The sequence below is a fragment of the Dermacentor silvarum genome, chromosome 2, assembly GCF_013339745.2.
Source record: "Dermacentor silvarum isolate Dsil-2018 chromosome 2, BIME_Dsil_1.4, whole genome shotgun sequence".
NCBI lineage: Eukaryota > Metazoa > Arthropoda > Arachnida > Ixodida > Ixodidae > Dermacentor > Dermacentor silvarum.
In genome coordinates this window covers 156,534,497-156,606,585 of record NC_051155.1, presented here as the reverse complement: position 1 = coordinate 156,606,585, position 72,089 = coordinate 156,534,497, and the positions used below count along the sequence as shown (strand labels likewise).

The window sequence follows — 72,089 nt, the reverse complement described above, 5'->3', positions numbered from 1 at the left end:
TACCTTATCGGAATGGCCACAAGTTCAAATTGTGAAGTTTGCGGGTGCAGAGACGATAGCGCACCGTCTGTGTGATTGTCGTCGTTTCAATGCACAAAGAATGGTACTCAGCACCACGCTCGACAAGATTGAGAACCGCCCCCTTGCGGAAGCCAGAATTCTTGGACCCTGGTCCGTGCCGACGTTGGCACGAACTGCTTTAAAAGCTCTAGCGTACTTTTTAAAAGATACAGGACAAAAAATATAGAATGGGCGAACTCATGCGTTCCTTTTTTTTTTTTTTGCTCTCCTCTTGTTTTCTTATTTTTTTCTGCGCTTACACCATCCCCCTGTGCGGAGTAGCCAACCGGACGCTTAAGCTGGATAACCTATTTGCCTCTCACGTCTTGCTTTCCTCCTCCTATTCGACTTTAAATGCAGCCGGTGTGAGCGCACTCGCACAATAACGTTTGCTAACACTCACAGGAGTTCATACAGTCCTGTCTGCTTCAAAAAGCGCCACAGATCTTTCATGGCCTTGTGCACGCAAGAGTGCGTCTGCCAACCTCCCGCTCCCCCCCCCCCCCCCCCCCCCCCCCGCCTCCCAGCGCCTTTTCTTAGAAACTCGCCATGTATTACAGAACGTTCGTACACCCGACACTCCACCTCGACTACAGGAAATGAATGGCAGAGCCACCCACGACAATTCTTGAAAATTGTAGCGCCTTTTTCAGTCGACGGGCTGCGCTATGCTAAAATCGATGAACTGGAGGATGAGCCTGGAGTCAAGGACCGTTTGAGAACACGGGATGAGACTAGCTTGCCGAGCCCGTCATCGAGAGTCGAAGGATGGGCAGAGACACAGAAGGTGCGCTATTGTCTCGTCACACTGCCTGAAATTGCATACGGCGATGTTCGCAATTTCGATAAGGAATAAATAAACATTAATAAACGCAACGGCTAACCAAATGCGACATAAGAAAGTTGCTTCATGGCGTGAGAGCCCGGTTGACAGGCGAAGTCGCAAGTACAAGGGTCGACCTAATGCAAGCTTGAGCTGGTGAATCTCACTACCAAAATGTGATCTGGCAATCAGGTGATTGAAGCTGTCACGCAGCATCGGTTTAGAAAGTCGTTTTGGCACTCGTAGGTCTTGGTGTCTTGCTTATGAGCCGAGCGCGCAGCTTCATCGGTGCTGTAACTGCCGACTATTCCACAGTGCCATTGAAATAAGATGTCTTGTCCGTTCTCAAGGCTCTTCAAGGTGACGTCAATGACATGCTTCTGTAGGCACCTAATTATTGGGCCAATTTCTGCGATTCAAAAGCAGTCCTACAAATTTTACGGGAAGAAACGTTATTGTGCCGCCTACGAGTACGAGTTTCTTTCACAAACGTCTACTCATTCCTAAATGGAATGGCTGGCAGTGCCAATTGCAGCACATGTGGCGTTGAAGAGACGACCAAACATCTCCTGTGTGATTGCCCCACATACGAAGATTAGAGGAGTGCCCTTTGGACAGCTTTGGGGCACTGAGACGACAGGCCTTTTACAAAGGAGATCTTGGGCCCGTGGCCTCGTGCGTCTGCTATGTACAAGGTCACAAAGGTGCTGGTGCGCATCTTGAAATGCACCACCCTGTATCACCACCTGTGACTGACTCAGCGATGAACGCTTGTATGTGTAACAGTGCACAGTGTGAACTTCTCTCTTGTTTCGCCTCTTTCAATCCCCGTACGGAATGAAGGAGGATTTTGTCTTTCCCGTATGACTTCTCTCTCTCTCTCTCTTTCTCTCTATATTTTGCCTTACGTCATAGTTCCCACTTGCTGCTAGTAAATGAGATACGGCACACTCACTGACACCAGATGGGAAGAAGCTGCATGGGCTAGGGAACAAACGTGTGTAGCAGGTACACTATTTGAGATTAAGAGACAGAAGTGTTGCTGGGCTGCAAATTCTACGCGTAGAGTATTGGGTGGTTTATTAAAGCAGCATATTAGGTTCCAAGGGGAGGAAAACACATTCAAGTGCAGTAAAGGATTACATTGGACAAGGTTAAGACCAAAATGATTTGTTGCAACAACAAGAGCTTACAAAACGTACATTATTACCTCAAAAGCTGTCTGAGCCTCTTCCACTCGAAATGAAAAAGCTGCTTCTCTTTAAAAGATTCGTTTCCGACAAAAAACATCCCCACCTTTTGAAAATCAGTCTTCAGTTCCTGTAATTACCAATAAGCTCGCTATATTGTAACGCGAAGTATCGTTATTTGATTACAATAACTATTCGCACTCGCTATGTATTGAATACAAACTGAACACACTGGACTCCTCATAAAACGTTATTCTTGGCATAGCCCTGCAGTGTGTCTTCTTCAGTCTCAGATTTCGAATGTTTGCAGTCCCCACTCAAACAGCCCTGATTTTGCAGCGGTAAATAGTCGACGCGTATTCCTTGAGTGCTATTTCCTCCTACGGCACCGATGACCGTATTCTAACAGAAAAACTGTCATGAAGAAAAGCTAAAGATACCAACTTCACGCATCACGCATTGATAGCTGAAGACTGTCATCGCTGTCGGCCATGAGGGATCGCACAAAGGAGCAACTTATGATGTGATATATGAGATGTAAAAAAGCACCTTACGTCACCGCGACGTGAAGGGTACAGAAATAGACTTTCATCAGAATTCAAGCGCTGAAGTAAACCAGGAAACTGTGCCGACCTCGTTAACTGCCCGACAGCGACGTACACAATTTCCCCGCTGACGCTCTTGCTGCAGACAACTACACTGTAGACAAGTACCCGCGCCAATAGGAATGAAAATGAAACAGCCGCGTATTTCCTTCAAAAGCTGCAGACATTTAGAGCAAAAAATTTACGAAAGCAGAGCTTGACAAGTTGCGAATGCTCCAAGAGGTGTGTCTTATAGTCATGACTAGAGCAAAGGAAGAGTGAGACATTCGGATCCTCTCTCAGGCTACATGGCTACAGCTGTCAGTACAGGAATAATGAGCGACTCCAAATTTTAAAGTCAGGAAATGTAGGTCGGAAGCATCGTGGCGTTTTAGGTTCTTATTCTGCTTCTTTTTCGACGCGGTGGGCGCAGCTATTTCGGGGAACATGTGCGCTTGTGCGCTCGCACGAGACAAGTTTTTAAAGACTGGTAATAGGCGTATCGTGGTTATATAAGACAAAGACAGACGTTCGCCGAGATACAATCTGTGACTGGTTTTACCAAACTCACATGAGTGAGCACTTATGCGGGTGAGGCACTCAGCGAAGCGCCTGGAATAACAAGGTCACAGAATGCGTCGTTTGTAGAACGTAATTAACGTAGAAACTAACTGCCGGCAATCCTAATTTCGAATAAAGTGGTTAATTAAAAGATTACAATTCGTCGAATCAACTCCACCTGGTGCCCGATTACGTTGAATTAGAATACAAGCCATGGGTGGGGCGTTCGATGTAGAGTTCAATGTAGCTTGGCTGTACAGGCCACCGATCTCTTTTTCCATACCTTCCTTGAACCCAGCGCAATGTATGAAATAAAGAAGAAAAATTGAGAGAGAGAGAGAGAGAGAACGCGGTTCCAGAAGCTACGAGGTGGCGAAGCAGATGCCGCAATATCCTGTAATACCCCATTCTCTGAAAACCGAACGACATGTCGTGTCGAAAGCATTACAGTGCTCGCCATACATACTTCGCTTTCCGGTGGCCCCCGGAGTGCACGTCAGCAACAACGCAAACGGGAGCCAGCCGCGGCGATCTTGGCCGCTGCCATGAGTCGAGGCGTTGCTCGACGGGTCGGCCTGACCCCAACGACAGGCAAAAAGCTCGCTTCACGCTTTCTCGCCGCCCTTTTGCAGACCGTTCCTAGGGACCCGCCCACAGAGATCGGCTTTTCATCGCGCTCCTGCCGCAGCCGACAGTTTCACGATCTCTAGCCACTGCCTCGCGTGACCCACACACCCTTTTGGCCTACGCCGGACGGGATGAACTGAAAGCGCGGTCAGCCTGATTCTACGCGGTGCCTTTCAGCGAATAAGAGAGAGCAAGAGAAAGTAAGGAACAGCAATAAGGCAGAGAAGCAAGATCAAAGTGAAATCTACCGGCGGCATCGCCCAGGCAAAGTTCACCCCGTTGCTGCTGTGGCGCGCAGATAAAGCATTGTCGCGCACGCGCATTGAATGGAACGCACTTATTGCCGCTGATGCACGCTCGGAGAGAAAGAAAGCTGGCGCGACGTAGCAGGCCTTCGTGCCTTGTCCTGCCTTCCTTTCCTTCCCATCATGCCTTCCCCCTCTCTTGCTTTCTGTGCCCTTCCGGTTAGATTGCGGCAGTTTTCTGCGAGAGAAACGTATATCGGTCGAACGGCTTACGGTGACGTAAGTATACAGATTGAGACGACAATGACGACGTGCTGGTCGACGAGACAAAGTCGGGTGCCGACCTCTCCTTCTCACTCATTTCCTTTTCCTACAGCTCACAAGGACTCTCTTGTTATCCGTCGCTTCCGTGCATACTATAAACACAACAAAAGCGACAAGTTCAGTCATTTAAACGTTCTTAGTAGACGTCGGCTAAATGGCTTTCAGGTGAATGCGTCCATGGCCTGCCTTCACCCGGAATTGCAGACATCCCGCCCCTCGAACTGCATTGTCGTGTTTCGGCAGCCGGTCATTCAAAGCCCAGTTGCAATTTCTCAGCGCGAAACGGCAAAATTTTCCAAGGCGGCCGGTGGCAACAATGGAACCAGGTTTATATGCAGTCGCAACAGCTTTGATCCCAGGCGATATTTGGAAGGGCCAGGAGTTTGCGTAGTATGCACGAAGCACCAGCAAGTTTGGAAGCTAAAGCGTCGCTGTGACAAAGAAACGGAAGCATTGTGTAGCCCGAGCGAGCAGGTATACAGCCTCGCCCAGTGTCTCGGCAGTTTGCATTGTTTTTTCAGCGGCGCCTTGTTTCCAGTAGCGAAAAATAAAGAGCCTATGAATCGGGCTAAGGAATGACTGCATTCAGGAATTACTACGGTCCCCCTTCTTCACTCGTACATTTGGCGAGTAGGTTACGACGGCTCTGACATTTTAAGCTGCAGAGCTGATCCTCTAATCACCGTCAGCCCAACGGTTGCGTCATGAACATATCTGAAGAAGGTTATCAAAGTGCGTTTTTGTATGCTCCTTGATGACAAGGAGGAGGTTAACAAAGAAGCTCGAGAACAAGGTAAGAACCGCACAAAGAGCGATGGAACTAAAAATCTTAGGACTAACATTAAGAGACAGGAAGAGAGCGGTGTGGATCAGAGGACAAACGGGGATAGCCGATATTGTAGTTGACATTAAGAGGAAGAAATGGAGCTGGGCAGCCCATGTAATGCGTATGATGGATAACCGGTGGACCATTAGGGTTACAAAATGGATACCAAGCGAAAGGAAGCGCAGTCGAGGTCGGCAGAAAACCAGATGGGATGATGAAGTTAGGAAATTTGCTGGCGCAAGTTGGAATACGCTAGGCGAAGAGAGGGGTAACGGGAGATCGCAGGGAGAGGCCTTCGTCCTGCAGTGGACATAAAATATAGGCTGATGATGATGATGATGATGATGACAAGGAGACAGCTTTTTAATTTTTTTTTCTCGAAAGCTGCGTTCGTATATTCACGGGTGCCTACAAAGTCGAAAGAATATAAAATAGACAAACAAGAAGGCCGATCGTAACTTCGTTTGTTTAGAGCGCTGTATTCTCCAACCACAAACAAGGCATCCCAGTGGGGAGTGCTCCGGTCCGATTTTGTACACCAATAAAGTTTCTCTCTATCGCCAGTGGTACATTTATAGAGCACTAGCACACGTTCTAACTCAGCTGTACTCCACATCTGAGAACCAGAGTTTACTGTGAGACCGGTCAATTCTGGTTCTTAGCGTCATGTAGCGCATTGAGTCTGATAACTAAGCCTATTAGCCTACCGTATAGGCCGTGACAGTACTTCGGAAAAAGCGAAACCTGGGGCGCGATCTTGTACGCGTTCCAAAATGGAACGGACCGCCTCCGTTCCATTTTGGAACGCGTACAAGATCGCGCCCCTGGAGCCCGGACATCAGAGGACGAATCCACGGGGCATTTTTTTCGTAATGACAGTTTGTCATTGGCCATCTGCCCTAGCTGATATATTCGCTATCACGATTGGCCGACGCTTGTTCTCACGCATTTCAGCGTATGAAGTGTTTCGTCAATGCACACCCAGGCCCCCTACTCGCAAAACGTCTTTTCGCAAGAGTCTTCCCTCATTGACCGGCGTTCATATGAGCGCTTTTTGATGGCGATTAGCGTGATACTAGGGCAAAAGCCGCGGTGAGGGTCAATCATTAACGGCATTGACGCCAAAAATGCTTTGTGAATTCGGGCCCTCAATTATCTATAGAACTTCTCTTCCTATAAAATCAGTTCCCTACTGCCGTGGCCACCGAGCTACATTCATTAATTACTGCAGCCGACTTTATAAAGATGTGGTTGCTTTGGCGATGACCAATGACAAATAGCACTGACTTAAAACGTTTTGTGATTACGGGCCCACGAAATAATCCTGAAATACGCCTCTTACGCAATAGTAGTCTTCCAAACAACAAGGGGGGAAAATGGCGTGGTGAATCATGATAAGAAACGACACATTGTCACTTTACTGCGAGCATTACGACATCGACAAGACAACGTTGGTGAGGATGTGGAAGAAGAGGACTCGTGGAGCTTTCAGGACTGACTACGTACCATTCTGCCTTTTTTTTTTTTTGTGCCCCCTCTATATAGCTCATAAATTCGTTTTCCTTTATACCCATAGCATTTTGGTGAGGTGCGGGCTTGGACGCCACAGAAAACTCAGCAGCGGATTTATCTAAGCACGTTATGCCATGCGGATATGGTGGTGAAAGTATAGGCACCCCATCTTCAAAAGCAGAGACGATGATTCAAAACCCCGACGCCAGCACATCCGGTAATCTCAACCGGGCCTCGCGATCCGCTCGAAAGAAAGTGGTCCGACGACGACAAACAGCTTTTGAGACGCTTTTTCAATTCGCCATTATACATTAGAACATTAACGCTTATACTTCCAGCTACCATAACAATCATTTAAAAAATAGCACTACTGAACCGATAAGCAACGGTTCCCGAACCAATCGCATGGAGTCAATCAGTGTCAGCGCATTCGCAGTGTGCCGTGAATGCGCAGGGCGTGCGCTGGGAATCGCTGTGTGACCGATGTGAAAAGCGGCCCCCGCCTTGCGGCGAAGGGCAGCCCAGCGGCAGCGATGGAGACAAGCGTCCCTTGTTTTCCCACGCCGCCGCTCGCTCCAGAGGCGGACGAGACGCCTCCGCTTATGCACCTGCATGGTTCCGGCGAGCAGTGCGCGACCGTGTCGGAGATGCATGCCGGCGCGACGACCTCGGCGGCGAGCCGCTGCCGCGCTGCACGAACAAATGTGTAGTTAACGTTTAGTAATCGGCGACGCCGTGCCCTCGCCAGCTTATACAGTCGCTCTTCGTACCCTAATTGTTGCAATAGTGCCGAGAGGAAAATGACCTGGTCACAACTGCTCCATATTGCGCACAATTGAGAGCAATTAACTGATATATTAGCAACCTAGATGATCCTATCTTCCTGGTAGATTACAAGGATGCATAGGGTGGTCGCAGCCCATGGTAATTACTTTTATATCAGTTAATTATTGACATATATTAATTCAATAAAAACGACAACCCGGGAAGTCAGACAACGATATGAGGCTATATCATAGTTTTAACTGCCACTGATACGTTTTAGATGTGGCTATTTGTGTTAAATGTGTTACATTCGGCACTATAAGTAGGACCCTTATTCGCCACCTTCCTCGCGCCCCTTCCCACTATCTAGCGTCACTGCCAGAAGACCGACCACGCACCACTGCCTTATCATGTGTACCGTCTATCAAATTACACAGCTACAGCGAGAGTTTTGTTTTCTCCTTGGAGCTTGGCTCAGCCGCAAGTTCAACTGGCAGTACAAGGAATTCAAACGAAGGCACAACTCTCATTACCAGCTCTCAAGCAACATTCGCTGATCTTGCTGTACGAAAAATGCTGTGATCATACCCATCTATATACATTGATGGTTCAACCACAGAAGACGCTTCCGCAGGATCAGTGATATTTCCTGCGAAAGTCACCGCCTTGACGTTGAAGACCTCACACCAGAGGAGATCGACAGCCGCGGAGCTTGCCGCTCTTCGTAGCGCACTTCGCATAATTCGTGATGAACCACCCTAAAAATGCAGTGTATTCAGTGAATCCAAGGCAGCTCTAAATTGCTTGCTTTCCGCCTTACACCATGGACCCTACGAACAACTAGTCCTAGAAATCCGAGAGCTCCTTCATCGCCTCGTCGAGCCAGGACACGACGTCACCTTTCAGTGGCTCCCTAGCCACTGTGGCGTAATCGGCAACGAATGTACCGATGAAGCTGCTCGATCTGCTCATGAAGACGGCGTGCAAGAGCCAATCCCATTGTCAAGAGCAGATGCAGCAGCGAAGCTTCGAGTGCTTGCAAACGATGCCACACAATCATTGTGGAACACACCTAGTTTGCAGCACACACGTCTGCATCGACTGCATCCCTGTCTTCGACTTCGACCTCCACCTGGACTATCTCGACCTGAGAGAACGATACTTTGCCGATTGTGGCTTGGCGCCACATTTACGAAGTCGTTTACGATACAGCGACCACAGGCAGTCACTGACGACTGGCCGATTTCGGAGCAGACAGTCCTGGAAGTCAGCACTCAACAAGTCAGTCAAGGCACTCTTGAAGTTTTCGCGTTGGAGTGGACTATCTGACAGACTATAGTTCTCACGGACGGACGTTTCCAACCTTCTGTATTTTTTTTCGTGACCTTGCTCTTTCTCTCAGCTATTCTTTCCATCTTCATTACTCCTTAGTCCTTCCCCAATTGCAAGGTAGCAAACCAGAATATTTTCGGGTTAATCTCCCCGCCTTTTCCACCCCGTTTATCTCTCCCTCTCTCATTCGGACTAAATAATTATTCAGTTTTTCCGTTCTAGCTACATTTCGTCCGGATGCCTTCCCACCATCTGACCAACCTTAGGGCAGTATGAGCCAGCACGGCACTTCCTGCAAATGTTCGAAGTAAATCGTGCCTCTGTCTCATAAACATTTCCTCCTGTGATTATACCTACATTGTGTTTCAGCCATATTAAACTACACATCCCAATTCCGAGGCTTCACAGTAAATCAGCTAGCTTCAAAGATTGTTCCAGCTGTGAACAAACTTACTGCAACAGAAGCAACCGCTCTCAGCGGCCTCCACTAGCTTCTCAAGAATATCCTTGTGATGCACATAACATCGTCGGCACCCGCCATGGCTGCTTAGTGGCTATGGCGCTGGGCTGCTAAGCACGAGGTCCCGGTATCAAATCCCTTCCACGGCGGCCCAATTTCGATGGGGGCGAAATGCAAAAACACCCGTGTACTTAGATTTAGGTGCACACTAAAGTGCACAAAGTGGTCCAAATTAGTTCCAGAGTCCCCCACTGCGGCGTGCCTCATAATCAGATCATAGTTTTCGCCCGTAAAACCCTCTAATTTACTTAATTTAATTTAGCTTCATCGGTGCTACAGTAGTGCGTGTTCTGGTCTTCACCATTCTAAGAGTCTATCTGGCACGAAAAAGTATTAACCATGCAGACAATATAGTGCTGCTCCGCTACATTGTTGCTCGTTGTGACCTCCTAAACATATTTACGAACGCCGCTACTCTCAAACGTCGTGTTGTCTCCCCAACTGAACATCGCCACAGGGGTGCAAGTTAGAATTCCAGTGGCAGTCGTGATTCCCTACGTTGCTACTAAGAATCTGAGGATGCGGAGTTGCACTGGCGACAACACATAACGACTACCACTGCATGACGTTAGCGTGAAGGAAAAGACTGATGGTCTGACGGACACGAGAAATGATGCGGTTCAGCTCTCAAAACTGCTATCGCAATGAATATATGTTTAACCAATTGCTGTTTTCGAGCTGGCTTGCTCTTGTATGTAAAGCAGAGCCATCGCACGCGCGTTTACAGCGATAGCTTGACTACAAAGACTCGGTCAGGAGCGCTGTGGGAACTGCGACAGGAGCCGTAGCACTAAGATTCGCTACTTGATACGTCATGGCGTCTACAATTGCACTGCTCAGTTCTCTTCCCTTCCTCGACAGAGAACGACCAAGTAGTTGTGCTACTTCTTTAAGTTATTCTGGCTTCGTAAGGTGCGCAATGAGAGCTTTGACCTATGCCAAGTCGTGTATACATGAAAAACTTGTGCTACTTTACCACCACGTGAAAATAAAATGAAAAAAGTTATTACAGCGAAGCTGTTAAGGAGAGTTCCGCGGCGCTTTTGGCGCAGTGCCGTGCGACAAGATATGCAACACAACGCACGTGTGTTGGAGCACCACATTTGTTTTGAAACGTAATAATCAGCAATTATAAAATTAATTTATTTTGCCTATATCTTATTTAGGTGGACAGCAACTTATATAGGCGTCTTCTTTTGTAACCAGTCATCTGTAATTTTTGTTTATCATAACGAGTCACACCGCTTCCACGTTGGAGGTCATCTAGGAGTTTCTACGGTTACGGCATTCGAAGCTGACGCCATGGTCCGGCAGCGCAACCTGTGATGGGAGCTGTCATCAGCGACGACCCCGCTCGAACGCTGCTAAGATCGAGTGAGTCAGCAAACATACCTCTGCAGTACTTTCTAAGGGTGTGAGAATGCGCTTATACATCTTCGTTGTCTTAGATATACCAATTGTCAGATTACCATACATATGTAATTTTTTTGTCAGAGTTTGCCTCACAAGGGCTGCGTCACTGGCAAATACTGCACAGGCAAAGCTGCTCGATCATCACACAAATCAAACTGCCCTGCAGGCAAATAGCGCTGTTTGGCCGAGTGGAATACCCAAAATCTAATACACGTTACGTAGCACACACTGTCATCCAACTCTGTTTATAATCAGAATGTATGGACTGTGAATATTGCATTTCTGACAAACTTTGTATAGGGTGCTTTTTGTTTTCTCGTTCTTATATAAACGTCATTTCTGAATGTATTTCCTTCTTTTATTCTCGTTTTTTTATCCTTTCTACTTCTCTACTCTAATGCCTGCATAGGCGATGTTAGTACCAAGCATAGAAAAGAGAAGAAGAAAGAAAAATAACAAAACTTCTCGCTACTCTTCTGACCTAAAACAACAACAATTCCAACCTACACCCGCAATTATCCTATTTGAGAAGCCTCTTTTGTGTCTGCTCTACCTGGCTATGGCACCAGCCGCAGTAAAACCAAAGCCTATTCAAAATTTACTGCAATATCCGATATTTCGCCTTGAGATGTCTGCGGTTGAGAAGATTGTAGTCAGTATATATTGTGCCTTTGTGTTTTATTTTATTGTCACAAGCAATGCATCTGAAACGCACTGTGATGACTGGGAAACCATCCACTGTTAGTTCAGACGATGCTTGGGCACCGACATTACCATACCTCTGCCCACGAGGCATAAAAAAATCACTCTTCGTTGCTTAAAATGGCTCGTCTGTGGGTACACCTTTATTTGTGTGGTGCTGTACAGGCGTGCACGTATTCACAGCGTGTTTTCTTTCATTCTCTCTCATCATTCATTTGCACTGTTTTCATCTCCCAGACCAGGGTAGCCAACCAGACACATTTTTTTTTTTTTTTGGGGGGGGGGGGGGAGGGGCAAGAAGGGGAGGGCTGATGTCCCTTTCTTTAGGTTCTTTTGTATTTCTCATTCTGTGGCGTAGAGCAGACAACGCGAATTTCTGCGTCAAAGCCGTTTCGTAACCGTAAACCTGACAAAACGTCGTCCCGAGAAAGGCAAGCAGCCAAAATACGAAAAACAAGATTGCCACAATTATGGCAAGAAGAATAGGAAATGATATTTTGGGACCCATGTGGCTCTTTTGATCACGAGAGAAGCGAGTGAATAAAAGCTGGGTTTGCGTACGAAAATTACGTCAGGGTCATTTTGTGTTAAATGCCTCACGGCACAGTTGAACGCGAGATTGGTGGGCCACCGTAATGAAGATTCTGGCACAACGTGAGATCAATGCGATTCTTATGCGGGAAGATAGTCGCTTGTTGCCAGACTGTGTTTTTGCTTTAGCGGGATCGGCATAGGGAAGTTATTTGCCGTGCATACCTAGGTCACGCTAAGAGGTTTTGCTTCTCACTGTGCATTCTGTTGCCAAACCCTGTTGTATATGAAGCATTGCGTCCCCACATGGGTGAATTCCGAACGCGTAACGCAACGCTCTAGTGGCGCACACTTCATCTATGCGTTATTTGCGAACTTCGATGTCCTATGACTGCACTTCCGCCCGAGGCCGAGGGCGCTGCACATACATTCGTTTTACTGTTACCACAACTTTATCCGCAGCTCTCATGTTTGACACTTCGTCGCCTTCCTTATCATTTACATGCGTAGTAGGTGAAGTATTTACTTTTGTACTGCATCGCCTTCTTCTTTTTCATTTATCCTTTGTTCTATTGTGGTCCGCATTGACTAAGTCTTCCATGGGAGTTCACAAAAACATTCCTTTTCGACCACTTCAATAGTCTACGTTTATCAATCATTCCGTACTAATTTTCATTTGAGTCGTTGTCATGTGTGGTGTGCTAGAGAACGCTGATAAACTGTGAAGCAGAAGGGCAGGGGTAATGTGAAGGCGTTCATAATTAAGTGAGGAATGTCCGGCACTGTGCAACTTAAGCTAAATGTTTGTCTCACCCTGCAATGTTGTTTGTGTGCAGCATGGTTTTAGGTCATGCAATTATTTGCCGTTAACCCCGCTTCAGTAAAAACAGGATGTTATAAGCACAATAACGCAGCACTTATAACAGTCTACATCAGACTTTCAGTGCATGTTACTATAGCTAAACGCTATGATGAATGCTGGGGGAGATGTTTCACATTTGGCGTACGTGCTGGTGTAACGCGCTTACGTGAAGATCGGCTTACGCAAAAGTAAGCTTACGTAAAAATTAGCAGCACGGTAATGTTGTTTCAATTTGGTGTCTTCGACGGTGCGCAAGTATTCCGGTGTGAGCGCGCATACCTAAAGCTATGCGGAAGCGCAGTGGGATTCCCAGTTTTTGGGGCCAGAAGGCGGTGACTGTAAGCTATATAAAAACTGTCCTTTGCGTACAAAAATCTCAAATACTCTTCAACTTATTAGACTAAGTACGTGTTAACTTCTTTGCGCTGCCTTTGCTCAACAAAAGATTCGTGCACTTATTTTCCTAAACAAGACAGTCAAAGACGGCAACTATCTCCGTAGTAAGATCCCGACGACTCCTAATCTGTACACTCAAACACGGGACTCGCGTTGCGGCTTGTTTGTGTTATGTATGCGACTATGCATTCAAATGCTCGCATGCAAAGCTCGCGCCCACAGACAATGCCACAGCAGAAGAAAAGCCGCACAGATCAGTATTGGGCAACTCCGGCAAGCAATACTTTCGCACCAGCGATTACCATGCGCAAAGCAACGCCAGCGTATCATGTATCTTCATAACAATACGGCGAAGGTCCTTCGGTGACATGTGCTCTATTAGCCGGTCTGTGTGTGCGCGGATCCGCCCTCCAAACAGAAGAAACGCCGTTCGCTATTCAGTGTGGAGATGTGAACAATGAGAAGGGAAAGAGCAACGCCTATTCGATTCTTGTCGCGCCGTCGGAAACGGCGTACTCCTCCCTTATCGCTGATGCACCAGAGACTTAGCTAGACGCCCAGAGCTGGTTTGGCGAATAATTTTGCAAGATAACATAGCGAGGAGCGTAGGGAACAATAACGCCTCGTGTTGGGAAGCGTGTAAATCAAAACCGGGTCTTCTCCCGCAATCAGCTACTCGCTGCATGTTTTTCACGCTTTTTTTTCTTTTTTTTTTTTCTTGTCATCAGGTATAGTGCAATTGTCCGCGCGGAGAACAATGCATACCATACTTTCCGTGCACTTTAAAATTAAAGGAAAGGGGGATGCATCGCGAGAATCCCGGCGTCAAAAGTGTCCGAGAAAAATGATAGGGAAGATTTTCCAGTACCTATGCAAAACTAGATAAAACTTGCGCAGAAGACTAGCAACCAATACAAATGTCGTCTCTCACCATCTCTTAAATTATGGGAAAAAAAAAAGAATCTGTAAAATTTATCGTGCCACACACTCTTTTTACTTGGTGAAATTACGAAAAAGACGCTATAGTTAAACAATACAAGTATGAACGTGAGCCACTTTGTCTCGTTATCTTATAATGTCTCACGGAGTTACTTATGATATGGTTACGTTTGATTTCTCACGCCCTCTATCAGTAATAGAGTCGTAGGCCGCGATACATTTTGTTTGTTTTCGGTAAAACGGTAAATCAGAGTCTTAGTTCGTGTGCATAGTTTGCCTTATTCTCTTACCCTGTCTCGTTTTGCACCCTTTCTTCAAACGTAAAGAGGAAGAATTAGGCAGTGCTTACGCTATGTTATCGTTTACTGGGCATCTATACAGAAGGTTTTCTTGTTTTTTTTTTTTTTTCAGGCAGAATGCCTGAAAAAACTGAGACATCGCATCTCTTTTTTTTTTTTTAATGTGAAGCATTTTCTGCCCCATACCAAGCACCTTGTGTTAGGTAGGTTAATGTCTCGCACCACTTGTAGCCTCGTTAATAAAAAAATCATGTTTGATAGCGGTATAGGACATGCATCCCCCAGCAGAAGAACTTGATGTCCTTAGATAATATTTAAGCGCGAAGTACATAAAGCTTCTTTTTCTTGTAGTTGGTAATTTTCGGAACTCTTGCCCGAAGGCCCACGACGCGGCGGTGAGGCTAGGCCTCCCCGTCCCTACGTGGGAGCGGCCCGCGATCCTCTTCCTATAAAACGGGCTTGGATTCCATCAGGACCTCAATAAAGTTCTTTATCTTTCTATCTATTGCCCGATTCATTAAGTATTTGATAATTTGCCGGCGCCTGCTTTTACGAACCGTTTTGTGAACAAGCTCTTTTATTCATACGGGCCCGAAATTTTTAATGAAATCCATGTTTCAAGCGTGATTCAAAGTGATTATACGAATTTACAATTCTTGCTATCTCTGTGACTTTTTCTTGATATCAACTTCGAAGTAGTGAAGTTCATATTCTCCCCTAAAAGGGCCCTAATAGTGAATGCAAACCATTTGTCTCTGCACACACAAGTACTTATTTCACTCTTTTTTTCTCATCTTAGCGCATTGCAACGAAGCGCAATATAATACCCCAAAGAACTATGCAAGCAGTTCATTTCATGGAACTGACAAATGTGGCCACTACGACCAGCCGAAGGAAAGTACATTCAACTAATTCATCGAATAAGATAAATTGAGGGCGAGCCTACTTGTTTCAAAGAGCTAGTTTCCTGCGGATTAAACGCTGTCCATTGAACAAACACGTGTATCATCATGCTTTCTCTCAATCGAACTCGTGAGCAATCTATATCACAAGGCCATGCATATTAGGCATCCTTTACATTTCTCTTTTCGCCGCTCCGGCATTATCGTAGGGTCCGAGCACGCAGACTTCATTTTACCCGCACGGGTGCACTAATGGGCACTCACGATTACTCGCCTTACAAAGGTATTGTCTTTGTTTCTCAACGCCAACTACCATCGGCCAAGCAGTAGCGAGAGACGAAAACGAGGCAGAATTGCTCGTGAGCAATTTGTGCGCACGTAGTCACTGGCTTGCGCTATGGAAGGGTAAACCGCAGAAGTCTGGGCGGAGATGCCCCTACGCTGCGTCTGCCACGATTCAGCAGCACGACCGGACAAACAGCGGCGAATGTTCACAATTGAGCCTGTGACGCGGGGAGCGCAGCGACAGCTTATGCAGGGCACACATGGAAGATGCGTGCAGTTGTGAGAACGCGCTTCGCTCTAAAGATTGGAGCCTTGCTTCGGATCCGTCCAGCCGGCGTCTCGTCCACCTCCTTATTTCCGGGCGGTCGCGGCGTGTGAGGCGAGCGGTGCGAGCGGAACTCGCGGCAGGTCCGCTCAGCGTCCGGTGCACAAAGCAAATACGGCGCGCTGACGCCTCGGAGGAAGGAAGCGGCAACGGCGAAGAGGAGGAGGCGCGATGACCATCCGCACGCGGCCGTCAGGAAAGTGAGCTTCGGGTCTCCCAACGTGACGAGTCCAGGGGCGGCCTGCAACTCCGCGCGATGAGTGACCTCCTCCCCCCCCCCCCCCCCAACCGCTCTTTCCACGGTGGGCTCAACAAAGCGCCGCGCGTGCGAATAACTGTCTGTGAGATGCGGGAAGGGGTGGCAGAAAGAAGGAAAGTGAAAAAGAAGGGTGTTTTCCTTCGAACTAGGGCAGGCCCAGTGGTCCACTCGCTGCTATAAAACCCGGGCCGCGTCCCGCCGGACGTCACACGGACACACATACACATACGCGTGTAACTTCTGTGAGCGATCGCTAGCCGCGCATTTTGGAAGGACCCCGCCAGTCGTCGGCGACGTGAAGTTTTCTCCGGAAGTGACGCCCACACCAAAGACAAGATCAACGATGTACACAAAGGTGAGCAACGGCAACTCGGAGACCGCGCGCTGGGCTGCTCTCGGATTATGCATCGTCCTCCAGTCGTGGATACCTGCCGGCTGTAGCGGTTTTGCTGACCAAGGCGTGTATACCTGAGGGGCACTGTTCGACGAACGCGACCAATTCGCATGTTTTGCCTAACCACGGCTATTAGTAATGCACTATGGCACTATACGGGAAACCACCATAAAAGGTGAAGCAAAACATACGCCGTCGAGCCGGCGCGCAGACAGGAGAGAATTTCAGCCGAAAGAAAAATGTGGGTGACAATAGGTCGGAGAGGGAGGGACGACTAAAGAATGACTTCTAGTCATGGAAGACCAGAAGCTGTGATTCTCCAAAGATCGGGAACTGTAATTCTGTATCAGTTGAGCTAGATAGATTTTGACATGAGTTGCTGTTGAAGCTTGCAGCTCTGATTGTAAAGATCTCGTTAAGGAAAGCAAGGAAACAGTCAATCAATTTTTTCACCAATTTTCAGAAAACGTTCAACAGGACTGTTTTAGGCTACCGACGTGTTACTTACATCCCACAGCAGCCAGCTTACAATGAACTTCTCCTCGGAGCTCTTAGCATTCGCTATAAGTCAATTTCGTTATAGTTTGAGTCGCCCTCACAAGAACTTTTAAAGGAGGCAACAATAAGCAGAGATCAGCGCTTGGCCATAACAAATAACGCTCTTGTATTACGTATATCAGCAAAAGCGACTAGGCAAAATCCTATTCAGCAGTACCCGTACAATGGTCGGCTATGTTCATCATCACTGTGTCTGCGTCTTGATATGTGCTAGCACGGTGGATATGCTTTATATCATTACGCTCATATTGCAGTTCAAAGTTGGCTGCGACGTAGACGTTTCTTCCGACGTCGTGAGTTCTGTACTTGCGTTACTAACGAAGAAGGAGTCAAAATATGCGGCGAAAAAAATTCATAAAAGGAAGTAGCCCGTGACAACCTACTAGTGGGTAGCGCGCAGGCTTTGTGCTGTGTGAAAAAAAGAACGCAGTAAATTTAGACGTGCACGCGGTTCGCCATTTGCAGAAGAGCTTGATGCTAGGATAGTTCATGTCATCACTTAACATTCAACGTTGGAACGCCTCAAAGTGTGGAGAGAGACACAGACATGTAGGGCAGATGCATGGGACATTACTACCTCAAGCTTGGTTATATTGTAAAAGACGAGAGTCGACGTGAATAAACGACAGAAAAAAAAGAGAGCGTCAGGTTAGTTCGGAGAGTAGAACCTCCGATGTCTAAGTTTTGAGAAATTGAGGCAAAACCCATCTCACGATGATTATCGACGGTAATGCGTTAGCACTGAATCAAGATAGCGATACAACGCATGGTAACCGTCGAAATGAGGTATGTACGAGGCGGGTAGTGGCGCGGGGCTCCTCTGTCGCGCTTCTCTAAGAACACTCGGCGCCCCCTAGCGCCGCCGCTGCGAAGCCTGCGCATGACATCCGAAATGCATGGCGGGCGCACCAGTGCGTGCAAACGCTGAGAAACGCGCCATGCGGCAACCGGGATGCTCTCTCGCGCTTCTTTCTGGGCACGCTACGCCATCTAGTGGCACTGCCGCGAAGCCCGCACATGGCCTCTGAGACGAGAAGCGCGGCGCATCTGTGGCAGTGAACGCTGAGAAGTGCTCCCTCGCTTGCCGCACACTCAGTGGCACGTACTCAGTAACCCAAGTTGGCGATAGGTTCATTGAAAAGCGGCACATACCCAGTGCATTTGTGGCGCTGCCTGCTAATGCGTCGCCTTGCTGTCTTGGAGGAACCGTTGTGGACGTTGGTTCGACTCTGCTCAGCGCCGGAGAAATTTAAGGGATCCTTTTCGTCATTGTAGAGCGGTACATTCCCAATGGCATATACCTAGTTACCCAAGTTCGCGTCAAAGACGTTCATTGGAGAGCAGCAATTACCTACTGGAACATATCCAGTGGCCCAAGTATAGGCAACGAAGAGGTTTTCATTTAAGACGAGCACATTCCCAGTGGCACCCACCCAGTCCCGCATCTACAGCGACCTATGTCAGCGTGAACGAGGTGCGTTGAAGAGCGGCACTTGTGTACACATTGCCACATACTCAGTGAACCAAGTTTGTTCAGTGGTTGGTTCCGAACCCCCTGTTTCCTCAGCACAACAACCCGACGTGCTACCCATTCCACCGCTGACTACCCAGTGACCAAGGTAGGCGGGAAAACGGTTAGATAGATAGATAGATAGATAGATAGATAGATAGATAGATAGATAGATAGATAGATAGATAGATAGATAGATAGATAGATAGATAGATAGATAGATAGATAGATAGATAGATAGATAGATAGATAGATAGATAGATAGATAGATAGATAGATAGATAGATAGATCGATCTCGGAAAGTGTGTGAAGTACCCTAAGAATGCTAACGCATTAAGATTCGAAGAATTTTCATTAAAGTTCCAGTTTCTGCATTGGCCTAAAGGGTCCCTCAGCAGGCAACATAGAAAATTTTGGTTTAAGCTGGAAGATGTTACGTGCCCTCTTGGGAGCGTTCTACTGCAAGATTTTTTTTCAAATTCGTTCAATAATAGCCGAGACAGAAATATGTCAATGCCGTGAACCAATGATTCGGGTAGGCAAGCGTCACCGCCCACAAGAACATTCCCTCCACTTGCCCCGTCTAGCCTCAGCAAGCGAAATTCCTTTCCTGCGTTCTCCCATCCCGTTTTTTTTTTTTTTTTCTTGCGCTTTTTTTTTTTCTTTTTTTTTTTTTTTCTGCACGGCGCACTTCCGCGGACGTTCGCGCGCGTGAGCTGTTGCGTTTGTCTCCTTTCCCGCAGCGCACGGTTTTGCGCTGCGGCCGACCGTCCCAGCAACAAGTAGTTTATTACACCCATGCAGGCTCAATTAAAATTAGAAATAATCTCGAACGCCGCAGCTAGTGCTTAAGTGTGTATCGAACACTCTCACTTGACAACTTCCATGTCTCTAAATAGAGAGTCTTCCCATGTGCGTTTTGTTTAATTAACAGCTCTTGTCTCCATGGCGTTCCTGCAACGCTCTTCTCTTTGTTAATTTATTCGGATTGTCGCAGCGACAGGATATCGATGCAAAGCCTTTTGCAAACTTTTTGGGAGGTTGACTGCATGAAGAAGTCTTAGAAAAATAAAAGTTTGTCTTGAGCAGTTTTGTTATAATGAGCTCGAGTGTATATGTCTTCAATGTTTTGACAAGCTTCATTCTCTTTTGACTTACTATTTCCTCTCACTTACAGCTTTAAGGTTTTCTTCAGTACAACCTTCCCTCCTCTATAACGTTTCGCAATAAGAAGTTTCTTAGAACACAGCGTTCCTAAAGCACATGAAGTGTGCAGAACTGTCTTCAACCCGACAGAAAAAGTGCCAGTTTTGACCCGCTATAAAAAAAATCATCTGAATTTTTACGATGTGCACACTGGTTCTTCGCAATTCAGTGGTAAAATTTTCTTACTCTTGGCATTATTATTGTGTGGTCACTAAGCGCGTCAGCGCTAATGAACTAGGAGCTCCGAGCGTCTCTTTTTTCTTGCTTCGCAATTTCTTACAGAAACTGTCTGCAAATTAACTCCTTTTGTCGAGTTCCAAATTTCTGCTTGATGCCATTTGTATATTAGAAGGGACATTTCCTATATTCTCTATGTGGTTTGATATTCACTTCGATCCCTTCTTTTTAAACATCACTTCTTTAGCACAATTAACGAGAAAAAGCGGTCTGTGCTCAAAGAAAACTGAGTGTGCCAACTTCTATAATGCTCTCGTTCTACGTTGTAGGACTACGAGGGCGCCTATTCGATAGAGGAGAAGCTAGCACCGCAAAGGATACTATAGAATGCAGCATGCTATAAAGTGTAGCACCATTGTCGACACCTGTATGTTCAAAACAACTTTACGCCAGTGGCACGCAGGTAGAACAGAGGAAAATATGAGTGGAGGTATTGTTGCTACCATACAGAACCTTGATTGCTACGAGACAGAACGATACAGAGCGTATCCAAGCCCACTTGAAGTTTATTTCGGTTTTATGACAGGCAGGGTTCAGGTTGATCCTAACTAAGCAGACTGGGAAGGCTGCGTTGGCATTTATTCATGGCTTGGATGAAGGCCAACAAAAGCCAGTGAATGAGCGGTCAAGCAGTGGTTGAGTTCCTTCCTTGTCCTTTGTCATCGCTTCCGTTTCACCGATGCCATACGGCTCATACAGGATGCACAGTTCTTTCCCGTGCTATTTCTTCCCTTCAGAGAGAGTATTATTAGTAACATAGTACATTGTTATCAGTAACAAAGACACAAAACACGTCGGTCGCTGTTACCTTGCTATAAGCTGGCTCTGTACCGGTCGTCAAGTTCACAAGGCGTGTGTATAAAGTACGTTGGAGCTGCTTGGACTAGCTCATGCGCTTGATCCCTATAGTTCGTATTTCCAAACTGAATGATATTCATGCACAAATAAATGCCGCATTTCGTCCAGCCCATGATGAAATGTGTACGTGAACACAGCAGACGTAGTTGCCACAAGAGAGAACTTGAAATGAAACCTTCGAAATCAAGTAAATATGAATCGAAAATATGAAGACATAATTATTTGACGAGAAGGAAGGAACGCCCTAATTAAGGCTAATACGTGCGATGGAGTACGTTATGAACCGCCATCTCCTTACCGAGAATGTCCTGTGTCTGTGCGGTTATTCGCTTGTAACAGTGCTCAATAGGATGCACGTGACGTCGGTGGAATCTATAGATTCCTGAGCTGCTCCTTCTCGTATAGCATAAACAATATGGACGTAGCAAATAGATTAGTTTCAGAAGAAACTGTTATAACTTAGCACCTAACAGCATTTGTTCATAAAGTGCGGAGTCCTAGTCACGCAGGAGCCAGGACCCGTTAGCGGAATTATGCATGTGCACCTGTGTCACCATGCGCTTGCTGCGAAGCATGTTTCTCCGACAATTTATTCCAGTGTCGACAGAGCGTTCGGACTCTTGCGCTGCTCCTCGTAGCTTAAGTTGAAGATCTCAGCTCCATGAACCAAATGTTGCTACGGGAGCGCTAAGCCACGGTAACATTCCGATCACCTGCAGTGCTCCTGAAGAAACTGACTTTCGATACCAACATTTACATCAGCACGCAGCTTCGCCACGACGTGAGGTGTCAGTCATGCAGTTCTCTGTTTTTAATCAAAGCTGTCCTACTTCTCGTCTTCCTACAGCTCGTTACCACACACAGCCATGTCTACTCCTATGAACGCTCATCCGCGAAAGAAAGAGAAATTCAAGGGGAATGATATATACCTATTCCTGTATTTTTCACAATGCCTGCCCGCTACGCACGTGTAGTATTATAACCTCTTAAATGTTTTTTTTATCATTATAACAAGGCGCTACGTGGTAGTGCACGTTCCAAAGGACCTCATTAAAGTTTTTCCATTACATTCCATTACAAAGCATCACAATAAATAGCTCAAATGCTTGATGCTGGACACAAATGGCAGAAGACCCAGACTTGTTTTATTCACTGTCCCATATACCCACTACTTGCTGTTATATCAGTATGTTATTAATATGTGGAACTCAAGGCGGCTAGCAAAGGATAGTGATTACAAAAAGGGGTCAGCTTGTGACCCAGCAAGGTTGAGTAATATAACTTTGCGGCCAATATCACAATCGTTTAGTGTTTACGTCGTGCGACGTATTTTACTATAATTAAAAGCTTAACGTTAGTGGAGGACTTTATATAAACCACAATACTAGCGAGGAGAGCAGCGTAGGCGGTACCGCTTAAAATAAGGGGATGGTATTGTTTCATTTAAACCTCCTTATGCCTCGCTGTTTAAAAGAGTATAGTCGCAGAACGCAAGAAACATCGCAGGCATCTACTAGGTGCTAAAACATGGACTGAAGTGGCCAGTGTTGACACTCACTTTCCTTTGCAGCTTATCCTTCTGTGCATGGCAGCGGGTGCCTACGCCGGCGGACGCTTCGGTTTCCACCATGGCGGATTTGGTGGACCCGTCTTTGCTGCCGCAGCTGCGCCTGTTGTCGCGAAGGTTGGCCTGGGCGAACCCGTCTACGTAAGTCTTGTGCTTTGCTTTTTTTTTCTTATTTCATGTAAGTGGCAAGCTTTATCGATCGAGGAATAATTACCTAACTCATGTAGAGAATGCGCCATGCTAAGACGCAAATAACAAAAGTATTGCTGCCAAAAATATTTTATTATTTTTATCAACACCTTTCTAATTGAAGACACTTTTGACACGGAGGATTTGACATGCCTTAGAACGCGTTGTACGTTCCAGCAGTACAGCTTTGGTAGCACATCACGATGTAACCCACGTTCATTAGTCCGCATCAACTCGCTTCTTTTATTCTGTCTTCACCGACAGTCTCGACGCTGCCCACGTATACGGACGCTTATCTGATGACCAACTCGCTACGCGATACGCGGATCTGCGTAAGCGTACAAATTTTACCGTTCTTGGCAGTTCAATTACAATCAATTTCTTCTTGACGGTCATTACTGTCAAAGGCTAGCTCGCAGAAGGCTGCCTTGCCATCACCGAGAAAATTGGCACGGATTATCCGCACTGCGAAAGCCAGGTTGAAGCTGTGCCACTTCGACAGGCATCTTCGACATGCGCGACGTACGACGACATTCGCAGATATTTTAGCTTATATCCGCTTATAAGTGCCAGTCATGCGGAACCATCAACTTCGTTCACATTCGTGAGTCTTCTGCGACTATAGTGAAGAAAATCCACTTTGGGAACGGCGAATGCAGCCGAAGAAGCCGTCATCATGCTGATATGTGTGTGATTGATTTCTATCACTGGATTACGAAGCTTGCTCGTTGTGAGTAAAAAAAATTTGAAATGAAGTTGTGTTGCCAGTTAACAAATATTCAGCATACTTTAAATGTATGAGCATTCTCTGTGTCCGAGATTGACATAAGCTGCCACGTTACGCATTGCCAAGAGCAGCATGTACTTCACAAGGGGCACACTGCGAATAGGAGCACAGTTCACATACCAATCTCTTTGTGTACACGCTAGTACATAACCTCTCATTCCAATCTGAACATGCGTGCAATTTATATTTTTGATATCTCATAATTACTTCACTTGTTCACAAAGTAGGTAACATTGTGACAAAGATTTTCTTTGTGGCACAAGCCTTTTAAATTACACTGTTTGTTATAAAACAGGAGGCAAAAGTAAAGGCCGGATGCAACGGCGGAGTTTATATGCCAGACGTAGCAGCTGCAGCTGTTGCTGGCCCGCCTTATCATTTACTGCAAGTATCTGCTGAAAGCTACAGAGCGCGTTAGCGAATTTAGAAGAGCCAACGCACAGATAGTGTCAGTGGATGAACTACACCCTGCGTAAATATTTCGGCAGAGCCCATCTCATAATGAAAGACTACGTTAATGCGATTAGTATTGAAACAATGCAGCAACAAACCATATTGCCGCCACCGAGATGCGCCATGTATCTGCGCCACGGCGATGTCCGCGAGCAGTGCGTTTGTGAATATATATTCAGAAAAGATTGGCTCATGATATCTGACGCCGGTTTGACTCCGCTTAGCACCAGAGAAGAGATAAAGAATTTGAAGAGCGGCCCATACCCCGTGACTGACGTTGGTTTGGTGGTTGCTTTCGAGCCCGGCTTGCTCAGCACAACAGCCCGATTCTTTAGTCATATATACCAGGACACGCCTAGTGACTGACGGGAAAATGGTTGTAGACGTAGACACCGCAAAGTGCGTGAGAAATCCTAGAATTTTTTTAAAATCGCATTAAAAAGGGCGTCACGAAGATATCGGTCATCTGTCACTCACCAGCACAATATCAAAGGCTCGTGTTCCCACTTGGGCTCTCAGCGCTGAAGAAGGGCAAATACCACTTTTGACAGCCAGCAATTTGCCACGAATTTGACGCCCAGTGACCCAGCGCCAACATAGTATGAGAGTGCGTGTTGATATCACGCCTTTTTAACGAGTGCATGGCGTTTTGCCTATCAATCTTCCTTCTTTACCCTTAACTGAACATATTTTTCCGCGTACATCACGGAATATTTACGTAAAAGCGAAGCGGGAGCCAAAGAGGCAGGGTCTTTTGCCTCCAATACTCCCAGCAATACACTTCCGCGAGCTGCGCAACAAAGGGCTATTGAAACATGGAGCTTCTTTTCTTGTTTTTTTTTTCTTTGCTTGGTTCATTTAGACCATTCTTGTAACTTCTGTGCGCAAACGAGCACAATGGATATCCCATCATGGCACTTGACTTTGGTAATACAATGCGCTTGACATGGGCAGAAAGTTGTGCCCATTTGAAGACCCGTCCTAGGCGTGGTTTGGGTCATTTTACCTTTTTTAACAGGAAGAAATGTGGACATGTTGGAACCAGTAGATGAGGGCGGCTACTCCTTTTCACATGAGTAACATGAAAGAAGAACGTAAACTTTATTATCAAATCGATAAGATTTGAGTCCGGCGTATTTTTAGTGGGTCTGGGCACCCGCCGCGGACGCGGTTCCGAGTAGAGCACTGCACGGGCTCGGGCTTACCCGAAAGCCCGTGACCGGCCCAGCCCATGGGCCGGGCCGGGCCGGGTAGAGGAGTTTTTTCACGGGCTCGGGCCGCGCTCGGGCACGGCGTGTGCTTTTTGACCCGGACCCGGGCCGGGCTCGGGTTTTTTGACGCGGGCCCGGGCCGGGCTCGGGCTTTCTGCGAGTTATTCTCGGGCTTCTCAACTCTGAAAAACCTGTATTTTTCGGTCTCGGACCGGGTTCGGGCCGGTTTCGAGTCGGGCTCGGGCCGGGCTCGGGCTTAAGGTAAAGGGGTGGCGGGCCGGGCCGGGCGGGTAACGTAGATTATTTCCGGGCCCGGGCCGGGCCCGGGTCTCGCCATAAAAGTTTTGATCGGGCTCGGGCGGGCCACCCAATGTGAAAACGGGCCCGGGCCGGGCCCGGGCCGCAAAAATCGGCCCGTGCAGTGCTCTAGTTCCGAGACCTTGTCTCGAAGCGGCTTCCTCAGCTCGCTGGACGGCCCAGAGTTGTACTGTCAGGTTCGAGCTGAGCAGTGCGGTCTTCCAACGCGAGCGGAGGCTGGCGGTGGAAGAGACGGAGGTGTCGGCACTGCCCGAATTGTTTGTTATGTCCTGACATTCCCATAACATGTGATTAAGTGTGGCAACCTCGCCACAGGATGTGCATGGAAGTAACATGGAAGTATATTACATAACATCACCGAGGTAAAGAAAGACAGAAGACACATTATAAAACGACACTTTATAAAATGACACATTATAAACGTCCCAAACACTACAGGTACAGTACAGATATTTAAAATGCTGCAATAGGGAAAGCGCGCCCTAGAAGTGTATCACACAATATCACAGATGTAAGAAGACCCATTATAAAAAATGCACATGAAATGACATATCAAAAGCGTCACAGACATTTATTATTAGGCACGTAATACACACGTAGTTAGACACGTAATATTTTTGTACAATACCAGTTACCTGCACAAACCCTTTAAGACCAGCCTGCGCCTGTTTCTGATGAGCAGTTCTTGGGTACGGTCCCACAAGCTTCATTAGGCTCATGCATTTGCTTCCAGCGCAAGGCTAAATATGGGCAGACATGAAACGACGCGGAGAACGCTGACTTCCAACTGATCATATTCGCAATGGGGACACTTGTACATGACTGCGCTATGAAAAATACACAAGCACCATTGTCACACATAGTTACACCCCCTGGAACCACTGTTACTTCTACGTCATAACAAAAGCACGTGCGCTACCTCTTTAATGTAATTTTTTATCGAATAGGTCAATCGATGGCCCACTTTACAGGCATATTGCCACATCACGCCATCTCGGCGGTTTCAATTATTTGTCCCGCATTCATTCAGCTAATACTATGTTGGGCAGAGCAGACGTAGCATGCGGGAATCTGGACAGTTTTAGTTTCACGTACGCAGAAGCTTTGCGAACGCAAACATGAAGGTTCTACGGACATGATAGTTCTACATGTTTGCGTGCGCAAAGCTTCTGCGTACGTGAAACTAAAACTGCCTAATAGTGTGAGGCGGGGCATAAAGGGCGTTTGACTGTTAGAGAGAGAGAGAGATGAATGATTCATAGAAATGCAGGAAGGCTAACAAGAGGTAGTTGCGGTTGGCTACCCGGCATAGAAGGATAAAGAGATAAAAAGAGCGAAGGGGGGGGGGGGGAGGATAGAGAAAGAGTGACGAGCATAAACACTGTATCCGCGTACACGGTAGAGCGGTAGCCAAGCGGCGCTTTTAAAATCTACCACGAAGGCCTGTATACCTCAAGAGCCTAAGTAGCGTGAATAAAAGCTTCTGCGTGGTGTTTCTTTGTGAACACAGGTAGACTTTTCGCAGTACAGTGCAGAGTGCGGTTGCTGACAGAATTTTCATGGCTACGTAATTGTAGGCAAGAATGGTGAAAGCACAAGGGTAAAGCACAAAGTTGAGGCTGTCGAGATGCCGCAGTGTGGTAATACCCGTGAAATGTGCCATTGACTGCCGTCCCCGATAAAGAGTTGGATTATCTGAACATCACACAAGCCCATGATATGACGTAGAAGTAAGAGTGGTTCCATGTATTACGTGACAAACGTGCTTGCGTACTTTTCGTATTGGTGCTTTCTGTACTTTTAATTTGGTGTTCTCATTGCACAAACATATAAGTGTTTTTTATGCAAAAATTGGCCGTATATCTGCTTGCTTCGCTGGAAATGACGTCTAAGTACGATAGTCTTCTGCCACCCCTGAAACGTAACACACTCTCTTCTCCCCCCGTCCACCCCTCACGCTCTTCTCACGCCCTCTCACTCCTCCCATGATGGATGTAATGGAGGTTTCGCTGAATTCAATTCAAATTTCCCGCTTTCGCCCTGCTCTCGCGTCATCTGTTGGGACCTTTTATTAGTGTTGGCTTAAATCCGGCTACAGAGCCGTGGCTTCAGTCGGCTTGTTTTTAACGCGTAGCGTCTCTTCGACACCATTTATAACGCGTTGATTTTCATTTACTAACGTAAAACCCAGTCCAATGTGCATTCTTAATGAAATGAACGCTGCGGACCACGGTTATGCACATATATTTTGCTTCAAATAGGCATGGGGTTTCCTTTGCGCTGTATAATGTTGACGTGTATGACCCCGTGCCCCCAGTGCTAGTAGCTTTCCTGGTTTTGGCCGGACGTTTGAACTGGTTTTGGCCGGGCCGTTGAATCGAGTGACAGGCAGACAGACAAAGTTTTTCGCGTTTAGGAATCCGAAGAAACACCATCGTCTTTAATAAAATCAACTAAAGTAAGCACAGTCTGTGTTGTTGCTTGTCTCTGGTCATACTCATCAATGTGTTCTAAGCATATCCAGGAGGATCCACGAGCTAACCCAAACTTTTACCTCGCTAAGTTAGATTTCAAATCTTTAGTTTTGTTTTGCGACAGCTTTAAGCATAACCAGCCATTTCTAATGAAAGTATAAAAAGAACACTGTGAAAGTTGCCGTTTTTATGAACTTTCAACGTCTACACGACAAATGAATATGCATCACGCAAAGTTGGACGTGCCTGTGTCATGTGTCTACGTGTATCTCGTTGTAGTTGTGTCGTTGCGCCGACATTATGTCCTTGAGCGCTAAAGGTAACACTTCCTTTTCTCAGGTCTATGCCAGTTCGCAGATAATGAGAGATTTCCTTATATTTGTGTCATTTCAATGTCATCAAAACCTTCTAATCTTCTTCATCTGTTCCCCCTCAGCCTCCGCAGCCGTACACGTTCGGCTACGACACTGTGGACGAGTATGGCAACAAACAGTTCCGTAACGAGCAGAGCGACTCAAACAATGTGAAGACTGGCTCCTACGGATACACGGACGCGAACGGACTGTACCGACGAGTAAACTACGTCGCCGACGCTCATGGCTTCCGCACCACGATCGAGACGAACGAGCCAGGAACCAAGGCCGGCGCTAGCGCCGACGCCGTCTACAATGCCAACCCAGTGGTCAGCGGTCCCGTGGTCAAGGCGGCTGCCGCTTTCCTGGCGCCCACGTACGCCAAGCTCACAGTGCCGGCGTACGCTTTCGCTGGACACCACCACGGCTATGGATCACGCTACTGATAGTTCATGGTGCCAGGCGCCGCGTCTGAACCACAGAGTAAGACCCCAGGAAGGTGTTGCCTGTAGAGTAGACCCAGTAGCGCTCGCGATGAATGGAGATTCATCCGATTTTTACTTGAGAGGTCACGAAGAGAAGGTCATCCGTACGCTTATCCGCCGCATCTAAGGTTTCCAGAAAGGACAAACGCATGTCGAAAAAGAGTGCCCGGCTCGCTTTTCATTGCATTCGCACACCTGCATTCGGAGTGTCGCTAACGTCCCTAGTGGACTCAGTAAGACTCGTCCTCACGTGAAAACCGTCGGTCTAGATTGCTATGCGAAGCCCGCCTGTAGGTGGCGCCACCACTGCCACTACAATATAGTTCATCAGATCATGGACGACATGGGAGGGCGAGACATCAACGTAAAAGTCCACCATCCCTATTTTCGATAGCAACTCTTGTGTTATTCGAAAACCCAGCTAATGATGGCATGTATCTTGCCGGAAGCTGACACGAGCTTTGCAATGGAAGATAAAGAGGCTTATCAGGCCGCATGCTTAGCATAACACTACAGATAACAAGGAGTGGCTTCAATCGACGCATACGTTAACAAAGTCCACATACAGGATCATTAGTTCTCGAGATTAGCACTAGTTGTCGCGTGAAATGAATGAAAAAATGAAATAGGGAGAAACGCGAGGCAGCACAATAAAAGAAGGTTGTCCTAGAAGTGCCACCTACCTAGGTTACTAATTCTACTGCTTTGCAGCACTTCCAAATATCTGACTCTGTGGTTTTGACCGATATCAGCCTTTGAAGAAAATCGTTTGTTTTGCTTTGTCATAGCCATGTGCGACAGTATTCGTGTCAGATGTGGAAACTGTACAGTGGTGGGTCGCTTAGCCACAAGCTTTCCTAATATTTAGCGCCTTGTCTCTTGTACTTCATGTGGTGTTTCGGTTGGCACAGTCTTGGATCATGATTTTATTTAAATGTGTGCTCTTTCATTGTAACTACTTCATTTCTGGCGGATATTTAGACTGACCGGTGAAGAGCTGCCTGCTCGGACGTGGTTTCACGAAAACAGGGGTGCTCAGACAATTGCACCAGGAGGCACGTTGCATTTAGTGTATTTAGTACATTAAGTACATTTAGTTGCATTGTTGCGTTTTGTAGAAGCAACAGCACGTCGCCCACGTTGGGATATTGAAGACAAGACTAAGTTGAATTACTGACACCATATTGTAAAGGTAGCCAACATGAACGGGCGTGTTCATTATTAGACATCGTTAAGTTTATCATAGCGTAACTTACGTGGTAACTGTACTTCGCATAAGTTTAAATGGTTGCGATATTTTGTGCTGGAAATTTCTGCCGCTTGGTAACATAATGAGCCATGTCTTGCATTAAAATCGTCGTGCATTGTTTACGAGGAATGAGGACACAAGTATCTGGGGTCGTATTATGTAAGGATTTTTTTCATTCCATTCTATTAGTTTCTTATCACTCGTCAAAACGAGTGTATGGTACAAGCGATCACGAAGAGGTGGGGTCATGCCATTTAATGAAGAAAGACAGGGAAAACTAAAAATGAAAACAATCGTTGCATTATACAGCCCCTGATTCATTGCTATACTTTATAGAAACCAGCCATAATCTGTCAAAATTGTCGTTACTAGCAAACTAATCAGGTGGTGCCAAAGCCTACTCGATATAAATGCTTGGGATGGCTGAATACCTCTGGCATAAAAACGTCTGGAGGAACAGCACCATCTCTCATACCTTAAGACATGTGTCTCTCCTTTTATATCATGTCTATAGTTGCGCGCCATGGATAAGAGTGTACAAAGGTTCTCCTAAGCCTCAGGACTCACATTCTGGTGTTGGGTTCCTTTATTCTATCTCGTATGTAGGATAATAACTTGTGGCATGTCTGAAAGCATATTCAACGACACAACTTCGTCGCTGTTTTTATTACATGTCGCTTCCAATTAAATCAGCTTTGCACATTCTGCGTGTGCAGAGAGAAGATGTGACAATGTACTTCATTAAAAATAGCGCCTGATATTTCCAGGAGCTCTGACAGAAATTTCTTTTGACATTGCATACTGCCTCATTGAAAACTTTGTCAGAGTTTTTGAGGTGTCTACGTGATTCCACTGGATGTTCTTGTGGGGAATGAGGCAACCTTTATTTATTTCCATTTATAAAGCACTTTGTGATAGTATTATCTCATAACCAACACGCATCCGTTCAATTTTTTTCTGGTTGTAAGAATGTTGGAGTCTGCACATAAGAGCTTCATAAATCTTAAGGTTGATGCACGACACTCAGAGCAATGCACAGGGTTCTGAAAAACAAATACTCTTTATGATACCAGTGAATATAAATAGATATGAACTGTTTGAGAAAACTTTACGCGTTATTTAGATGCAAAGTTAGTTTTCAGGTGCTTGGGACCATGAAGCCTTTAAGTGCTGGCCTTCTTTTCAGTGTTATACCAAAGTCCCTCCCATTTCCCTATACTCGAAATGCTGTTTTCTTGTTGTTGCGCGTCTTCTTCTTCTATGTGTTTCTTCCCTGGTATCTGTATGCGTCCTAGTCCTTGTGAACTTCCTTGATGTTATGGCTTTGTCTTATTCCGGTGTGCAGGTAATTGATTTCTTGTGAAGGGAACCAAGAAAAAGCCTTGGTATTGGCGCATGAGCGCTGCCAGTATTCATTGCTTTAATGCCAGCTTTACTGAAATAAAAATGTTGGTTTTCTCGTTTCTACTTTCTTGGGTTCTTCATCGAATCGGTAGTTATGCTAAAGCAAACGAAGCCGAAAACACACGTACTATTCCAAAAGGGCGGAGTAGGCAGGTAGGAAAAACTTTATTCCGTCCGCGTCAGGGGGAGTTATTAGGCGCGTTTTCTTCAGGTGGACGAGATGGCCGTCAAGCGATGTTTGATGGCGACCTCTTCAGCTCTTTCTATGGCCTGGATTTGGGTGTCCATGTTATAACTGAGCAGCACCGCCACCCATGCTTCAGGTGAGGGAGAGACCATGAGGTTAGGAGGAGGCTTATTGTTCTCCTTGCCGTCCCATGTTATGTGATTCAGTGTTGCTAGTTCCCGACAGAATCCACAGAGTGGGTTTACTTGGTCGGGGTATACGCGTGCATATATGTGCGGGTTAACGTCGGAATACTACTATTATGAGAGCATAACTCGCTCTCTTAGCAGCTGAAAAGCCGCAATTATTTTTATATTTCGTAAGCAGAAGAAACGCAATCAATGCTTGCGTATCTACAAGAGCTCAATTTAGCAATCAAGGACCGTCTTTCGCAACAATTATTTTCATTTTCTGTTCGATTGACCTATTGTTATTAGTTCGCATAAAGCCGTGTAGCCACTATCGCCGAAATTAGACACCGGCACGAAGGGTAACGAGAAATGAAAGCTTAGAGCCAAACAATCCTTGCGAAATACGGTCCTAGCAGATGTGAAGCCACAGCCAGTCAACATACTACGCAGAAGTCACGTAATAAGCTCTTACAGCGTATATATTACGCCACGAATAAATATTAATACAAGACACTAAAAAAACTTTGACACGTGCAGCGCAGCACTTTGTTACGAAATAATTAAACATACAACGGAAGTGAATGAGACTCAATTAAACGATAAACGGAAAGGGAATTCATCAGGTGAAGTATTATCTAGGAGATATTTGGACAGCCACGTTAAGGTAAGCGTTTTAGAATCTCAAAATGTCGTGTTTATCTCTGCATATCGGATAAATTTGTTGTTACTATAATTTAGTCATGTTTCAATGTCTCAGTGTGGTATTTGGCACTCGGACTAGAATATTACTTGTACTAGCCAGAACTGGATGCAGGCAAAAATGGCGATTAAGAGATGCTCCGGAAAACAAGCAATCGATAGCTCAGGTTCAACTTACCAGAATTTGGACAAAGCTGTCATAACAGCAGGTTTTGCCCTACATCAGGTTTATTATGAAGATAGGAATAAATTTGCATCTATAGCGAATAGAGAGTACCTAAGATGATTCGGAATCGTTTCATTAGCATCATTTTTGCGTGCGCTTCTCGGGCGCACACAAACACAAAAAAAAATCTGTGGGCTTCGGTAACTTACTAATTGAATCATAAGTTTTGACGTCCCAAAACATACTTGGAATTTGGAAGCTGCGCAAAAATGGTAGGGAACCACACGCAGAAAAAAAATTTGTTCGACATTTCCGTCATTTCGAGCTGTTTTGAAATCCTACAACTCGCACAAAGTTCCACTTTAGTCCCAAAGCAACACTGTGGCTCTGAGAAACTTTGCAGTAGAGGGACCCAGAATAATTCTGACCACTAGGGTTTCAACAGCGTGAACCTGAATCTAAGTAAATGAGCGCTTTTGCATTTCACACCCTTCGACATGCGGCCAACGCAGCAGGGAATCACAGTGGCGGCATCAAGCTCAACTGACTCGAACTGTCAGCCACGTGACAATCCCGAGACGTTCTCCCATATCCTCTGTGACAGCCCTGATTGCAGCGCAGATCATCAGAGACCCGACTTCATTTTTCCGGTTTGTATAGGACAGATCTCTTTCGGAGCGGGACCCCCTCGTTCTGGGGCCATGGAACAACACTCATATGTCACTGCGAGCAACAAGAGCACTCGTGGCATTTTTCATGGAGAGCGGCTTCGCTTGCAAGCTCTAGAACTGCACGATAGGTGCTTTAGCATTATCACGTGCTGTGCACAGAACATGTATGCACATAGCATGTGTACGTGTTTCACTGCTCACTGCACACTGTCTTCACTACACACTGCCCACTACACATGGCTTCCAACAGGAAGTAGCCAGAGGCAAAGCTCCTCCGGTGGACTTCCCTGCGTTTCTCAAATTAAAATTGCCTCTTTCTCTCACTCTTTCTCTCACTCTCTCTCTCTCACTCTCGGGCTCAGCAATAGAGCCTTAGCCACTGCGCCTGCGCGATGGGTCAGACTTCTACAATTCTCCCAGCTGTGAACCTTTTACAGCGAAGCTGTATATGGCTAGGGCATCTCCGTTGTCTGCCAACAAAAACTATCATCATCAGCAACGGCTCGAGCGTCCTCGTCTTCTTCCACGGCTCGCTGGAACCACTTTGCGCAACCGCGTGAACGCGCTCGTGCCATGGCTCGCGCGCTCGTCGTCGTCGTCGTCTTCTTCCACAACTGGCTCCATTGAGCAAAAAAACAATCATCCTCGCATCTGTTTCCATGGCATCGAAGCGCGCTTTAACCGCCACCTGTGTCCTTGAAACGACATCTGCTCGAACGAATTTCCCCGTATAGCACACGCGCGAATGCGCGCAATGTCATACGTTAGAGCAGATGAAGTTGCGGTCTCATTTTAGATCCGCCTTCGACATGGTACAGTGTACTAGAAGTACACTGTAGACATGGGGCGGCCACGACTGGTTCGTACACCCGAAGAACAGCGATTTTATGAGGAACGACGCAGAGAGCAGTGACGGGAAATGTGACCGTCAGCGTCTCGCCACTGACTTGCCGTCCCGAGAAGAATAACGTGCCCGCGACGCGGCGAACAAGCGTCTATACGTCGCGCCGCCGACCCGGTGGTGCGGCACGAAGAGCGCGTTGACGTTGACGGCTACACTGGCGTCGCGTGCGACCGTCGAGTCGACTCGCGTGCGGGCGGAGTTGCCATATACGTGAGCAACGATGCCGTACGACGTTTCGTCCACCACCCAAGAAATAGAAAGCGCGGCATGTAGTGCCGACGTGAACGCCGTAAAATTCCACGGGTTTACCCAGTCTTTTCAGACAGGGATAAAGACACGCTGCTTCCTTCAGTGTAGCGCGCGTGCGGCCCCGGACATTTAAGGGCATCACAGACCTGTTATTGCTCTGTTTCGTGCGGCTAGGAGCCGCTTGTCCCTCTAAGAAGGTTGTAAGGTGCTGGGAACCCCGCACCTATTTAATAGGCTAGAGTCTCGTTCGTTGCCACCATGTGCGTTTGACCTGCCTCTTCCAAGCCCGACATAGAGGACTGCTTGGATGGCTGCTTGATCCGGGCCAATGACGATCGAACTCCAGTCCTCTTCGTTGGCGACTTCAACGTGGACGTGTCGCGGCTAGATAGCAAATGTCTGCCCTAGTTTATGCTCGAACGGTTAGGGCGGCAGTGCTACACCGATCCCAAGGTGCCAACGACCACGAGGTGCTCGTGTTTGGACTTAACTTTCACCAAGAACCTATCCATCGTCGTCAACGTACGCTTGGCCGTCTACCATAGCGACCACAAAGCAAGAGTAACTTGCGTGCCAAAATAAACACTACCAAAACGTTTGTGTTTCTCTGTGTTGTACATTTAGATATACCATCTATACCACCTTCACAGAGTGGAATGGCTCATGGATTTTTTTTAATGTAAAAGCACCAAGTTCTCACGGCGCGCATTGTCATCTTTTCTCAAGAGCAACTTCTTTTTTTTTTAATTGGCACAACGTCGTCATCATCCACTACAGTGTTGCGTGTTGTGGCCTCCGAAGTGCATGCATGGGTGCCACGAAATCCGGCGCAAATTGCCACGATCGAATGCTTCGCGGTAGCTCTGTTTGTAGTGCGCCGGGCGCTCAACTGCATGTAGACACTGGGATTTGGTAGGCAGTATTCGCCCCCATGGCGAGAGTGCCGATGAAGAGGTGGCCTACCGACCGCGGTATAACGGAAAGCATGGTCAGCCGGACACAGCAAACCAAGTTTCGAGCCTTTGACTACGGTCATAGTAAAATGTTTAGCGGACAATCGCCCATTGCAGCGGGAGAAAGGAATACATGGCCGCAATAGTGTTCGTCGCCGAGGAAGGGGCCTTGTTCTGTGACGCGTTACTACATGCACTTCCGTTATTACACATTCCACGACGAATGACTGCGAGAAGTGATGACATGCACGCTCCGCTGAGGCTACTTCATCACGAAATAACAGCTTCACTCCACGCGATGGAGGATAAAAAACAGGTGACCTTATGATTATTGCAATAGCACTTGCGTCCCCACCATCGAGCTGTCACTGTATCGACGTCGCATGCGTGACCCAGTGCGAGGAGGATTACGAAGGTATAATAGAAGGTCTCCACAGATGTGAGACACGCGCAATGCGTTTGGCTGCTAAAACGGCACAGCCAAGTTAACGCACCTTCAGGTTCCGCTCTAAGTAACTATACTGCTGCATGAGTTCTGCAGCAGCGCCCGTTATTCTATAGCCACCCTAGCAGCGTTCTGCCTTCCGCTGCTGGCATGGGCTGTTGTTACTTAGAGTTCCTGCTGAGCAGTTTTGTGCCTACCCCACCAAGGCCATCATGCGGCTGTCACCCCATCGTGGTTCATAAAGTGGTCTTATAGCGGAACGGACAGTAGATTTCAAGCTACAAACGCCGACAGTTTTCCTTCGGTTTCACCTCGTGCATGGAGGTATAGGGTGGCGAGCCCAATCGAGGTGCGATGTCTGCAACACTGATGGCCGCACTCCTCATCACGCCAGTGTTGTTAGATGCCTATAGTAGCTGCAAGGGCACAGTTTCTACTGCGTAGCAGTGGTGCCCTCGCTGGCTGCTTTGCACCAACATTACAGCCCAGCGTTTTGTTAGAACACCGTTCTAGGAGCCCGGGAGCTATCCCATTGTTATCACTTTAGGTGATTCGCCCTTTGGGCCGAAACTTACCAGTTTTTATCCAACCGCACACCCTCCCGCTAGACCAGTTTTAGCGACAAAGATGTAGTAAAGAAGATATAATCCTTGGGTTCTTCTAGTTGTAAAGGAACAAAGGTCCTAGCACGAGGCGCTACACGACGGCAATGTTTTATGGAGGGGTAGCATGCTTGAGTACTTGGGCTTAAGCGGTCAGTTTCTGCACTGGCAATAGGGAAAAGGTATGCCTGTTGATGTAAAAGAGTGTCTTGAAGAAAAAGAAATGTGTAAGTGGGTGGAAAAAGTGACTAGGGCAATTGGATTCAGTTTACTCGTGAGCGAGTATGCGAACTGTTAATGTACTGTGAGCAGAAGTTGCTCCACGTGCCACGAGTTACTCTGCCCCAGCGGCTCTCATCGCTTTCCGCCCACTCAGATCCTAAAGAATTGTGCGATAAAGAGAGATGGATTTGATAAGAAAGGCATTAGTTCTGCTTCACACCAGAGAGCCCGTCTCAGCTCAAATTCTCCTTGTTGATCCGATTCATATCTAGGAGGAGGTCAAAATGCACACGTTGCTGCCATCTGCCGGTAGAGACCGAAGGCTGCATGCTGATTCAACGCGTGCAATTTCTGCGAGGTGGCGCTCGGTGCCATCATTCTATCAAGCTTCCATGCACAAATTCACAAAGCTTTTAGCTCGTAATTTACTTTTGCCATTGGTCAGCCGCTTCCGCTAACGTGTCCAGCGTCAGGATTCGCTGGAATTCTCTCTCGTGAATAATTCTAGCATAAATGCTTCTTGTGAATACAGTACCTGTTTTTTTATTCACCATTTCTTCACAACCAGAGTTATCGGTATCACTTTTACACATATACAAGTTCATTAGCTTGCATCTGACAGGACGGAAAGAGCAAAAAAAAATGGCTGTGTTCTGTCGCTGATATTTTACTATCGTTCACGTCTTCGCTTTAATGATACTGTAAATAGGTAGGGACGAAGGTACTCCTTTTGGAGCTGTTGACTGTTGACCAGTAAGCATCAGTGTGTTCTAATAAAACTTGCCGCTTTCTTTCGCTGCGCCTGCATAAGCACGCGATTTGTATCCGACGCGCGGTTCAAAAGAAAGAAAAGCCGCTAGTTTTTTGTACGGAAATTAGCTCATTGTATGAGCAATGTACAAAAGCCTACAATGTGTACTTATAAAGGTAACATGTCAGATTGCACATTTAGCCCAGGAGTGGTCCTATTACTTTTTTTTTGCAACATCTGGCCGTATACCCTTAAACTTGGTATACGCAAAATCGTGTGTCCCCTTTTTTTCATTTTTCTTTTTCAATGTGAATATCACTGAGCCAGTTAGAACGAATTGCACCGTTAGCATTATGTCATATTTGCTGCTGTTCATGAAGATTTTTTTCCTGATGAAATAAACTACCTTTATGAGAGGAATATAAGGTAATATGCTACAAAATGAGTGGCATGAAGTTGCAAAAACGATTTGACTCAATGCAGAAGTTCTAAATTCTACGCTAAATAGAAACCAAGCGGCTGTGATCAAGCTAAATTTCCTCTCCGGAATAGATAATGAACAAGACTGTGAGATCATTGTGCGCATTGTAATTCTTATCCTTCTTTGCTAAAACCGTGGTACAGGTGCCCGATGAAGGAGAGTGAGAGAGGCCGTTTTATTTAACAACGAAGCTTGAATAAACATGATCATTGATCACTGGGATTTGTCAAATTGATATCCTCATAACAGGGTTACACCTGGAAGTGAGCGGGATTTCGCTATCAGCCACAGGTGACTACGAAGCAGAGGAAGTTTAATATAAAAAAGAGCAAATCAGAATTACTAATACCACGAAGTTAGCTTAGACATATTTTAAACAAACAACACCGAATCAAGGTGGTGGTAAAGCTTATGACCTGGTCAACTATACCTTAAACCGTATTTTGTAACAGCCCAATTCGTTTTCCAGCATTTATTTCTAATCACGCATCACACTGAGCGGCCAAACCTGGCGTTAACATAGGCTTTCACTTTCACTTTATTTCCTTAAAGACCCCTCTTCGGGCTATTACATAAGGGGTGGGTTACAAAAATATAAGATACAAAAAATATAAAATGTTACACGGCATAATGCGAGGTAATTTCTTTAATGAAGACAGATGAGCAGGGTATAGAAACGATGTTGTGCGCAAGGCCGTTTCAGTCTCTGGCTGTTCGAGGGAAAAAAGAAGATGCAAAGGTGATAGTACGCGCACGTGGACGAGCTACATTAAAGGAATGTCCTGTGCGATGGGAGATGCGTGATGGTGGCAAGATATATGATGCACGATTGAGCACGCTGTGGTAGAATTTGTGAAATAACGATAAGCTGGCAATTAAACGGCGGTGGGAAAGGGTTTGTATGCCAGATTCCGCTTTTAACTGAAGTTACACTGACATCATACGAAAAGGCGGAGTGAATGAACCGGATGGCTCGATTCTGAAATGCCTCAAGGGCGGTAATGAGCAAAGTCTGGCGAGGGCTCCAAATGGCTGATGCGTTTTCTAGTTTGGGTCGTATTAGTGTCTTATAAGCTAATAGTTTCACATGCTGTGGTGTGTTTTTTAAGTGACGTCGTAGGAACCCAAGTGATTTGTTAGCTGAAGAGATAACGTTAGTCACATGCAGACACCAATCCAGATCATTTGAGACGGTAACACCCAGGTACTTATAATTGTTTACACACTCAATTAGTTCGTTAGTGATTTCGTATTGAAATGCCAAGGGGTTAGAACGGCGAGAGAACCGACATTGCTTTACATTTGGTAGGGTTTAAGACCATTAACCAACGTTGACACCAATTTTGAATGTTGTTTAGCTTCTTGCTGAAGATCGATTTGATCATTATTATTAGTAACTGAGCGGTAAATGACACAATCATCAGCGTACATGCAGATTTTGCATGACACGTGTAATGGTAGATCATTATTGTATATTAAACCGTGGTACAGGGGGCCGATGAAGGAATTACGGCTGGGGACATCACAGCCAAAGACAAAGAGCAAGAATAATTCAAAATTAAATTGATGATTTTAAAATGCACCCTCGTTATTCTCGACCTGCACTATGCCATTTCTATGAAACCTCCCCCAACCCCCTTTTTTTTGCCTAGCCACCACCTTATCTTTCAATTATCGCCTTGCATTACAACCACATTAGTCCTTTGTCAAAGCATCTGCCGTGCACGGGGGACACGTGATATTTCGGTTTATATTTTGATATCTATCTGGAAAGCTATCTGACAAAAATTATACAGGGGCGTTTTTTAAACGACAAAATGTCACGAAACTACTGATATATCAAAAGCATTTATGAATAACTTCCCTCCTTCCGCAAACAGATTAGAATTGTTTTTGCAAAATTAAGTGGCGAGACTGGTTTAATGATACAAGGAAAGTGACACCAGTCTTGTAAAAAGTCGAAATGAAGAAATGTCTTCGTAGCGTTTTCGCAGTTGATTCGTGCACTGTACAAGACAACCTACGATTACAAAATTCTCCTTAGGTGTAATAGCCCTTCCCCATTGGCCAGCGTTCAGGCAACCACCATTTGTGATATCGTAGGGGCAAAACGACAAACTTGGCGCAGTAGCGCCCATTTGTGAATGACACGTAATTAAGAGAAGTTATTGTGGACCCAGGTTATATGCTACGTAGATTTCTAAACTATAATTCTCAAGACGAAATAATTTTTTCCACAAGAAGATATTACTGCATACGTCATTTAGCTCCACTCATTCCTTTAATCATTACCTTATAGGTGGTCAGAAGCACTGAGTATCAGCTTATTTTTATTGGACTGAAAATGAAAGAAACATATGTCGTCACCCTATAATGGGAATGGCTACACCTTTCTACGCACTGCTAATGCATGATGTCTCAAGTTATTCCACGTATTATTGCAAGCAATAACTTCTGTCAGAACAACGCGCACAACTTACATGGCGGCAACACTAGTGTCAGCATTATGCAACCATTTACAAAAAAGAAAGCGGGGAAGTGCGTTACGCCCATTGAATTGGCACACATAATATGAAAACGATTCACCACCATTGGCATTGAGTGAGATGCATTGGAAGAAACAGAAAGTAATATTAGCAAGTTAGGTTTGTTGTGTGGGGTTTAGCCAGTGCATTTTCGTTGCACAAACATTAAATTGCTGATTACACATATGGCGTCTTGCATTCATAGGTCAACTCGACCATATTTAGTAAGGCCAAAGCCTTGTCTAATAATGAGCAGTTAGGAGGGCTCTCGTTTGCCTAGTGGAAACCCCCCTCTCTCCCCCCATTGGAGCACAATAAAAGAAATACTTCACTTTTTAGGAGTGGTGTTCTTCTTGAGGCTCGTCATCTTTCATAATAGACGCAATTCAAACATTAAATTCCCCCTCGAATGCATTCAAATCGTATCCCCAAAGGCGATATACCGTTCCACTCCATCAAGAAGAGACGAGGTTCATTTGGCACAACATGAAGTGAGGTTTATTGAAACAACATCGCTGCCTCATTTGAGCAAACTTTTCACGCCGATTGTTACCGATGAGACCAATCACAACACAATGGCACACAGACTCAGGCGGGCTTTGTTGTACCAGCACAAAGCGCGCCATAAAAAAATTCCCACGCATGCAAAGTATAACGATCGAGAAACAGCCCGCAGACAGGACCACGCACCAGGGCATGAATATTTACAAGCGACGTCGCCTGCGACCACGCACGAAAGGTACTCAGTCGCGGAGCTTGCCCTGCCGGTTCCAGTCGAGGTACTTCTTGTACCTATCCGCCACGCCGGTCGGGGCGATGTCATACGACTGTGGTCGCTCGAAGGGGCGGTTCACGTCCTGAGGGTTAATGTACGTGACACCCACTGGAATCCCATACTTCTGGGTGACTTCGTCCGACTCATCGGTTCTCTTCGCCGAAGACGAGGTCAGCGTTGGAAACGGGCGAACGGACTTGTACACAGGGACGGCGTTAGGGATAGCCTGCTTTGAGTAAGAGGACTGCGGGTCATACACGTAGCCCTGTCTCCCGTCTTCGCCCGCGTAATTTTGAACCCTCTGCGGATCCGGGTAGTAGGTGAAGTCGGCCACGCCTACCTCCGGCGCCCTCTCATAATCCTGAACTGGAAGCGCACTATGAGTACCGTAGTCTGTAGGAACGTAACCAGCTCCGGACAACCTTTTTGAGTCATAGGTCGGATAGGCGCCCGTGGCTATGTCGATGGCTGGTACTGGAGCCTCGGGTTGGGAAAGTTCGTACCCTCCAGCCGATACCTGGAAAGCCGGTGCGGCAGATACGGCAGGTGCAGCGGCTACACCCACCGTGTGGAGTGGATGGACGGGAACCGTTTCCGGATGAGTAAAGGCAGGGACGGCTGAGACCGCTGGTCGAGCAGAGATCACATCTTTGGAATCTACGGTGCCCTTAGGTTTGGCCGGAGGGGAGGTGGCTTGGTCGACGACCTTCGGAGGTGGTTTCTCGGCAGTGATACGGACGTCAGCGGGTGCCTGGTTGCTGGTGCCGGGTTCGTTCGTTTTAATCCACGCCCTGAAGCCTTTCCTGTCGGCCACGTACGTCACGTGGCGGTAGATACCGTTCGCGTCCCTGTAGCCGTAGGAGCCCCTGCGGTTGTTCCTTACGTCGCTCTGCTCACTGTGATGTTGTGTGTTGCCACCCGCGTCCCTGATCTGGTACGAGAAGTGGTACGACTGCTGCCGCGTGAGTGGTGTCTTTACCTGTGGAAGAAGATTGAAAAATCAATGGGATCAGCTCCACTTAATGTTTCATTTTTTCACTGCATTGCAAACATAACTCTACTTCCTATGGCCTTCAACGGGGAACCAAGAGAAGCCTTTTTAAGAAGCCTTTCGGATAAGTTCTCCTAAGGGCTGGTGCGAAGTTTTTGACATGTGGACTTGTCTTCATCACGTCGAAGACAGGTTCCCTTGCCGAAATGTTGTTTCCAGTCTTTGGCTGCCCGTGTTCGCCCGCTGTCTATCCCTTTAAGTATCCATCTTTTTGTGACGACATTGCCTTGCTTGGCTTTCTATGATCTAGAAACAACTAGGAAATAACATCACGTAATATTCTATGTCACTGTATGATAGCTGCAATCGCAAAACGCAATCGCAGTATAAATGATACAACAAGGATAATAACTGTAACAAAATATGTGTCCACAGAATGGTTCGTGGCCATGACATGTCTTCGCTTCAAGTACATGCTTGCGCCTCAAACCAAGTGACTATATTGTTTAAAACAGCGGAGCCTCTTTCCTAAAGATGCTCACATTTTGACTAAGTAACGCTGCCAATCACAGTAAGGCATTGCCAGTGTCATAAAATAAGTTAGTTAATGATATCTGCTAGACGTGTCTAATGTAACTTTCTTGTGTAAGGAACGAGAAAAAGGGGAACTGAGGGGCCCAATTTTTGTTAGTCACAATTGTATGCAGTCAACAGAGAATGAAAACAAGGAAAGCATAGGGTAATTTATCTGGGTGTTTTAATTGAAGTGTAGAAATTATAAAATATATGGAAATAAAGGGGGACGAAAAAACAACTTCCCACAGGTGGGATCCGAACCCAAGTAAGAATATTGCACGCGTAATCGGAAAAAGTGAGTTTAGATTTTTGTCACTTAGGGCCTGTTGCCGCCTGATAACATTAACAATGAGCAGTCCCATAAGCCTTTTAGGGGCACACATTGCTTGCCTTGCGTTGAGCGACGCTTGCCTTTTCTATCATTTCACAGCGATTATAATCACATTTCTTTCGTTTCATGCCATTCTTTTTGAGAGGGCTCACTATACGTACACCGTTGGTCGACAGATGGTGTGACCCTCAACTGAGAGGTCTAATTGGCTCTGAGGCCTTGCCACACGTGGCGCAGTGCTTCTGGGGAGGCTAATATATATTAAAAATGAAGAACAAGAATTCTTAAGCGATCGTTTTGAGGGCCTGTTTCATAAATACCTAGGACATTTACATGGGTAGTGTGTCAAAGAACACAATTACGCGTCACTCCTTTGGCCATTTAGTCTGTACTAAAGGCCAAATGCCATATGCAGCCGGTAATTCCATTGTATAACATCTCGGATGTAGCTTTGCTGGGAACATTCACTAAAGAACATACAGATAAGAAGGCAAGATGAAGCGCACTGCAATCGCTGAACGCCCTTTCTAATATGAATGTTTCTTTCTCGTCTTGCACACGTTAGCGTTAAGTTAGAGCATTTGGGTCACTCAAAAAAAAAGCATTTCTTCGACTCTTTCATTGTCTGGAGATTGAGTGCCACTCAGTGCTACTTGCTTCAGCTAGCGATTCCTCAGCTACAACATCCCAAAGAGAATTCCAGCTTCCCTTTGCTTGCATGAAATTGTCTATGCGAATACAATGTGTGACGTACAGTGCATAAATATTTCCGCGCCAATGCAAATGGCCTGCGGACGACCATATTTCGTTGCATCAATGAAACGGCGTAGTGCAAAACACGGGAATTGCAAGGTAAGTACAACTGAAACGGCGATCAATCTTGTTGGCGTGAGGTTGCCCTTGACGTCACGATTCAAGGCACCCTGTCAAAAAGTGTGATGGGTGCCCAGCGCACAAAGATCCTCGTCTCTGGCCTTCAACGCTGGTTTTGACGGGTGCCGCGAGTAAGTCAGTATGCTTTCACTTTCTTGCGTCTGAGAGTACGGTCTTGAATACTTGACCCAAATAACCTGACTGAAACATTTTGCTGACGCGCATTTACATTATGCATTCAAGGAACTTTCCCTCGGGCTAATACAAAGTGTAGCGCGAACAATAAAGAAGCCTAGCAAGTTCTTTTCGTTTACAGGTGTATTTGTATGTCTTCCATCTCTAAATTTACTCGAGTCGCATGCGTTGTGTGAAGTCTTCATCACCTGCATCAAGGTAACAAGTAAGATTGCGGCATGACAGTCACAGTGTTAGAATATTTGCATCAAGAGGCTAGCTCACTAATACACATTGTTTCTGAGAGCGCACCGTTGTAATGCACACCGCGACGTAGTGCCGTGCAAGCTGTCTTGAATTGTATCAGCAAGGAGGTGAGGCTTAGATGAACACCTTAATCACGTAGCCTGAATACTTAAAAAATTATTTAATTTTTTGTGCATGGTAGTAGTTTTATACACCTCAACCAATGAAAAGCAACTGCTCTCAATGGGTTAAGTGAGACCCCAATACAAACAGCAACTAACTGTGATGTGCCTGTAGGCAAAGCGAGTAAGAGATTGTTTGAAGAGAAGCGGTATTCGGGAGTGAGCATCTCTCAACTTTGAAAAGAGACATTTCACGCTTTGAAAAAGGACATCTTGGCGCGGGACTTCTCCTTACTGCTTCGAACCACCTAAAAAGAAAGTCCATGTCAGGTACAGTTTTAGTAAAGGCCGCATATGCATCACTTTTACTGAAGGCATCCAGGCCGTCAACTAAGAGTATAACTGTTTTTTTTTTTGTCTATGCTGCGAATGGCGATATATAGCCATCACTGCATGCCTATAGTATTGTTGTCTTTTCCTGCTAACCGATGAAGCTCGAAAAATTAAGCCCTTGTAAAAGCTAAGCAGCTGATGTCTGCGAACAGAGCCGTCATCTAGGTGCTCGTTGTGGATATTGTGCTGTTTCTCCAGCTCAAAACCTTCGTACAGTATGCAGAGGTTGGGAACAGAGCACAAAGATATATCTGTACTGTTTTCTTACCGGTACCGATGTAACACATATCTAGTCAAATGGTCTCTTAATATTTAAGGGCTCCAAAACGAGAAAAAAAAAACGGCGTGACCATTTTGCGCTATCCATAGACGACGAGCCCCAAGCAAACTTGTGGCCTGCTCATTATAGCCTATGTGAAATTTGCCGTCAATCTTAAGTATTTTCTGCTTCGCCCTGGTTGCTGCACAGTCCACATCAGACGGCATGGTGATGGCGGGCATCAACGAGTCACAAATGTTACTCATTAAGCATGCCGATGCTTCGCTCCGATCGAAATGATGCCGCTTAGGCTACAGACACAGATGATCAGCATCGCTACGAAAACAGTCTCCACGACGGTGGAGTTAACAACGCCATATGCGAATTACGCCTAAGCGCAGAAAGGTGCAACACACGACGTACATTTTCCATCATGTCGTCTTCCTGCGTCGGCACATCGTCCTGTTGGGTATTGCCGTCCCCGAAGGCCGGAGCCGCGTGTACTGCTGGGATGCCCGAATTAGAGTCCTCGTCCAGTGGCTCGTATGGCCTCAATGCTCTTGTCCCATGGGCGCACAGCAACAAGGTGGCCAGCAACACCTGTCAGTAGGAAGGGAACACCAAGCAAAAACATTGTTACATAGAATTTTATAAGAGGTGCTACACATACGGCATTTTCTGTTCAACTTATGGACGCAATAAATTGTGGCTTGCCCTGGAGCAGAGCAGGTTGGCGAGCAATTTTCGTTGAGAAGTATATTGTTATCTTTAAACAAAGAGCAGCGCACTTTAAGAAGCACGATTCACACATTATATAACACTTATCAGCAACATAAACGAAAAATAACAGAACAGAAATGTCACTGAATAAAACGTATTTCACTTATTCAATTATCTCTCTCTCATCATTGTGCTTATAGGGCATACTAAACCAATGACAAAGAGATCGAAACAGGCCAAGATATACTGGTTTTATTCTTTTGTCAGTACTCTCCTGCTTTCAATTAATGACGGCCACGTATTTACGCAATGTGCACTTCTGGCACGCGCAGATTTCAGTTTTTGGTGCGTATCATTAAATACCGGTAAATTGTGTCTGCAAACGTTTTTTGCCAAAGGTACGCATTTCTCAACTAGTAGTGACAAAGTTATATTGCCTTAGAACAATTAACAACTTGTGTAACAGCGCAAAAAATAACAAGGAAGGGACGACGATATAGACAGAGTGAAAAGAGCGCTGACTTCCAACTGTTTATTCTACTGACGATGCTAGGCATATATACACATACGAAGCGTCAGCAAGAAAGGAAAATCTAGTGTAGACGTATATGCCTAGCATCGGCAGTAGAATAAACAGTTGGAAGTCAGCGCTCTTTTCACTCTGTCTGTATCGTCGTCCCTTCCTTGTTATTTTTCGCGCTGTTACACAAGTTGCAATGAACCAACTAACCCAGCAAGCCACCATTCAACAACTAACTGTTTGTGTAACATTTGTGCAAAGTGATACGCCGTGACCAGTTATCTGCAGCGAAGAAAAAGCACGCGTTACACAGCGACCCGTGTGCGGCTACATTCACCATTGAATTTCTCTGCATGGTTAGAGGCGAAGTTCTGGGACCCTCGAGCCTATTGAGAGGTAACTGTGTTACGATATTATTCTACCTGCGTATCCCTTCATCTATTGCTCATTGTTAACTTTATCACTATTTTTGTCCCCTTCCCTCACTTTCTTGTGCAGTGTAGCAGGCTAGACCATACTATCTCAGGTTGACCTCTCTGCTTTCCTATAATAAATAGCTTGTTTTTTTTCTCTCTCTCTCTCTCAGGTGTACTGCTTAATATCCCAGATTATCTTGCCTTTATTATTTCTGCTGAAGTCGCCGTGATGACGAGCAAGGACGCTCCCTATAGGAGACTCATTCGGCCCATATTAGTCGAGAACTTAAGGCGTATTTTGCTCTTGTAACCATGACTTATCCATTTACATATGTTGTTCCTTGACATTCAAGAATATACCGTAGAGAACGAAGCCAACTTTTTTTCTTATATTAGGGAACCTTTACGATACACACTCAAGCAAACATTGTCTAAATTAAGACATATACCTTGGACTAGGGGGAGATGTACGTAAGAATAATCTTGGCAATAGGATCCCGATGTTTAAGCACAGCACACCTGGGAATTCGGAAAGACTGTAATCCAACACACTTTCTTCGCCAAACCACGCTCCGTTTCCTTACTTTTTATTGCCCACAGCACGTGCGTTGAAAGAGGACGCACGTGTTACGGAAAACTGTCATATTTCGCCTGTATTTCCTCATGCTCTTTCTCATTGAAACATTGCGACTTCCAGCGGCAGCCATACAAATAACAGCCACAAAGTACTTTTGGCATGGTGTCATCATGTATATTTGATGTCGCCCGATGAACATGCCGTAATTAGCGCCTAAAATGTGTCACATATTGTTTCCGCTTTAAATTGCAATCGTAAGGAACGTCATTTGGCAATGATCACAGCTTAGACAAGACACGTGAAACAGACGAAGTGACGCTGCGCCCAAATCACAACAGAACTAACTTCCCGGTCACTGATAATTTAGAGAAGCAAAATTATTAAGGGCCAAGTTCGCACATCTACTCAAATTAATCAAGGTTCGTAATTTGTTAACGCGCTTGCTGTTTCATACAAAGAGGCGAGCAATCCGACACACTTCTTGAGCCGCCGACCAGCATAGCCAGCGAAAGGCCAGTGAAAGGCCACAATTACAATGCCTGAAGATTACTGAAAGAAAAAGAGAGAGTGTGTGTGTATGTTTACGTGTGCGTGGCGCTGGCTCATTCGAACAAATTGTACAAAGCGCTTTGCGAATACACATCCAGGGACACACACACACCCACACACACACACATATATATATATATATATATATATATATATATATATATATAATCATGACCTTATATAGCGAAAGTTGGCTTTATGTGGTAGTGATTAACAAAAATTGAGCCCCACGATTGCAGTTCTTCCCTCGTTCATAAACAGATGCATACATACACACACACACATGGGTGGGTGTGTGCGCGCGCGCGTGTGTGTATGTGTGTGTGCGTGCATGCGCTCGCTGACCTGCTGAAGGTATGACGCATCAGCGGATGTATAAAAAGTAACATGAGAACAAAAAAGAGCACGACTGTACGGTCATTTCTGCTGGTATTGCACCAGCGGAAAGCGGACAGCTTGAAAGTAGTCATAGCGAAATGATTGAGCAGTTGTACGTGACTTCTGAGGGAAAACTGGCCCTCGCGCTGGAGAAATCAGCTTACGTCCGGTGCACGCGCCATCGTCAGACGTGCTCTGGGAATTGCATAAGGGACTCGTCGAAGCGGAGTACACATACCATTAGAGTTCGTCACAGTGCTAGTCGATGTTTACACTCAGCGGCAACGGTAAGGTGATATGAAGGGAAACCGAGGTCTAGACAAAACATAAGCAGAATGCCAAATATTTGAACATTTATAAAAGTCAGTCGTTTGGGTCGGATGTGTGTTCTCTTCAGAGGTGTATAAACATGCCGCTTCGCATTCAATCATTGCGTCGAACTTGTGCCGCCTGTGCCACCGGACGTGTTCAAAAGCTCTAGTCAGGTGCGCTTGCTTACAGTCATCCTGTGATGAATACGAACGATGCTTGCCTGAGTTCCCAAGCGTGCCCCCTTTGTTCATTCACCATCGCTACCCGTTTCTCCTGTGTTCTCCGAAAACAGCAAAAGTACAGGTAATTCAGCTCTAATGAATCCTTTTATTGACTCGCGGATGTGGCTACGTGGTTAAGGTGTTCTGCTCATGAGCACGAGGTCGAGGGTTTGATTCCCAGTCACAATGGCCACATTCGTCTGGCTGTAGAATGGTAAAAGGGTCATGTAGCGCGCTTTGGTAGCACGTTAAAAAAGTTCTAGGTGATCCAACTAATCGGACATCCTCGGCAATACGGCGTTCCTTATATCCCGCTAGGCAGTTTCTGTACGTTAACGTCCGGAATAATAATCTTTATCTTCGCAAAGAGCTTTGCTTTAACTAGCAAGTTCTTCTTTAAGTCGGTAAACAGCGGAAATGTAGAGCCGAATAGAAATTTTTCCTACAGGCATTGTAAAGCGTAAACTGCTGTCTTCAGAGAGCGAGAAAGGAAGGAAATACAGAGAAGTTAACCAAATTGAAAATCTGGTACTATAATTTTGCTACCCTAAGACAGGCTTCGCAAAAACTGTTCCTCTTATTGTTCTTAGCACTTTTGTACATACAAATGATTGTGTCAACTCCAGCACAGCGGAAAGCACAATTTTTTTTCCCGAGTTACTAGTGCAGCCAGAAAATTGAAGATGTTTCATTGATGCAGAGAGAGAAGGAAGGAAAAGCAGGGGGGTTAATTAGAGTTTGTCCAGTTTTCCACACACCTTTTGTAGAGATGGCGAGGCAGGAAAAGAATGAAATGTGCGAACAGCAAAAGTTCTGCCACTGGAACTTGAGAACGATATGGCTTATTCTCTGTACCGGGTTCGTGGACAACAAAATGCCATCGACTGCACATCTGCACTCAGGACAAGTATTTTACTTTAAAAAATGTCCACTTGCTGAGGACAAGTTCGGTAATTTCAAGACGAGAATTGCTGGTGAGGCCCCATCGGGTCATTTTCTCAGCTCTTTGAAGATTATAAAGAACACGCTGGGCTTTACTAAAGTAATACCAAAATGCGAATACCTCAAACGCATCGGCCTGACTTCCCCAGACGCCGACCGGTGACGAAATTCGCCGTGCACACATTGTGACGCAACGGTCAACAATCGGTGCCCATTTGTTCCGGTCGTAGCGGCGCGCCACACGTACCTGTCAGTCAAAGTGACGCCAACATTGATTATTCTCTACCGCTGGCCCCGCTACAGTTCAAGGACGAAAGCTGGTATATTCAAATTGAAAATTAGACTCCCTGAATGCAGAGCGGATCAGGAGGTTTCCGTCACGTCCAAGATCAGACCACCCACACTTTCGATACTCCCCAAACAAAGGTTTCAATCTTCGCCAGTTCCGTAGGGTCGCAAAAGACGAACTTAAAAGATTTGTAGCTTAAGTTGCCCTTCTTGAGTGGTGCTAGATATTGCAATTATTTTTTTGCATGTTTAAACTAGTGCCACTTGCCTGCACTACCACACATGTCCGAGCTTCTTCCTGTTTAAATATCTATCTCAACCTGAGAGTATAATATAATACCATTTGGCGCAAACATGCTAAAGACTTTACACATGTCTTCGCCACACGTCACTTCTGATTTGATACAGTCGCTCAAACAAATCACAACTACTTCTGTGGCCAGCGCCTGTTATAGATATCCCCGTTCGTTAGCTTCGACAGGAATATTGTTCTGTGGTTCTTTGATTTGTTCAGGATTAGATCGTGTCTGTTGTCATGTATGCGGGCTACATCAAGCTACATTTGCTCTTTCGTGACTGGCTGTGTGCGTGGTGTAAGCGCATCGTATGTCTGTTACCGCGTTTGCTTCGTCGTGTGTCTGCTTCTCTATTTGTGTGGATTTGTGTGTTTTTCAAGAGTGCAAAAGCGACCTCCGGAAGATTGCGGAATTGTAGGCTCTAAGGAGAGCCTTCGCGCTTGATAATGGGTGAACACTAAATGTAGGAACCTTAAGTTAGGGTCTTTCAGTCCGTTATTTATTGCCGGCACTAAGCAAGCTCTCTCAGAAGCCACGCTTCCGCAAACAGCACCTGTCCTATGAATCTTATTCTGCAATCGCGACATGATACTAACACTTTACGTTGCGCTCTTGAAAGAGTCCGCAAAAGTGCCGCTTGCCCTGCAAGTTCTGCTGCAAAAGCAGGGCCAGGGGCGATATAGCCCACCAGCATGCGACCGCCAATCTCTCAGGGAGCGTTGCGGAGAGCCATCGTGAAAAGCGGAGTGGGCGTCCGGCGTGGGAACAGGTATCGGTGCTCCATCGGTTCCTATCGAGGCCGGAAGATGTGTGTGTAGAAGAGGCGGGAGTGGCGGCCAGTCGATCCAAGTGGCGAACAAGAAACGGGTTCGCTCTTTGCTGCTCGCTGCCTTCCGTTGGGAGCTGCTAAGGCCGTTTTCACTTCATTCTGTTTCCCAATAGCTCTTGTCTGTGCTGCGGTACGTGTTTTAGTCCCGCTATAGAAGGATAACGGCATTGCATCCCCCAATAAAAATAAATTCCGCGTGTTGCGAGCATCGTACGAAGATAGAATCACGACATTCTTGCCGAACGCTTGGAGTCCCACTACCTACGCTGACCGAGTTATTGCGTTTTTAATAATGTAAAAAGAAACGTGCTTGTCACAGCCACACTATTTTTCCTTCCAAATTTCAGTATTAAATACGACTCGGTGTATGTCAAATGTATTTGTCGAGATTACCAAAAGGGCGTTCTTTTAATGAAGAGCATTAAGGAAACAGGAAAGTCAGTGCTTCCATAGGCTGGCGATCTAATTTGGCGTGGGCCCTTTGAAAAGATCGGACAAGACATCCTGCTTTTACAGACCAATGTGCTAAATGCAATAAAAATATGCTTTCGCAACGTCAAGTCAAAAATAGTTGGCATTCTGCAAAACAATGGCTAACTTTATTTTAATAAGGAATTTAAGCTTATTTAAGCGCGTTTCTGCAAGTAAATTTATTTTCACTGGCAGAGATTCTTTATCCTTCGGCGTCATACGGAAGTTTTGTGTCTACTTCGCCTCAAGCACCATTCTGAAGCGCAGCTAAGAGACAGTGTAAACTTATGCAACGACACGCCCGTTTCCAAAAATAAAAGATCTAGAATAAATCACTTCCTGAGAAGTGTGGCTATATATGAAGTACGCTACGTACTGGAAGAAAACATATAACAAGCGGCATATGCGATACTTAAGTCCGTCGCAATCGCACATTCTGATTGTCGGACGACCGGCACGACCAGCAGTCAGCGAACCTGAACGCGATCTCCCTGGCTAAATTCACGGGCGCCACTCAACCGGTTCACGCACCTGTTCCGGTAGCGAGCCGCGCAACCGATAACCGTGAACCCAGAGGACGCCCTTCTGTGACGCCGCCCTTTGTGACGCCGATACCGAGGAGCTAGTTGCGTATTCACGGTTGAATACGCTATATTACTTTCTCAACACCGACATCCTCCATCAGGAATGAGGAGTACTGCGGAGAGCACAACAGCAGAGATGCGTTGCGGTTGAACGACCGGGTGAAGGTCCACTGATAAACTCATGTTTATTCATGGCGTATGCATTGCATCTCGTTTCGATAGCTCCCGATCCTTCACAGGACCAACGACACCTAAAACTTGCCAGGACACTTCGCCGGCTCTGCCCTGAAACACACGCAAAGACGACGAGACTCGTTCTGGCGTGCGAGATACCACGAAGAATTGTTATCATTAAGGCACGTAAAAAGTAAAATATGGAATGGACAGTGCAAGCAGCGACAATCTGCCATGGAAAGCTAGTGGGCACTCAGACAGGGTTCCCCAGCCGACGTCCCATTTCCAGTTGTAATAACAGCCACACCAGTCTGGCGAGTAGCGTTCGGGATGTCGGGTACGAATGAGACTGTGTTGCACTCAAGAAAAAAAAAGCAACCTGGCGTCAGAAACCTCAAGCGTGAAAATTTTATAAAGGTGTGAAGGAAAATGTTATTCTCGCCTATAGAGAGCCTTCGTAAGTCTTCCAGCACAATTTCGCCTCACTATGATTTTTGGCAGCACGATTCGTGATTAGATAGCATTTGGGAGGTAATAATTTTTTGCGACCGATTAACAATTTAGCCATACAGAAATGAAGTTTCCAGGGAATAAATCAATTGAATATTTGAAGTAAAAGGTTTGTCGGAGTATTTAAGGAAAAAACGTGCCTAGTATTTGGCCTCTAAAGAGGAACTCTAGCCTGAGAATGCTCCGAATCAGGAAAAGACAAACTGCAAATTTTCGACGTTAGGATGACATATCCCGTCGTCGTTTTCGCGCCTTCAATTCAGATCATGCTAATTTTCAACTTGCGGCGTCTAGTAATTGCGCCGACTAGTAAAACGCGGCGTCTAGTAATTGCGGCGTCTAGTAAACGCGGCGTCCCTAGCAACTTGCAGCGTCTAGTAATGTGAACGTCGAATAGGAGGCACGAAAACATTATTAATTACCAGACTTCGCGTGGTGCTAACAGTCAATAAAAGCAGGATATCTACATGAGTTGTTATCATTCTCGAAGCTTTTAAACATGTTTCGCAATGTTGTTGACTTATTGCTTACAAAAAAAGGAGGTGCGTCGAGCAAAAGGCGTGAATGGAAACCTTTTTAGTTTATTACTAATTCATGAGAAACACTCGTCAGGTGAGTTTCCGAATCATTTGTGTTTATTAGTCATGTAACTGCACTTCATACACTTTAATTTCTTAAGCTTAACTTTCCAGCAGTATTGAGATAGCTTTTTGTAATGTCCAAAATCAACTATACTTAGTTTTTAAACTCAATAGGCTACATCCGAACTCCTATCTTAAAGACAGTCTCTTGAACGTTCGAGTCCCAACTTCTAGAAAAAGTTCTGGTATTCTAAATTAAAACTGGACTGCGTGCTCCGCGTTAACTCAGAAGTGTAATTACCTTTCAGGTGTCACGCAGTCTGACGCTTTAGTTTCACTATTTAACGGTAAAGCTCACCGATGAAGTGCTAAGAGGGTTCAATTTTAACATCCACTTCAGAGCACAGCACTCATCTGCTAGTTGGAAACATACATAGGACAAACTTCTTAGCATCGGGGCTAAGAAGTTCAAGAGCCATGTGAAGTTTCAAACTCTTCCTGCATTTCCACAGCACATTACCTGAAAGCAGCCAAAGCGAAATCAGTGCTTCACAGAATGTGTTTTTCTAGTTCATTTCATGAACCTGAAAAAAAAACTTGCCAGGACACTGGACGATGATCTTTCCGTTCAAGGAAAGATCGTCTTGAATTTCTCGCACAGTGCCTCCGTGGCTCCGCAATGCATCCTCAAGGAACAATGATGTATTCTCACACGTACATCATCTTGCTTTTTGTCGGTGACTGTCACCAGATTATCACTCTTATCAGGCATCGTTCGGCTCAGGAAGTTCTCCTCTATCCGCAAATTGTTTGATCTTGTCGCGGCTTCTCTGGCGAAATGTTATAATCTAATCATGTAGCACAAGTGGCACGTATGCAGTTGCACAGCAATTATTTTGGAATGTACCGGGATACATGCATAAATAGCGGACAGGCTTTACCCATGAGTTCATATTTGTGCTTTGAGCGTTACTTGTTCTTTGTGGAATAAATTCACCCAATGGAGCGTTCTATTCGTTACTCGCAGTTTTAGCGCTGTTTGCTTCTTCCCTGTCCCTACAACGTGACATCGGGTGGAAGTGCTTCTTCGTTGTGTACCTGACACCTCCTCCAAGCAGTGCACAAAGTCTAAGCCGTGAAGACAACGCCAACGTAGCCCCGGGCAAGCAAGCTAGCCTCAAGTAACAAAGATTGAAGCCGCAGTACGAAGAGCTTCGAGAGAAGACCAGGTCATGGCCAAGCCAATAGCCACGGCGATGACAACTCCAGTTCCATCTGCAGCGATCGCACTGCAACAAACAAGGGAGTGACCGACCTTCCGCGAATCATCGTTTGAAAACCCAGGGAGCTCGTTTCAGGCATTCGAAAGGGTCACTACATTGGACAACTTCACTAATTAAGTTTTTAACTAGTTACTTATGGCCTATATTGCAGTTTACAAATTCTAGCCATGGCGTTCGCAAGGGCGCATCCACTTGGAACGAATCATCAGCATAACACCAGTTCCGAGATAATAATTCTCGAATTTTGTTGGGAAATGCATTGGCGTTCCAGTTACTTTCTTAACATAACGCCATTTTATGCATTGAAGCACAAAAGTAACTGGAACGCCAAAGCATTTCTCCACAAAGTTCGGGAATTTATATCTCGAAACTGGTGTCATCCTGAGGATTCGTTTCAACTGGATCCGCATTGAGAACTCCACGGCTAGAATTTGGAAACTGCAATATGGGCTATAATGGAATTCCTTAAAACTTACTTTATGAAGTTTTGTTAATTAGTCGATAATGCATTTCAATTTTTTGTGCATGTCCGCCTCTTCGAGTAGACCAGCTCATGAATTAGAATTGTGCTATCTGGAACGCGTCATGTTTAAACATTTTTGAAAATGTTCACTGAAACACCCTACATTTCTGCCCTTCGCATAAAAAACAGTCAAAGATGTCTTTATACACACTGAACGAAACCCATACTACAGATAGGTAAACAAGATGCCCGCGCTAATCAAGAACGTACAGTCTTGTGAGGGAGTTGGTTACGGTTGTGGAGCTAGTGTCCTGCATCAATGATCCCCAAAATTATGAAATTCGTGGAGGAGGTGGGTCAGCCTCACCATTACCTGGTGTTCTAATGTTTCATTCCGCCGATATTAACATCACTACTAGCACTGTCACCCCACAAGGTGAGGAGTCTCCTGAGGAATTAATGTGTACAGATGCTGTATTTCGCTCCCGTCTCATTTCCTGCTTTCCGGAATCGAACACATTACGCCCGTAAAAGCCCCTCAATGCTTCGTACGCGAAAAGCGCCAGAAACCGGCGTAACCCAGCCTCATGGCATTAACCCGCTTCCTTGGATAAAAAAAGTAAAGTGAAACGTGATGCTAGACTCCCGCTTCGTGTGAAAAGAAAGAAAATCCCAGACACGTGGAACTGTTTGGCGGCGCCGAAGGGTGAACTAGTACGCAGCCGGCGGCGCAGGCACCGCAGTTTCCCTGCGTGGCGTGCAGCATTCAGGAGGAAGAGGGGCCAGTGCCGATCCCGTGCGAGCCCGCCGTGGATCGTTATTATCACCGGCACGCTCCTCTGACACTTCCATCGCCGAACGGGCATCGCGAGCGGCGTGCACCTTCGCAACCGGAGGTGTCCAGGAAGCACGGTGGGAGACTCGCGGGGCGCAAAGCGCGGTTTTGCCTTCCCGCACGACGTGGTTCAATAGCGAACGGTATATACGCCAGAAACAGGAACAAGAAACGCTGCCGCGCTTTTAGCCGAAGGAAACGCCAAGGATCATCGAAAAAGGCCGGAGGAACTTCATTTCTATTCTTCTGCTTTCCTCCGTTTCGGTAATGGTCCGCTTTCTGTGGAAAGCCAGGTCTACGTAGATGAAGACAGGGACCGGCGGTGGACAAATTGTGATGCTGGATTCATTGGTCGCCTAACCGGGAAGGCCGCGCGGCTGTGCTCTGAGGAACTCAAAAAAAAGAGGGCGCAAAGATTGTTTTTGTTATATGGCTTCATCGCTCTTGACTTTGGCATTGAAGGACGTCTCTTCAATAGAAGGAAACAAACGCGGAAGGGGCTGAATTTGAGGCCTGTACGTGCTTGTTCCTATTCCACGGAACCTTTGGGAGCACCGACCACACGTAACATCTACATGAGCATTTTCTTCTCAATTTAACCACCTAGTTCTATATGGTTAATCTGAGATGAACATTCGAAGGGCCACCATCACAGGTACATATTCCATACAAATCCGACAAGAACGTATACATATTGCACATAAGAGAACAAATTACCTAAAAATGGTCAACTTAACCCTACTCATGCAGCCTAATTCTGTCGACCTTAGCCCGAACATTTATATGAGCATTCGCCAATCTTAATGACTGGATAAGAAATTGAACACTTTTTTTCTGCGGCCCAGGAACAATCACATGCCTGTAGGTGTTTAACATATTTCAAAGCTTGTAACCACAATCAGAATGATTACTTTACCGGACCACATTAAGTATTGTGACGAGTCCTTTCTGCGGGTGTCTTGTTCAGGCAAATCTACAAAGCTGCGTGTTATTTAAAATAGCAAACGAAAAAGCTTTGAGAAAGCGTTCCACGCAACTAAGAGTTGTGTACAGTAGTCAAAAGTAAATAAGCAAAAGGACCTACACCAGTTGCATGCGCCAACTACTTTCGTACTTTTCGTAGTTTCTGTGTCGAAGAAAAACAATAAAATACAAACTATAACTACAGCCCCAACGTCAGGCTAGACCGCATTGACACAGTTACCTGATTTTCTTAACTGTTTGGTTTTGAAGCATTGAAAATGTACCAGACGCTATACATATAGAAAACATGACTCATTAAAGCGTTTAACTGGCAGTATTTGACTGAGGCCCTGAGTTCAGTTTCTTGTCCTGCCTTGCAAAATTGAAGCATTCTACTCCAAATCCATGTCTTCTCGTGCTAGTGCTAAACATGCGGCCAAAGCATCGGGGCTGTCATGGAAACTTCGAATGCAGTTAAGGAGATGGTTATCAGTGATGCGCATACATGAGTATAGATTACAAATAAGGCATGAGGGAATGTTGCGACCTTGGTTGGTCATCGTAATGAGCAGAATTGGTGGTATGTTAGAATAACTAAAAAGTCTCCTCTCCCAGAACAAAAAAAAATACAATCGGGAACGGCAGATAATTAGATCATTTGAAAAAGATTAGAATATTGGTGAGTACAGGTTGTGTTCGATTCATGTAGTATCAAGGTAATTAGAAGTCACTGGTACAGGTCTCCGTTCTGTAGTTTAATTAATTGTGCTAATTATAACCATCACTTTCCAACTAGAGCACAGCGGTCAATCCGCTGCTCAATACTGCATCGACCGCATGATAAAAAAGGTTAATAAAAACAATAAGCACTTTATGTTTGCTGTTCTAACCTTCACTTATTGTTGCCTTGTCAATTTATTTACAATAAGTTAGATGACACAAGGACGGACTGTGTGACAAGACCAGAATCAACATGCAGGAGCTTACACTGTAGTTGTATAGCTCAAACGCAGTACTCTTATCTAAGCAATCACGTAAAACTCGATTGTGGTCACTCGTCGTCCTCTGCAAAGCTGAACCGAAGTGGCCTGACCAGTAACACTTACGTTAACAATCATTCTGATGTATTTTCTTATAAAGCAAGGATTCACTTTGTTTGATTTTATTCTTTTGTTATCGTCCGCTATTCACGACCGGAGAATCGTAGTGATTGTGTAGGCGGAGCATCGCTCCGACCAAAGATGAAGCGGGAAAGGAATAGCACTGAAATAGAATCGCTACATTATACTGGCCTTACACATCATAAATCCTGTAACACTACAAAAAAATGCATTTTAACAATAGGTGCTGTGGCCGTTAACTGTGAAACATATCAAAACAATGCGAAAGGATCGAACGTTCGAAATTCTCAAAGCACACGCCCACCATTCGATTCCACGGTATCTCGGACGAAAGGATTAAATCATCTGCCGCACTCACCTGAAAAATCATGACGATTTCGCTTCGGCGAAAAAGCAACGAAGGCCTATTATCTCCACGGGGGGAAAACGCAGCCTCCAGGTGCCAGAGGGCAGGCAGGCAGGCAGGAAGGTCCCGCACAGGTGTCGACTCCGAAGAAGGTCGGGTCGGGCCGATCGGATGCGCTAAGCGTGCCGAAGTCGAGGCTCGCGATGTGCGAAGAAGCTGCGGAGGATGCGCCTTGCTCTCTTCCCGGTTACCCCACTGATATTTCTTTCACTTTCTCGCCTGCCGGCGCAGCAGTTTTTATACGGAGAGGGGCTGGATGCCCTAGTTTACGTCCCCTCCCAGCTTCAGCCACTGCCGCCGGACGGGGCTCGCTTCTTGGGTGGAGAGAGCGCACCGGTTGTCCGCGTGCTGGAGCACAGGCTACGTTACAGCCGAAAAGCGAGGGAACGACAGAAAAAAAAAACATTAGAGAGGAAGAGCCAACAACACAAGTCGCATCGACAGGTCTAGACGACTCAACCATGCACGCTTCACAGCGCATCATCCTCCCTCGTGGAAAGTACGGAGACGGGCCTAGCACAAAACAAGAAGGACCAAAGTTCGGAGACGACCTTGCGACCGTTCCTTCACCTTGTCAGCGAGATCGACCTCGTGAACTTGAGGCGGCTTCCTTCCTTCTCGTTCACCCTTTCTTCACCCGCGAAGAGAACGAGCGAAAACGAGACGCGTGTGCACGTGGCAGTTAGGCAACAAGACAGGAAGCAAGAGAAAAAGAAAGAAAAGAAAACGTAGAGCTGGTGGTGCCGTAGTCGTAAATATTATGCGAGCCGCCCGGCCCGCGTTCGGCGGGGGGTTAGTTGCGTCGCGACTGCTCGCGCAGTGGTAGTGTATGCCTCAAAAGGAGCTTTACCTTATCATGAATCGGTAGGGCCTTTCTGTCCTGCCGCCGCTTTTTTTTTTCTTGTTTAATGAGGAGGCCAACCTCAAGTTCGATGTCTGCATCTCGCGGTCATGCGGTAGGTGGAAAACAACCCTGGCCGGCGCCACTGCTATGGCTAAAACAAGTAAAGGTCGCCATTTGCCTATGTCTCGCAACGCGTTCTTTGGTTGAAGTGACAAGACTTATGGACAGTTCCACCCGTCACGTCCTTGCTGGAGCTGCTGTTTGTTTTAGTTCTTCGCGTGAACAAGTTGAGATGTTACAAAGAAGGGCTTCGCCATTTCGTAGCCCTCTACGTTGAATAATAAAATAGAAGAATAAGTAAAATTGATCTAAACCATTCAGGCAGGCTATCTCTTGGAATTTGTGTTTACGCTCCGGCATCTGCGAAGGAATGATGCATGTATACAAGGCTATATTCCTGGATACTAGATGCGTATTTCTTAAAGTAGGTGATAACACTGCGGCTGGTACACCGTGCATGTGGGCACCAAGCGAAAAGCTGAATGCTGTTAGTTATGATGACAGCGTTCCCTCGTAAGTTGTGTGTCTGATAGTCTAGGAAACGCTCTGCGACACAGGAAAGCACGCAGGTAAATTAACTTCAATTTGCTGGTATGCCGTAGTAATGTAGATAAGGTAAGCAGCTGCAGCATCTCAACGAACATCGTACTGACCTTCGTCTTTATTTCAGGCTCATTGTATGCCTGAAATTCATCTGTGTGACTAACTGAAGCCTCAGGACAGATGACATATAAAATTGGATTAAATAACAAGCTGTGTCTCTTTGTTCGCAATTCGTCATGAAATATTTTATTATTTTATGTTTAAATCCAGCTTGAAGGCCTTCGATTTAAGGGTGGTTGTTAAAGATGGCTTTTAAATCGTTTTAATGTAAAGAAGGCATGCGCTGCCCCGAGCATAAAACAATGCAGAAAGTTTCTTTATACAGAAATGAAGAAACTTGCTGGTGCTCATCCAATAGCATTACTACGTCCTTGATTAAGAAAAGGCATTGTTTTCGCATTCTTAGATTAATGAGGAGGATTTTTCTTAGATTTGTTACACAGTACCTTATTTCAGCTTCTATAGCAAAGCTGCTACAAAACTGCCCAATTTTACAAAGTCCTTCGAGCTAGACCTTCGAAATTCGTCCCTTCAAGCACTCTGCCTGCCCCACAAGCTTCAGGACCAATCGAGCTACAGTGTATCACTATGCCGTCTGTTCTATGCTAAAGCATCGCCTCTCTCTACAGAGCAAATGAGCCTTAACATGTCAGCGCTGGGAATACTTCACGACGTGAACCTTTTGTTCAAAACGTAATTGAACGTCATCGCCGCATGGGTATTCAGTCGTGACGCTGAGAGTCCAGTGGATTCCGCTGAATATATATGTATACGAAGAAATTTATTTGCCGACTCGCGCGCTGTAAACGTGCGCAGGCGCAATGCTCCGCCAATACCTTTAAAGCAAAGGGAAGCGCGAATAAGACAAGGAACGACGAATAAAGATGAGACAATCGCCAGGGCAACCTTTTCTTTTGTTGTTCGCAACAGTAGTCGCACGTTTATGCGTTGTTCTTTATCGCGCGTGTTTGCGCTGCGCTTCGCCGTTCACGATGAACTACTTGTCCAATTTAAAGTGTTCTGGCTACTTCTGCAAGAGAACGTCAAAGACCTTGAGAACTCTTTGAGGTCCCGGATCCTTGATTTCGACCGCGCTCAGCACATTGCAAAGTGTTCACAATTTCACTCGAGACACGTCCTGCCTCTTCGAGGCGCGACGTGCTAATGATGGTGGTCCCGACCCCGTCAGTTACACTTCGCTCCACGAAGTGGCAGGACGTGTGTCCGGTGACCCCCCTACCAGCTCTCAACACTTCAAACACATATACTTTTTAGTCGTAGCATTCTATGGGTAATCAGGCCAAATAATTCCGTGTGAAGCCATAGAGCCCCTTTCCCAGTGTAGGGCTAGAATGCGCAGTTTAAGCCCATTGTGTGCGCAGTTGATAGCTGCCATCCTGAGCACAGTGACAAACGACGAGGAGCGAGGAGCGTGATTTGTAGAGAGCGCGCACGTGACCCCCGTATTGACGTGATCCTCGCGCCCGGTCTTTCGCCGCTACGCTCGGCGTGCAAAGGGGTGGGAGCTTGAACGAAAATTTTAAAGCGCGATTGCGGCGCTGCTACGCGCGTAATCGAGGAAATAACTGCAGGAGTTGAATTATACTGTGTCAGTCTTCCAAACCCCCGTAAATATTCAAATTCTAAATCTCATCAGTTTCCCTTTAAGAACATTCGGTGACAACTAGCACCGCCACCCGAAGCCTGCGCGTGGCCTCCGAAATACATGGCGCGCCGGTGCACATAGGAACGCTGAAAAACGCGTCATGCAGGCAATCGGGTTCCTCTCTCGCGCTTCTTACTAGACACGCCGCGCCACCTAGTGGCGCTGCCCAGAAGTCCGTGCGTGACATCCGAGACAAGAAGCGTGGCGCGCTGGTGCCTGGGAACTCTGGGAATTGCTCGCTCTTTTGTCGTACACTCAGTGGCGCATACTCAGGGACCCAAGTTGGCCAAACGTTCATTGAAAGGCAGCACATGCCCAGCGCATTTGTGGCGCAGCCTGCTAATGCGTCGGGTTGCTGTCCTTGAGGAACGCTTTTTACGCCGTTTCGATTTGGCTCCGCATCACCGTAATTGAAGGGATCGTTTTCGGCATTGTAGAGCGCAGCATTCCCGGTGCCACGTAAGCCCTTATCCAAGTTGGCGTCAAAGACGTTCATTGAAGAGCGGCACCCCCCTACTGATACATACCCGGTGGCCCAAATTGGCGTCAGAGAGGTTCATTGAAGACCAGCACAGACCGAATGGCACATACTCACTGCTCCAAGTCGGCATCACAGAGTTTATTCGAACAGCGATACCTACCAAGTCCCGCATCTACAATGACCCATGTCGGGTCGGAAAGAGGTTCGTCGAAGAGCAGCACGTGTGCACACATTGCCCCATACTCAGTGACCGAAGTTGGTCTGATGGTTGGTTTCGAACCAGGTTCCCTCAGTACAGAACTCCGCTGCGCTACCCATTCGACCACGAACTACCCAGTGATGGGCCCAGGTAGGCGGGAAGTGGTTAGATACAAACATACATAGATAACCTACCCCCAAACATAGATACAAACATAGATAGAAAATTCGTCCCCAGAAAGTGCGTGAAGCAGCCTAAGAATGCTAGCGCAGGACAAAATTAAGGGGTTTTACGTGCGAAACCACGATGTGATTACAACGCATGCCGTAGTGGCGGGGCTCCGGAATAATATTGACCCCCTCGGGTTCTTTAAGATACATCCAATGCTCGGTACAGTGTATTTGCATTTTGCCCCTACCGAAAGGTGGTCGCCGCTTTCAGGATCGAACCCGTGACCTCGAGCTCAGCAGCGAAACACCATAGTCACTGGGTTACCGCTGTGGGTTGAATAAAGGCTATTATCTACTCATTAAGCAGTATTTCTTAAGGAGCTGTCGCATGTCCTACCCTTCTCTCTTATAGAAGCCTAAATGATTAGCTTTACTTAGAAACACATCCGTGGAGTCCATCAAGGCCCCATTTCTGCAAAACGAAATTGACAATGTATTACCTAATCTATTTTTATCTGTTTCATTATTAATGCTAGCTTCAGAAAGAACGATCCAGCGTCCTATAATACTCTGTAGTGAAGATAACCGCTTGTTTTACAGTACTAAGGCAATTCGATATGGCCGCAGTGGAAATTAGGGAATGCGTGATAATCACTCGAAATTTTAGTTATGTTCAGTAGCTTGACTTTAAATTAATGAATTTATGTCACATGTTTCAGTTGAGTACTTAAAGCCATTCTGTGTTCAAATCATGCTTACTTATAGTAATCTTCTGACTGTCACAAGTCTTTTTACATTTGTAACGAAAATTTGTCACGAAATACACGTTAAACTTACTCCATATCAATGTGCACCAGAAGATTCAGGTCCTATTTATTCCTTCAATTGACAACGACAGTTAAACTAGTCTGCCGTTTTGTTCGATTCCATTAAAACTGAGTACAACAAAGCACCCGTGGTGTAATTATGTTTCCATACACAGCAACCATCCAGACCACGACGTCGCAGTAGCTATATAGGCCTAGCTTCCCAACTCAATGCCTGTTGTTTTAAATTAATAAATATAGTAAGGAAGCTTTCGAGGTTTCATATGAGTAAAGAATAGTAACAGAAATCCTATACCTTCACATTTCTGGGGGGGGGGGGGGGGGCGGGGTTCGTGAAAACCTACAAACGAGCACACACGTCTTCTACAAAAATGTCACCCATAGGGCACAAAACTGTGAGTAAATTTGTTGGCTTGCATTTGAGTACAGAGTGTGCCGTCGAAGGCGCCCCCAGATTCCTCGCTTGCTTTCTTCAGCAATCAAGAGTATGCGACGGCATGCACTGGCGTACCGCAAACCGAGGCCCGCGCGAGAGACGTGACCTGGTTATGACTCTGCATAGGGGAACACGCCTCGAAGTGCACTTCCTATTTGATCTTCGCCTTCACTCGATCCTCTGTATGCACTTGGAGAGCACCTGTGCACACATCGCCAAGCGTTTCCTGCGTTTAGTATTCGACAAGACGAGTTCTGGTGAACAATAGGTGTTGCCTTGGTTCGCGATGTGCGTCGTACACACACGACGCTTTATATTGCGCTGGCCCAATGTTAAAAGGGTAACTGGGCGCATCGCATAAAGGTTTACGGGTGTGTAGGTACAGTGAAAGGATGTGTCAATATATATATATACCATACTCCTTAGGCAGGTATCGTACCCTTGCGTACCTACTCAAATAGTCGCAGAAGTTTAACTCGTGCCTTGCAACAGCGCACATCACTGCAAAGCCATTTGTTACGTCGGGCCATTTTCTACAAGCGTTCCCGTATTTTTTCCTCTGGAGTGTGTGCTTTCTTTGCTGCATCTTTTTGTTTATGCTTGGGCTCAGACAATTCAAGCATTTTGAAACATCCTCCTGTACGCCAAAGGCACCAAAAGACATCTTGTAAAGTTTTCGTGCTTGAAGGTTTGGATGTCTTCGCATGAAAGCGCATTGATCGCACCGAGAAGGAGCACCACTGCATTTCATGACATGGCGGAAGAAGTAGTGCGAAAAGTTCGAAGAAAGGAGACAATTCGACAGGCCAGGACTACACTCACAACTAACATCTTTATTTCGACAGCACATGCACTTCTAGTGGGGACATGCACATGCCACTTTGCACTCCGCATCAAAAAGGCAGGTTTAAATATGGCAACCCAAAATTTCCTATTCATTCTAAAACCTGGTTGGTGAGGGAGCCGCTTACTTACTACAACCACGCACAACTCGCCTGGGATCGACAGCACATCCAACTTCTTCCCGCAGCCTTCGGTTGGCGAACGTCGGAAGGGCGTCCGACCCAGGTGGCCCAGCGTCTCCAGTGCCATGCCCGAGCTCCGGCTGGAGAACGCCGCAAAGGCGCCGAGCCACTACCCGTCTCCACTATGCCTGTCTTCACAGCAGCGTCGATCATGGCCGCCTGATGATAAGGTACCGACCGACGTGGGAGAAATTAAGCCCTTGCACCGGTAGCAGAGGTGAAGCCCTTGGACTTGATGTCCGACAAGACCCCTACCGTGACAAGGCTAACCTACCCATGTTCCGAACGTCACAGCGGCACTTCATCCTGTATTATTGGATCTCTGGTGTTCGCCTGGGGGCGACCAGGATTTTCTTCGAAGGCTACTAGTTCCGCTACCGCTACTCCACTCCGAGCGCCGCCTCCGTCGTCGCCTCTTGTCCATCCCACAGCTCCAGTGCATACCACAATACTGTAGGCCCTTTCTGACTTTGATCTGTATCCTTGGATAGTATTTTTTTAATGTTTGCTTAGTTTGCCTAGTGCCGTTTTTCTCATTGTGCTGTATCTTCTTTAATGAATGGCTTGTTGTGTGCTAACGAATGACTTCGTCACTTCATGCACGGAAGCTGTCTCAGCAGTGATTGATTCATTGAAAGAACCTCATCACAATTGGCGTCCGCGGCAAAGACGAAGTCGTACGTTGCCTCCTATTTTGAAAAGAAACACCAACAATGAGTCTCCGTAGCACAGCGGTTAGGGTTGCATGGGACAGACTTGGACAAGTGGGTTCCCGACCGATGGTTTACACTTTTCGTGAAAGCTGAAAACGAGCTCGAGAAGCAATTGGCGGACCGATCAGTTGAAAAAGCCTGTCTAGAAGAATAACTTTGCAAGGTACGCCTTCGCATCAAATGCATAGATCAGGCACTTGCTGATACTTGCTCAGAAGGGACGAGCTCCATTTGTGGGTATGCAGTACAGGAGTACGATCATGACCAAAAAGCTTTATTTAGCATAGCATCAAACCTGTGCAATCAGAAAGTGTCTCATGTAAAGACAACTTGTAAGGACGGCATCGTAGGCAAAGATTCTGCATTTTCCATAGAAGACGTTTACTCACGAAGCAAGGAGCATATTGCCTCCGCATATCCACCAGTGTTGCGCGAGCCCCGCGCAAGCCGATGAACGTCTCATACATGTGTCCGAGCTACCGTGTATCAGCCTCGTTGAAGAAACTGAAGTTAAAAGTTTGAGAACTGATTATCTCCTCGCAGTTCAGGATAGTACGATGGAGGAGTTGCACCCTTGTCAAACTTAACCTTACGATGTCAAGGCATCTGAGGAACCACGTTCGGTTTCCATAAAAAGTACTGAGGTGTCTTTATTACATTCCTTGAATCCTACAAAAGCAACTACTCGTAACACTATACGCACTTGGGAGAGCTTATTGCCTTCCACCAAATCAGCTGATGAGTTTAAAGACGCAGAAGCTCCCTTGTGTTTGGTGTGCTCGCGTGGGGTTCGACCTTTGACAATGATTCATCAAGCACAAATGGCAAAGCTCGGGACACTAGTACGTAGACAATAACTTCTTCAATGCCATGCAGAGTCACGACTCTAGCTTTATCTAAAAAAAAACGTCTGAGTAAAGCCTGCAGCTGACAGCGCTAGAGTTCTAATTTTATGCAGATATAGAGAAATGACTTCCTGGAGTGATATGATTGCTGATTGGCAAGTGTACTCTAACAAATTAAATAGATGTATAATTCAGTTGATGTGGAAAAGAGTCACATAGAGGAGCTAATACTTGACTTGTATCCCTTGTCGGACTTTTGACTTCGGACATCAAGACTTATAGACTTGATTATGTTTATTAAGTTTATTTAAATAAGTGTATGGTGATAGTCTATCGGTGCACTTAGCGGCAGTTTATTTTTTAAGCTTCTTAAAAGGGGCTTATTGGATGTGTCAAGTGCGCGAGTGGTCCTGTGATCGTAGCAAGCAAGCGTCACAAGTGAGGAACAAGCAAGCAAGCGACAGCCAGCTTGGGAGACGTGGAGGAAGACGGAGGAGAAGATGCCCAGGGTGTGGGAGTAGCGGTTTTCTCTTTTCGCTGTGTTTTCTTTAATGAATGACTTGTTGTGGTAACGAACGGCTTCGTCACTTCATGCTCTGAGGCTGTGCCTCAGTAGCGATTGATTCATTGAAGGAACCTCATCACAGTGAGCTGATACACTGTTCCACTTTTCTGTTTATGAAAATGACTGTGATAATTCTTGCGTAATCATGCTTCGGCTCATTTTCAAGATTTTATCTTCAGGTGGTGGCTATTATACACGCCTCTACCGAAGGCGCTACTACTAGTCATCATCTTTTATTGTTATCACCAGCATCCGCTGGAGTGTTTGCGTTACCTTGAAATATAATTAAAACGAATTACGGTTTCGTAATATTTATTCACACTTTTACGAGCTTCTTGTGCACAAAAATAACAAAATCACATATATAAAGACATCAAAGCTTGACAACAACCCAACAGATGCATTTCAATATTGAAGGAACTTATAACGCTCCCCTCAACTTCATGACACGATTGCCTAGGCCTTTTTTAAATGTTTCCTATGAACTTCTAACACCCATGATTAAGAACACTTCAACCTTGTCTCCAAAGTCTGTTTCACACATGGAGCCCCAATAAGCAAGCCCCGATACTTCATTTTGTAGTGCATTGACTGTCCAGTTTATACACAGTTGAATTGTGACATTGTCAGTCTTATTGGAAAACGATCTACTACCGTAGTTCGGGCAGCATGTAAAAATATGGCGAAAAAATTGCATATCATGGTATTAGCCGCACACAGTGCAGTTTACAATGGTACGGGCAAAGAAGATTTCATTAAGAAATCAAGAATGGATATCGGGTATCTAACACAAAGAAGTGTGAAGTTTTGCTATTTAGGTCCCAAAATATGTTAGTCCTTGTCAATGTACACAAGTTATAGTGTTATAGAGTTATAAACAGACAGATGGAAAGAACTACCTCCTTGCGGGTTTGTGTTTACGCTTGCTATAGAATGTTTAATTGGCACAACGTGGGCAACATGATGCATAGGAAGAGTAGATGAGGCATCTATCTACCGGAAAAGAACGCCAGCACTGATTCATATGTAGCATCGATTTCATGGGGAATCATCTTACCTTATTTCGATAACGCACTGCAAGCTGATTTTATTTACCCACATGTTTTAACGTTTCCTGGCATGTCGTGAGTTTCATAATTGTTTTAGACGAGAAGCTTCCGTTGCCGTTCCGTGAAATGGTGGATTCAATTTTAGAAACCTTTTGGTGAAATACAAGGTAACTATAATTTACTGATGACCTTCTGACCAAATATTTGTTGCAGTTTTAGATATGAGCTTGGAGTTTCCAGATGGTAATATTTGGTATGCACACTTTTCTCTTGGAAAAAACTCGATCTTTCCTCATGACTCGGCATACTAGAATATTGTTAAGCGTATTGCATTGGGTTTGCTTTGCCTACAATAGATGCTGGGACAGTCGTGCACACACTTACGAAGGCAAGATTTGCCAATCATTACATCAGATCTTTAAATGTTGGCGTCCCTTTAATTATTGGATGCAGTGGTTTATTCCATGTTACAAAAGCCGAAAACCAGATGGGAAACGAGGAGGCTGGAAAATAAGAGGTGGTGCCCGATGTACTCCCAGCGTCCGTCCATGTCTAACGCCTCTTCCTTGTGTATGCGCCTTGTGTATTCGCTGCTACCTCCCTTTTTCCAGTTCATCGTGCACCAGCTGGCTCAAGAGCTTGCGCTAATACTCCCATTGAGCCATAGAAGAGCGCGGCTTTGCCAGGTATTGGATTCCTCATTTTTTCTATTATCCACACAAGTTGGCAAAGTTGTACCACACAAGCACTCGCGCTTAGCAGAGAGGGGGCCAGAAGAAACACTCAGACCACTACGGCGGGATATATTATTTCCAATGATAGAAAGAGTACATGATATCTTTGTAAACTGTGGGAAGCCTTATCAATGCACCAATGCCTGACTGAGCACGCTATAGAATAGGAAAATGATGTTGATCACTTTCCTGTTTATAAGATTCAGGCTTCGTGCAAGATCCTCAGCAAAAGCGGACACCGAAATGCGAGGCAACTGATGCAAGAACTTGAATTAGAAAATTGTTTAATTGATGTAGTGACACACTACATCTGCGTTATTCTTTTTTTAAGCAGCTGTGAAGTTATAGTAGATCAGAATTTCATCGAGATATCTCCTGCGTAGGGACGGGAGACGTCTGCGCTTGATATCGGGAACAGTCTCAACAGTTCGTTGTCTGTCGCTAATCGATCGCTGTTTCACGGTGCTCACGGTGCTCACGGTGCGTCATATACATTAATGTATAACAAACGGAGCTGCATCAACACCTGCGCTTAGTGCTCACGCCGTCCGGTTGCAGTTTCTTCCCGGTACTTCCTTCATAACAGAGGGAGGGGTGACACCAAAAGATGTCGGCGACCTAAATAATGGCTTGTAATCACAGGGGCGTGCGAAGACGCCCCTTGGTGCAATAGCGGCACAGCAGTTTTCGTTGACTGCAAAAGCGCATCTTCCGCCGCCCGGTCCGTCGAACTTACTCTGTCAATATCTCGCGACTTGCCGGCCCGTCGCTCCAGGCCGCACGTTTCCCTAAACAAGCAGGCGAGACGGAGAATGAGGGCGGACACTCTCCTTCCACTAGTATACCGTGGGTGACGCCGTCGCTAAAGAGTTGCCAATTAGAATTCAGTGCGTGGCGCATTCGGTATCGGGTTTCTCGTTGAGTTCCGAAGAGAGGAAGTGGGCGAAACAGCGCGCGGTCAACGAAGAGACCACGCAAGGCGATTTGAGAAGGTGCATAATCAGCGGACTGGGTTGCACTGACGTCTTATCGCTGGCCTGATGTTTCGACCTGTAACGAGGAGCCGTCCGATGACATACGTGCGCACACGATCCGTGGTCGACGACCGTTTGGAGTCCTAAGTATCTTGTTTCTGGGAAAAAGAGGCAAAGCCCTCCAGTGTCCTCAGGGTGACGCAACACGAAGGAATTGGCGACAGTGCCTCTCACAAACCTGACAAACACGTTCTCGTGGAATGACAAACAGGCGTGCAGGCGACGCCCCCCTTCCTGCTTTGCTCTCGGATATGACAGCTTGCTTAGCTTTTCCTTCATTCGCTCGTTTCACTTCGTTTGGCCATGCTATCTCCTGATAGCCACCAAAAATGCCTTCGTTTCAATGCGCGGTGGTTGGGAAAGTCTTTCATTGCATTGCAATCCTTTACGACGCCCGCCTTTCCACCTTCTCCTCTTTAAAAATAGCAGAGAAACGAGGGATCGTTAAAATGGGACTAATGGCATGCATCTGTCTCCTAAATCAACTTTTATGGCACCGCCGCGGCAGTTCACATTACAAATTTGAATATTCGCCCTGTTGAAGTGGATTGATTGCCTAGACGAAAGCAATCTCCAAATTCGACAAAATATCAGGGCAAGGCCAAGGCACTCTGCCTCGGTCCTATAAAGGTTGGAGTGAAGCCACACTTATGCCAGAGCGGTCAATGAATTTCAGTGGGAGCAGTGACGCAGTAACGTGAGTTATGGCTCGCTCGTTGAAGCCCTTCTCAAAGCGATCTGCTTCACGGGCCTCACTTTTCTCCAATGTGAGCAGTTTATGATGTCTAACCTAAAACTTAAAACTCAATTTTTACCCTAACGATGGAGAAGGTGGTCGGATGAAATCAAAGTATTCTTTCAAGTGGAACTTAACGATGGAGAAGGTGGTCGGATGAAATCAAAGTATTCTTTCAAGTGGCCCTGATTTTGATCGGTTCATAGCGATCAGTGCGAAATAATCACGTGTATACTAAATGTTCGATATCCCACTAAGCCAAAATCCGCGAACCAACAACGTGCACTAAAGGAAATCATAATGTGTGAACGCCTTATGGTCGAAGCTTAATGTACAATACTCGGATGTATTTTACGGAAGAAGTTCTGTAGTACGAAGTGGAAGGGACTTGAATGATCGTACATGGGAGCCTGCATCGTTCCATAGGCGGTTTCTTCCAGACAGTGATAGATCCCTGCTCAGAGTGCAAACATAGTGCAGGCTTTCCTCAATTTGATTTCTCCTCTAAATATAGAGACAAAGCAGCAGCTCAATTACGCGACAACATGACAACATGTTTTTATTCCATGATAAGCCAACGACTAGCTCACAGATGCACATTTCCAACCATAAAGACGAGCTTTCCCGATAAGGACATTGGCGATTGTCAAAGGGGTCATACATGTGTAAGCACTCATTAGTGACATTATAAAAATATTTAACAAAGCAATCACCACGCTAGTAATCAGCGATAACGGCTATGACGTATGCAGTGGGTATGAATTATAGCTTCCCGTTTTCTTTACGAGTGATTCAGTGGTTCCTATAATCCTTAGCCGTTAATCTGTCCTATGTGGTGTGTGTCTTCGTCATGCTCGTATGCCGTTCTGCCGCTTTTGCCAATTAAGTCTCCGCCTTCCTTATCTTACATGATGTATACAGCCTTGAAATTTTAATTTATTTATTAATACCGGTAACACCCCTGTTTTGTAGTATTAGGAGCAGTGAACTCTAGATTCACTTTTTTAAACGAGAATATTTGTGAACAAATAACCCTAAATTTATTATAAGCTTAGGCGGCAAACAGACAGCGGATTCCATAACACAAACAAGCTTCATAATACGCAACGTGCAACAGTGTCATTTAAAGAAACTACGGCTTAATGGTGGGCCTGCTACGTATACATCATTTCCATCTAATTGTGTTTTTGATTAGAGTTGTTCTGGGCGTTTGTACAAAAAACAAAAGCATAAAGTATAGAGCATGGAAAAGCTGGTCATTCTATCATTTGTTTGTGGATGCCAGATTTAAAAGAATAACCCTATTGCGAGTATTTTCATTGCATCTATAGTCGATCGGGAGCACTAAAAGAATACAGTATT

At 45.9% G+C, this 72,089-nt stretch overlaps 2 protein-coding genes across 2 annotated transcripts; one reads left to right on the top strand and one right to left on the bottom strand.

The window, feature by feature from the left end:
• The first annotated feature begins 16,503 nt into the window (after positions 1-16,503).
• On the top strand, positions 16,504-31,594 carry LOC119440494 (cuticle protein 10.9). Its single transcript, XM_037705397.2, has 3 exons — positions 16,504-16,637; positions 22,617-22,754; positions 28,482-31,594. Exons 1-3 carry the CDS (start codon positions 16,626-16,628, stop codon positions 28,842-28,844), a joined length of 513 nt encoding a protein of 170 aa, XP_037561325.1. The 5' UTR covers positions 16,504-16,625; the 3' UTR covers positions 28,845-31,594.
• A 9,487-nt stretch (positions 31,595-41,081) lies between these two features.
• LOC119440493 (uncharacterized) lies at positions 41,082-65,118 on the bottom strand. The gene is made up of 3 exons (XM_049662941.1): positions 65,002-65,118; positions 45,725-45,901; positions 41,082-42,315 (listed from the first exon to the last, which is right to left on the bottom strand). The coding sequence occupies exons 1-3, from the start codon at positions 65,116-65,118 to the stop codon at positions 41,305-41,307; spliced, it is 1,305 nt and encodes a 434-aa protein (XP_049518898.1). The 3' UTR covers positions 41,082-41,304.
• Positions 65,119-72,089: the final 6,971 nt, after the last annotated feature.

What these genes read in the sequence shown, in the direction of transcription:
- LOC119440494 (XM_037705397.2), top strand. An exon ending in GCCTGGGCGAACCCGTCTAC is followed by an intron (nt 22,755 to 28,481) that starts GTAAGTCTTGTG and finishes GTTCCCCCTCAG; the next exon opens with CCTCCGCAGCCGTACACGTT.
- LOC119440493 (XM_049662941.1), bottom strand. Translation starts at nt 65,118, where the DNA reads ATGGCACTGGAGACGCTGGGCCACCTGGGTCGGACGCCCTTCCGACGT. An exon ending in GCGAGTTGTGCGTGGTTGTA is followed by an intron (nt 45,902 to 65,001) that starts GTAAGTAAGCGG and finishes TCCTACTGACAG; the next exon opens with GTGTTGCTGGCCACCTTGTT. An exon ending in AAGACGACATGATGGAAAAT is followed by an intron (nt 42,316 to 45,724) that starts GTACGTCGTGTG and finishes CTTCTTCCACAG; the next exon opens with GTAAAGACACCACTCACGCG.